Raw genomic sequence first — 72,089 nt, forward strand, 5'->3', positions numbered from 1 at the left:
GTTTTTATCAATGTTAGAGCTTGTTGTTATGATAGATGATATACATAGTGAGGCTAGAGTGAAAGAGTGAAATTTAATCTATCACTTTTTTCTGGAGTTGCACCAATTATTTGGTTCCTAACACAAATGGATACAAGTTTGAAAAAGCCATGCTGTTAGTCATGGGAGTATAGAAACAGCAATTCTTATATACTTCTGTGGTAAATAAGAAGGTATTGTCTCCTCTTACTAGATTCACAACCAAGTGTTTTTTTCTAAACTATATATACAGTATAGGGGGCCTAGAATGATTTTTGGGTTTAAGGATAGGAGTAGAAGAGGTAGGATGGGTAAAGATATGAGAGCATTTTCTCATGTAAAAGATGAAGAGATACAGTTTAGGTGGTGAGTCTATTTGCCTCACTGTGTTGTAATGAGTATATATAAAGAGTATAGGGCAGCAATTACTATATTAATTTCTATTAAAATAATTGCAATGTTTAATCACGAGAAGGATATTGCTACAGATAGCACTCCAATCAAGTTAATAGTTGGGGGTAGAGCTAGGTTTGTTTCACTTGCTGGTAATCATCAGGTTGCTATTAGTAGGAGGAACACTTGTGAGCTTTAGGCTAGGATTATTGTTTGGCGATGGACCTGGTAATTAGAATTTGCCAGGGAGAACAATGCAGAGGATGTAAGACCATGGGCAGTTATCAGGGCTGTGGCTCCTGTAAAACCCCAAGGTGTTCGGGTGAGAATAGCAAAGTGCTGTGTGGCTGACAGAAGAGTGTGCAGTGAGTGACTTCAGGTCTGTCTGGCAAAAGCAAATGGAGGTGGCTATAATTATGCCTCATAAGGACAATAGAATGAGTGGATACCCTGTGAAGTCTGTTAGTGGGTTTCAAATTATTGTAATTCGTAACTCATATTATATCATAGCATCCAAATTTTAGTAGTGCTGGCAGCATAGCCAGAACTCTGAAGCCTGCAATAGGGGCCTCTTCATGTGCTTTAGGTAGTCACAGGTGGAGGCCATGAAATGGTGTTTTTACTATAAAGGCAACTATGCATACCAACTGTATGAAACCATTGGATCAAGAGTTGGATACTCATTGGGCTCAGCATTAGAATAATGTAAGGTCCTATAAAAGCTACATCTGCTGACCCCAGCCTCCCATTCCATCCCTCCACCTCCCCCTCCTCCTCGGAGAGCGCCAGTCTGTCCCCTCTGTCCCTGAGTCCATTTCTGTTTCATGTGTGTGTGTTCAGGCGCTCAGTTGTGTCTGACGCTTTGTGACCCCATGGACTGTAGCCCACCAGACTCTACTGTCCATGCGATGCTCCAGGCAAGAATTCACCGCTGGGTGAGTGCAGGCTTGTGGTCACTCTGACCTGTCTCAGACCTCTCAAAAGCCATCCGCTGGGTGAGTGTAGGCACGTGGTCACTCTGCTCTGTCACAGACCTCTCAAAAGCCATCCACTGGGTGAGTGCAGGCTCGTGGTCACACTGGTCTGTCACAGACCTATCAGGGGCTTTCTGCTGGGTGAATGCATGCTTGTGGTCACTCTGGTCTGTCACAGACCTATCAGGGACTGTCTGCTGGGTGAATGCATGCTTGTGGTCACTCTGGTCTGTCACAGACCTCTCAGAGGCCATTCACTGGGTGAGTGCAGGCTCGTGGTCACTCTGGTCTGTCACAGAGCTCTCAGAGACTGTCTGCTGGGTGTACAGGCTCATGGTTGCTTTAGTCTGTCACTGACCTCTAAGAAGCCATATGCTGGGTGAATGTGGGCTCCTGGTCACTCTGGTGCACAGTTTCCACAGGCCTGTCGAGAGGAACCATGTGGCTGCCCCAGCTGGGTGCCACTTATTGCACACTTGCTGCCCCAAAGCTATGTCTGGAGAAGGCTAATCCCAATGAGAAGCTACATTCAGACTTCAGCTCACATCCCAGGAACTAGTCTTCCAGCCTTAGCAGGTCACACGGGGTTTCCTGTGTTAGTGCTCACAGCTCACAACCCCTAGAGAGTGGGCCGGATCTGGGGACACATGTCCTCTGCTGCTAAAAGTGACAGTAGACTGTGTTCTTAGGGATGGACCACAAGGGGTGATGGGAGAACGTCTGCCCTACCTGCTTGGAGGCACTGTGCCCCCAGCACCTGCCTTCTCCCCACTCAGGTGTGGAATGTGGGAGAGCCAGAGGGGGAAGCTGGGTCCCCAGTGAGACCCTCTCAGCAGAGCTGGGCCTGGGTCAGGCTTGGAGGGTGTGACCGAGAGTTTGCTGGACAGGACGCCACATTTAGAGGGCCTCCTGCAGTGCAGGTTTCAGGGCAAGATAGCAGCTAAGTGCAGAGCCTCGTGGCTGAGCTGACGGCTGTGGATCCTGCAGGCTGAACGCTGAGCCCTGAACATTGGAAGGTTGTCTGGAGTCACAGGACCTGCTTGCTCTCTCTGCTGAGATGATATCAATGGGGACCCAGGTTCCCCCTCCTACTCTCCAGAAGTCATCAAATTGAAGCCACTCCTCATGGTGAACCCTGAGGAAACTCAGGAAAGAAAAGAATACCTGCTTTCCAGCAGCCATCAGGTTGCAGCCACTCCCCACTGTGAGCCCCGAGGAAACTCAGGAAAGAAAAGAATACCTGCTTTCTAGCAGCCATCAGACTGCAGCCACTCCCCACTATGAGCCTTGAGGAAACTCAGGAAGGAGAAGACAGGGTGCTGGCCCCAGATGGTGAGGTGTGTATCAAAGGGGCTGATTTCAGTGAGATGGCTAGTGCATCTTCCCACACACAGAAAAGTGCTAAATTTCTTAACTTTAGATGCTGCCCCCTGGTTTTGGAATCCTAAAAGGTTTGTACTGAATAAAACAACTCTCAACACCTGTATTATAATATTATTATGTCTGTACATATGAAGTAGAGACTTTCCAAAGAACGACAGAAGACAAATCTGAACATTCAGCACACTGGCACCAGTGGTGGGCGCTCCCCAAAAGATGCAACTAGTGGGGCAATTAGAACACTCGTCACCCTTTTCCCATAAGATTGTGGAATGGACGCTGACACTGGGGAATTGTTACAGGGAAGAACAATATCTGACTCCATGTTGACTGTTTTACTTTAACCTTTGCTTCCTGTTGGTCTGTTTGCTACAGGGATACTGTCCATACATAATGGCCTGCCTCAGGAAACCCCGCCCCTCTGCCTCTGTCCAGGACCTGTCCACCTGTGGATGGCTACAGCAGGGAGAATGTAACACATCTCCTCCCGAGGCTGGCCATTCCAGATATTTGCCAGATTAATGGCCTTTTTACTGTATTTCCTCACCTCCCAGCTCTGTGTTCTATAAGACACTGGCATCCAGATCCTGACATGATGGTTTCTTGGAGATATTAGCCTGCTATCTTCTCAGTCTTCTGGCTTTCCAAGTAAAGTTATATTCCTTGCCTCAGCACCTCGCTTCTGGCTTATCGGCCTGTTGTGAGGCATGCAGAGCGAGCTTGGACTTGGTAACAATCCCACATGCCTTGCAGTCAAAAAATAAAAACATAAAACGGAAGCAATATTGTAAGAGATTCAATAAAGACTCTGAATATGGACCATATAAAAAGATCTGAAACCAAAAACCAAAAGGAATTCAGTGGTTGTCTGAAATATTTAGAAAGGAGTTCGTGCCCCTCTTGCCCATACCCCATGAAGCCACAATGGACAGTTATCCCTGTCTATTCAGGACAGCCTCTCCAGACCCCAGGTGGAGGTGCTCTGCCCCCAATGCCCACCTGGGTCTCAGGGGTAGGAGAGACACAGCCGAGGAGGTGTCTTCTCTGGTCCAGGGGAGCGTCACGCCAGCCACCCTGTCTCCGTTCCCATAATAAATAAGGAGGGTTGTCAGCACCTGGGTGAGTGATGCTGTGGGCACCTGGACTGCCTCGTCCTTGCGAGATCTGGTGTGAAGACAACACAGAAGGGGAACCAACCAAGAGGGATCAAGGGAGCAGTAAACCCCTCTTCACATGGACCCTGTGAGACCCAAGACTCACTCTGCCCACCCTGCTCCCACTTTTGGGAACTGGCCTGTGTCATTCTCTGGGCAGGAGATGGGAAGGACAACCCAGTCTCTTCCACCTCCTGAGACCCAGGTGGGCCCTGGGGGCAGCAGCACCTCCACCTGGGGTCCAGAGAGAGTGTCCCGAATGCATAGGGCCTAACCGGTCAGTGAGGCCGGCCCTCGTCCACAGTGTCCTGACCTGCTGCGGGGTCTCGGGTTCCCTGGCATCCAGCTCCCACATCGCCAACCCCAGCTTGGTGTCCTGGGAGCCCCTCACTGGCGGGCACCCCGGAGGTGAAAGCTGCATGCCCGGCGAGAAGAAGGAGAAGCCGGTGGGAGACGGGTCCAGCATGGATTGTCCAAGGCCCCTCTGCTCCCCCAGGAACACCCAGCCCCGCCTGCCGTGGCCTTTCTCCTCTTCAGTATGTCTCTTTGTGGCTGATGTTGCCAAACACCTTCCTCTGGAACAGAAGGCTCCATGAGCATGGAAGTGGTGGAGGTGAGGAGGCGCTGTAGCCCTAAACCCAGAGAGCTTCAGAACTAACTTCCCTGAGCCCTGAACGTACTGCCTGTTACATCTGTACCAACCGAGGCCGAGATCCAGGCAGATTCTCTGTGGAAACACTTTCCATGTCCAATGAGAGAACCAAACTAGGCCAAGATCTGGGCAGATTCTCTGTGGAAACACTTTTCTGTCCAACAAGCGAGGACTTGTTAACCCACAACTGAACCCCGAGACGTGGGATGTGCGTAACTCTGGAGACTGCAAGGAAGGTGTTTGAGAGGTTTCTTCCCGGGCGGCTCCCCGGGGCTCCTAGAGTTGCTGGACCCAGAGGGGGAGCACTCTTGCTTCTCTCCTCACTGCAGGCCAGACGGTGCCCCCAACCGCACAGCCCTACTCCACCACCTCCCTGAGTTCAACAGAAACCCCCCGGTCACGAGGCCAAAGAGCAGTCTTCTCGGTGAGCAGAGCAGAGGCTGGTGCGAAGGAGGGTGGAGGCTGAAAGCTTCTTTGCAGAAGAAAAACACGGACGTGTGTTCCCGTGTGTGGTGGCCGAATGCTGCAGTAATTGATGTTCCCCACACATTTATGGGTGGGTTTTAGTTTCTGTATTTTCTAAGTTTCTTTTTTTCAAACAGCTGCATATTATGAGCAAATTTTTGCAATGACCCATGAGCACTTGCAAAATAAGATCTTTTGTTTTTTCTTTTCCTAAAATGTTGCAGTTTTCTATGGTGACAGAGGAACAGCCTCCTACTGTTAAGTATTCATTTGATTGGCTGCTCTGGGTCTGAGCTGTGGCATGCAGGGCCTTCAGTTGTAGCACGTGGGAAATAGTGCCCTGACCAGGGATTGAACGTGGCCCCCTCTGTTGGGAGCTCAGAGTCCTAGCCTCTGGATGAGCAGGGAATGCTGCAACCTCCTACTTAAAAGAAGATTAGTTATTTATTTTTGGCTGTGTGGGTCTTCGCTGCTGTGGGGCTTTTCTCTTGTTGTAGGGCATGGGGGCTGCTCTCTCGTTTCTGTGCTGAACCTCTCCCTGTGGAGGCTGCTCTGTTTGGGAAGCAGAGACTCTAGGCTCTTGGGCTGCAGTAGTTGTAAACGGACTTAGTTGCTCCACGGCACGTGGGGTCTTCCCAGTTCAGGGATTGAACCCGTGTCTCCTGCATTGGCAGGTGGATTCTTAACCACAGCACCACCAAGGGAGTCAGTACCCTCTCCGCTTCCTGCCAATATACCCCTGTAAATAAAGACTAAAAATTATCAGCTTTGTAAGTTTTGAGGAGTCTGAGCTCTGAGGTCCGCGTCTCTGGTGTCATTCTCCCAAAGGCATCTTGGCTTCAGATACTGGCTGGGCTCCTGAGTCCAGTAAGCAGGGCAGGGCTGGTGGCTGAAGACAGGCTTGGCCTCTGGAGCTCTGCCCTCACCGACTCACCCAGGGTCCCCAAGCCCTGACAGCCAAGCAGAGCCGTGCGCAGGCGGGGCTGGTACAGCCACGGGGCCGCTGTGGTCAGGGTGGAGCGTGCTGCGGAGGCAGCTGGCTGTCCGCACCATGACTGCTGGTGTCCTCTGTGCCCGGTCAGGGCAGTCACGGTGTCAGGTGTGGCCTGGCCGCTGTCCTGGGGACAGGACGGGACCTCACAGAGCACGCATCCCCACTCCCCATCTCCCAGCTCCTCTTCAGATCACGGCTTGTGGCTGCTGGCAGCTCCCTGGGCTGGGAGGCTGTGTAGAGCACCAGCCTCCTTGCTCAAGGTCAGCTGAGACCCCCAGCTCTGGGATCACACAGCATCCCTGCCGCCATCCAGGTCATCCCACTTCTGTGAGGGAGGGCCTGTGTGGCGCTGTGGGTGATGGGGGATTTGGGGGTGTTGTTGACTGGCCCCAGGAGTCAGCTTCATGAGGGGAGGGGAACAGAGGGGAGGGGAGGGAGAAGCTTTGACCTGCTCAGCCTTCCAGGGGATTCCAGGCCCAGCTCTGGTGGGAGGTGCAGGTAAGAAGCCCCTGCAGGTTTCTGGGTCCCCACCATTTTCAGGTGAAGCCCCTCTGCCTACACCACCCCTAACTCTCCCTCCCGTGGCCCCGGCCTGAAGCCACAGAACATGGGGAGTTTACGTGTCTTCCCTTCCTGTAGGGAAACCAAGCCACAGACAAACACGTTCCTTTAAGAAAGCATAGAAACCGGGAAATAATAGTGGGTGGTTATCACTGACACGGTTCATGTAGAGACGCTTCACAAGCCTGGGACACGGAGGGAACTGAGGGCCGTTGCCCCGAGTCCTGGAGTTCGCACCCTCCGCCCCCCCGCCCCGTGGCCCACTCTCCCCTTGGTGTCTTCTGGTGGCTGGGCGGACTTCAGCCTCCTGAACCCCTCTGGAAGGATCAGGCCAGGGCAGAGGTCATTCACAGAGGGGAGAGTGTGGTTGACCTTAAGAACCCCATTGCACCCACTCTGTGTTGGAGCTAGGTTCCGGGTCTGAGCAAGCGTGGCTTCCTGGTGCTGTCCCCACCCTCACTCACCCAGGGTGGGGGGCTTTGTGTCCACCTTGTCCCCTCGTGCAGCCTGGTCACCCCGAGACCCGTGCTGTGTGAGCATCTGCTCTGCTCACAGCGCACCCCAGGGCCCATCAGACTTCACTCATGAAAAGGAAGTGTAAGGATGAACTATTCCATGGTTAAGAATTTCAAGGTCGCGACAGCGTTGACCAGAGCGCTCAGGCACATGTACGAGGCCCATGCTTAGAGAAGCCGCGGTGTGGGCTTCAAGGACCCTCCGTGTGGGGGTGGGATGGGGGCCGGACGGGGATTTCCTGCAAACGCGGCTCCAGGCTCTGTGCTCGGCAGGGGGACGACTGTGGGCACTGCCTGTCTGTGGAGGGGCCTTGGGGCTGCCCAGGTCAGCAGGAACGGCAGGGGTGCGAAGGGAGGTCACCTTCCCTTAGCGCCCCTGACCTCACACCCCCTCATCAGGGCATCCTAGTGCCTGAACAGCCCCTTCTTCGTCTAGCTCTGAAGACCTGGACGGTGTGGGGGCTGGAGGACATGCAAGAAACAAATTCTGTAAAGCAATTATCCTTCTATTAAAAAATAAAAAATATTAGGGAGAAAAACACAAAGGACAGCAAAGATGGGGCTTGCGTTCTCAGCCAGCTTCTGCCAGATTCCGCCTGTGCTGAGACATCAGACCAAAATGCTGGTGCTCCCACCCTGTATCACAGATGAGAATAGAGACACAGAGAGGTTGAGCATCTTGCCCCAGCTCATGCAGCTGCTGGGGGCAGGGCTGAGACCTGGACCCCTGTGGTCGCATCTGGAGTCCAGATGCTCTGATGACCCCGAGGGAGCGGCAGAGACCAGACGGCCCATGCTGAGTCAGGCTCGCGAGCACACACACACACACATGCGCATGTGGCCTTCACCTTTGCGGCTACAGAAGTCAGTGGGAAGCAGAGGGTCACCAGAAGAGGCCAAAGGAGAGCCGGGGTCTATAGGGAGGAGAGGCCACACTTCCCAGGAGGCCGGGAATTCCCTTCCCTGGTGATTCTGATTCCACTCTGCATTCCTCCCCCTGGACCCAGGATTGACTGTCCAGTGACCTAACTGTGTTGGCTCCAGAATTATGCCTTCCCAGGGGTTCAGCTAACTGGACCCCACTGCTGTCAATGTTAAGGGGGGAATGAGTACATAGTCTGGGATTCAGATTTGTTTGGAGACAAAATTTATTAGAAGAGGAGACCTAAAAAACCACGAAGGCAATTGGCATGAACATCTCCAGAACACCTAAGGAACCCTCTGCGGTTTATATCCCTCCTCTCCTGTCATGAAAGTGGAAAGTCTATTTAACAAATAATTCTGTGCTTATCACACGCTTTCTTTAAAATATTTATTATATATTTATTTATTTGGCTAGGCTGTGTCTTAGTTGCAGCATGTGGGAGCTAGTTCCCCAAGCAAATATTGAACGTGGGTCTCTGCATTGGAGTTTTGACCCCTGGACCACGTGGGAATTCTCTCCTCATACTCGTGGGGACAGTAAGGGGTCACAGGCCTCCTCTGAGGCCCCCTTAGAGCTGAGGCATGGGGTGGCTGCAGAAATCCTCCTGTGGCTAAGGTGTGGTTTGCTGCTCATGACTCACTCACACTCCCTGCAAACAGGGCTTCTCCCCCGTGTGTGTCCTCTGGTGTCTGATGAGGACGGACTTGTGACTGACGCTTTGCCCACACTCCCTGCAAACATAGGGCTTCTCCCCTGTGTCTGTTCTCTTGTGTGAGACGAGATGGGTCTTCTGACTGAAGCTTCGCCCACGCTCCCTGCAAACATAGGGCTTCTCCCCTGTGTGTGTCCTCTGGTGTCTGATGAGGGTTGATTTCTGACAGAAGCTTCGCCCACACTCCCTGCAAACATAGGGCTTCTCCCCTGTGTGTATCCTCTGGTGTCTGATGAGGACTGACTTATCACTGAAGCTTCGCCCACACTCCCCACAAGCATAGGGCTTTTCCCCTGTGTGTATCCTCTGGTGTCTGATGAGGGCTGACTTATGACTGAAGCTTCGCCCACACTCCCCACAAGCATGGGGCTTCTCCCCTGTGTGTATCCTCTGGTGTCTGATGAGGGCTGACTTATGACTGAAGCTTCGCCCACACTCCCTGCAAACAAAGGGCTTCTCCCCTGTGTGTATCCTCTGGTGTGTGATGAGGACGGACTTCTGACAGAAGCTTTGCCCACACTCCCCGCAAACATAGGGCTTCTCCCCTGTGTGTGTCCTCTTGTGTGAGATGAGATTTGACTTATCACTGAAGCTTCGCCCACAGTCCCTGCAAACATAGGGCTTCTCCCCTGTGTGTATCCTCTGGTGTGTGATGAGGACTGACTTCTGACTGAAGCTTCGCCCACAGTCCCCGCAAACATAGGGCTTCTCCCCTGTGTGTGTCCTCTGGTGTGTGATGAGATGGGACTTCCGATGGAAGCTTCGCCCACACTCCCCACAAACATAGGGCTTCTCCACTGTGTGTGTCCTCTCGTGTGTGCTGAGACTTGACCTGTCCTTGGAGCCTTGCCCACACTCTCCGCATGTGACCCTCATAATCCCTGAGACCCGTGCCCCCGTGAGCAATGTGCCTGTGTCCTCTGGATTCAGTTTCTGGCTTGTGCTGGGCTCGTCTGTCATTCTCTCATGCACCCCAGAACCCCCCATTTGTCCTCCGGGTGAGTAGGAAGAGGCCCTTGAAATCCTCTTCAGCCTTACGCTTTTCAGCAATTGTTGGGGCCTGTCCTTGGCCTCGTAGCCCTCAGGTTTGTCGCTCGGGCTGTGTGGATTGGAATATCTCTGATTTTGACTACCTGGGCAGGGATCCTCTGGTTGGAGGCGGTCTCTTTCAGATAGTCTCAGGAGGGTCTGAGAGGAGTGACTACGTTGGATGTGTTGGCTGAGGAATTTCTGGCTGGAGAAGGCCAGAGAGCAGGAAGCACATGGGTGGATCTTGGACATCGGTTCTGCTGAAAGAGGAAGCTTTTGTCAGGTAGCTGGTTTGCTGTGGTCAGGCCCTCCCCACTCATCATCTAAGTGTTGACAGTGCACAATCTGTCTCCCATCAAGTGCCTTTACAGTCCACTCTTCCATTCCACTGTTATTCTCTACATCTACAGAAATCCAGGAAGCGGGTGTCAAGGGCCTTTTCTACATATCACCCAGATAGGGACCTTCCAGCTGCATCAGAGGCAGCGTCTCTCCTGATAGAGATGGATCTGCAGGGACTTTCCCTGCGTGTAAGTGTCTGAAATGTCACATCACAGTGGCCCCAGGTATTTACCCTACTGAGGGATAAGAGTTGATGATTTAGGTGGAATCTCCTGAGAGTCTTACTGTGAGGGGAAAGGGTCTATTAAGTTAGGGGCGCCTGGCCTGGAGCTCTCTGCATATGGGAGGCAGCACAGGGGGTGGTTAGAGCAGGTGTGGCTAAATCTGACTTTGTGGCTCCTTGTTCAAAGAGCAGCCTTTGTGTCGATCTCTGGAGGAAGTGGGTTTGAGACTGGATGAGACCGAGCAGCCCAGGTCCCACTGACTACAGGTCTGGCTCCTGCTGCCCAAACTGGTTCACAAATTGCTCCTCTCTCAGTTTCCCATAAATCATAAAATAAAGGCATATCCTTTCTATAGTCTCACCAGTACTCATACCTTTTTTATTTCATTCAGGCTTAATCCACTTAACATGCACTAGGAATCCCTGTTTAAAAATACATGTCCAGTCAGACCCTTCACACCCTCACTCCCAAGCATCTCAGCCAGCCCACTCTCCCCTCATGTCTGGCAATGAACTGATCTCTGAGGGGACTCCCCGCTGCTGTCTCTTCCCAGAAGTGAACCAAAGCATCGTCTTAGCACAGAGAACATGCTGCTTGCAGCTGAAAGCCTGGCGGTTGTTCTGTGTCACCCAGGAGGACCCCTGGGGCCTGCACGTGGACACAGGCCCTGAGGCTTCCGTGTCCCGTCCAGCCTCCTTCCTCTCCCTCTGTGCTTCCTCCCGCGACCCCTGGCATGGCCTCGCTTCCCGGTCCTGGGGCTGCGGCACGGGCTGCTCCCCTGCCTGGAATCCTTCCCCGCAGGTCTTATCTCTGCAGAGACCCTGTCGCACCGTCCTGCACCGCACCCCACCCTCTGCTCACGCTGACCAGGCACGTTCCCTGCGCTGGTTTTCCTCAGCACCAGCCCCTGTCTGGTATGAAGCCCCTGCTGCCCCAGGGCAGTGGTTCTGTTTATTTCGGTGCGTGGAGCCCCGTCTGGCACAGAGCGTGAACTCACATGACAACAGACTGGAACAGTAACTGAATCCGCATCACTGTACACGTGTCGCTTAGAAATGGGAGGAAATGAAGAAGAAACAAATAAAGGGCAGAGAGCTGGTAGGTGCTCGAAATGTTGCTTTTTGCTTCTCAGCCTTTTAGCAGAAGGTGATGTTGCACATTTTTTTGCATGAAATATTTAAAATTAGAACTAACATTTTCAATATAAAGTTTCTCCTAATAGTCATATAAAAAGAATGAAATTCTGAGGCATTTTAATTGCAAGTCAACTGACTTTGGACTGGACTGTCCTCTGCTTCGAAATCGGACCACGGAGGCTCCCAGGATGGGGTGGGGTGCTGGAAGAGGGGAGACACTCACCTCTCCCGGTCGCGAGCTCACTCTTCCCCCTGCTGTTCCGCTTGATGCCAAGGTCCTGACCATACTCGTCCCCGTACCAGACCAGCAGCTCACAGCCCGGCCTGACCACCCGGCAGGTTCGGTAGAAGATCTGCCCATGATACTGGAAAGCCACCAGGTTCTGCTCCTCGTCGTCCCGGGCACAGTTCACATACCTGGGGTCGAGGCCGGGAAAGGGAAAGAAACCTCAGGTGATGAGTGCCCTCCACTGTCCGCCCATGCCCAGCTCCTTGCCTTCCGCCTCTGAGGCCGCCCCTCATGTGGACCTTCTGTTCACTCCTTCGACCAGGCCATGTGAATACCCATGCTTTTTTCTCCTTACCTAAGTAACCATTTTCCGGAGCCCAGGTCCAGACTCATCTCCACCTGGACTGTCCGTGAGGCTGGTGACCTCCAGCTCCTCTAAACTCTGAATTAAGTTCTCTTTCATCCACAGGGCTTGGTGCTTCTTGGCTAACACGCAGCCCTCAGCACTCACACCAGCCTGCCTCTTCTCCCGAGGCTTTCTCCCATCTCCCCACGTGTATCCAGGGTCCTATTCGCTTGCCCACCCTCTCGCACGGAAACTTGGAGAGAGCTCTGATATAGCTTGAGACACGGAACAGTAATAGTCTGTTCACTGTCTGCCTGCCCTGATGAAAGGAGAGGCCCTCAGAGAATGGCCCTGCTCAGGGCCATGCTGCCCCCCATTCCTTCTGAGGCCTCAGGGCCCACTTCTCACTGGAACCAAGCCTGAGGAGGATGTTGCCCACAGAGAGTCAAGGTCTTCTGTGTTAGGTCATCCTGGCGTGTGCAGTTACTCAAAGATAGAAAAAGTAAGGTTACTGCTCCTAAAATCAATTGGGCAATGTCTGTTTGCAGTATGTTCTCCAAAAGGACATGGGTTGTGTGATCTGCTTCAGTACCGAAGTTCACTGTCTAAACTGAAACATAAAGGGCATGATAAGTGTCCATTAAGTGAGTTAAAGTGTCCCTGGTGAATCTAAACTCTTCAAGTTGTTTTCAAGTCCACCAGTTTTGTTCAGCATATAGACTTGTATCTTGACGGCACATGCCAAATTATTATTTCCTTCTTTCCAGTGTGTTTTGAAATGAAAGAGTATGGTATTGAGGGAAAAGAGGAAGGAAGATGAGAAAGCTTTTGAGGTAGCCGGGTTGAGAAGGACAGGGGCGTGGGATGGAGGGAGTCTCAGTGTCTACACACTGCAGACTCACTGCACTCACCTCATCCAGTTGGCCCAAGACGTGTCCTTTCCATCCACATACTCATAGCAGTTCCTCCCTTTGGTGATCTGGGTGTCAGAGAAAGAGTTACAAGCTTTCCTCTTTTTTTGTGTGTGTGTAGGGAGCAATAGAAGAGCTATTTCCCTGTGTAGTCATTGGTGCTTTTCAGCCTGCATGGATTCAACTGCCTGTCGGACCACACGGTAAGCTCCTTACTCATCATTCCATGTCTGAGTCTCTTGGTTCATTGAAGGCAAGGGCTCCACAAGGGAGGAGTCACTTCTGTGTATCTCTACACTGTGCTCCCACCTCTCCTCTGACCTTAGAGAGAGGTCTAAGTGTCTGTACACTGTGTTCCCACCTCTCCTCTGACCTTTAGATAGAGAACCTGAGTGTCTGTACACTGTGTTCCCACCTCTCCTCTGACATTTAGATAGAGGTCCAGAGTGTCTGTACACTGTGTTCCCACCTCTCCTCTGACATTTAGATGGAAGTCCTGTGTTCACGCCCACGGGACACAGTACACAGGGCTGACTGTGTCATTGCCGACCATGTTATCACCATCTGCATCCTCATATGTAGACATGAAATACCCACCACCACGTACAAGTGATTAGAGGCCAGAGGACAGGGAAACGGGTGCTTCTCACCAGCCAGGCGTATCCACTGTTGGCGGCCTCTTCATCGTCTGTGATCTGGCCCTCATAGGGGCCAAAGTGCAGGCCCAGCGGCAGATCGGACGCCTCGTTCCACACTCCAAGCCCAGCGTCAGGGATGCCCGACAGTCTGATGCTTAACCCAGGGGGCAGCGTGAGGACTGAGCGGTTGGCAAGCCCCTTTTCCACTGCACAGTCCTTTACAAATGTTGGGGGCCCATGGGCAGCACAGCTGTCGATGAAGAAGTTCTGACACTCCTCACAATCTGGAGGTGAGAACAGGGATGAGAGGAGGTACAGTGATGTTTCTGGTCGTAAAGACCTTCATAAAGAACTAGGGCATTCATGGCATTTGGCCTCGATCCTGCACCCCAAGTCATAGAGGAAGGGGATGGCCAGGGGACCAAATGGTGAGGTGAGGTTAGTGGACCAAGGCCTCATTGCCCCTTCTCCGTGAGTGGGCCAGCGGGGTCACTCACAGAGGTAGTCGTCATCCTGGGGCTCGCTGACCTCTTGGTACACGTGGCCCTTTCTTTCCCGTAGACTGTACCTCTTCACTCCAGTCTCCTTTCTTCTGAGTTCTAAGATGGAGAACAGAAGCTAAGCAAGGCTGGTGGGGTCTGGGGAGTTAGTCCCATTTTATCAGAAAGTGTGAGATCTCCTACCTGTCCATCTCTACACTTTGTTAAAATTTTCTTATATGTATTTTTCAAACTTTTACTTTCGTAATTTTATGTTTTCATGTTCCAGTATTTATTTCTCGGCCACACTGCATGGCTTGTGGGATCTTAGTTCCCTGACCAGGAATGGAACTCACACCTCCTGCAGTGGAAGCGTGGAGTCTTAAACTCTTAACCACCAGGGAGTCCCTTCTCTATGTTTTCTTTCTTCTCCCTTTAAATACAGTTTCAAGAGACTGAGGCGCCACTGACCACAGATGCCCAGTTCAGTGATAGCTTCCTGCACTTCCCATTAGTAGGTTTAACTTCCCAACCTTCCTACTTAGGTAATAGTTCATCGAAACATCTACTCAGAAAATATGTGTTAAGCGCACATGACAAGTAAGGCACTGAGCAGAGTTCTGGGCATGAACACTAACAAAGCATGGTTCCTCTTATCACAGTTGCATTTATTGAACTACTTGTAGGTGTCAGACTTTTGCATTTAATGTAAGGTTTTCAGGCACTGTATGAGTCATGTATCCTTATCCTCACTTTACAGATAGCATTCAGGATCTCAGAAATTGTATAAGATTTTCCCAAGGCCCCAGTGCTAACTTCATGTCTCAGATCAGTCCAGCTTAAACCCCGCCTACCCAAAGTCCCTGCCACACACCTAGGCCATGCTTATTAGTTTTTCTACAGGAATTAGAGGAACTAATTAGAGGAACTCCCCAAATTTCTCTTACCGACTTTTTGTCTGGGGTGCCGTCCAGGGGTCCTTGCTTTTCTGTGATGGGGCACTGGATTCTGAGCCTGCTTGGAGCCACTTGTCTTCAGCGATTCTGCTGCTCCCGGCAATTCCTTCAAACTAGATTCATTACTTAATGGTGCCCTGGACATTCTCTTCAATGTGAGTAAAAGACAACATGCATTTCTTTAGTTCTTTAGGACTTTATGAAGTGTTTTCACATGCATGACTTTAGTTAATACTTTGACAATTCTTGGAAATACCTGATATGGGGGAGGGGGTCTGAACACTGGAGTGTAAAATAAGGAACTAGGTGGATAGTGAATCAAAACTAGAATTCATATCTTAAGGTTCTTCCCCTTCAACTTTCTGCATAAAAGTGAGAGCAAGGCAGGGAGAAAAGCTGGAGGCCAGGGAAAGAAGAGGGTAAGGGCTGGTAGAGAGATCCTGAGGGTTTCTCTTAATAGTGGCCCTTTGATGGACGAGGACGAATGGAAAATTACAGAGGGGACAAAACACATGTGGAAAACAAGGTGACAAAGCAGTGAGATTTAGAAGAGAAAAGACGATCGGCAGACACATATTTAGACAAGAAAGAAAATGAGATGAACATTGCAGGTTGCCATGTCCTAGCGACAATGTTTGGAATTAAAGTAGCCGGTCTCGTCAATTCTCCTCGAACAAGGCTGTATGACTAGCTGGTTCTACTCAGTTTCCTGATCCATGAATTGGTATACAGGCTAATTCTTAATATTATAGTGGACATGAAATTTAATAACCTTCAACAAATTGTTGTGTGAAGTATTTAATACAGTAAGAACGTGAACGTACATCCCTTACGTATCAATTTATTCCCTAAACTGCCACTATATTTCAAGTGCAGCTCACAGATACTATCTTCAGCATCCTTTGACCTTTCTACTCCTAGATGAATGCTTAAATGTGGAGTCACTCACTCACGAACCATTCAGGGGGCACTTAGGGGCTTTGAGGTGGGCCTGGACTTCTGAGAACTAATGGGTGTGGGCTAGAAACTCAAACCTCACAACACAGGGGCAGGCTAAACAAATGATTACAAACTGGAGAGTTGCTAATTAGAGCTCAGTGGAAGGAGTTGTTACTCCCTCCTACAAGAATGAGCATTTGAAATGATACCCAGATGATGAGTTTCTACTCAAAAGCAGGTAATCTATGTGAAGTCCTTCTGTTATTTTCTTATTTGTTGCTTTTCAGTCATAAACCTGAGGCTTATCAGGGTTGCAAGTTGCTTCCTCATATTAGAGTGGGAGGCTCTGAGGTAGGGATCCTGTCTTCTTCTTCATCTTGGACTGTCCACTCTACAAACTGCCCAGCATATCTTTAAGCTTCTTCATCTTGGACTGTCCACTCTACAAACTGCCCAGCATGTCCTTAAGCTTCCCTTAGTCAGATGTCTTAGCATATCCCTCCCTAGCAAAGCACAAAAAACTGAGGTTGAAAACATCTCTCAGATGAATGATATAAAGATGTATGAATAATCTTCATAGAACTATTTAAGTTTTAATCAGTTTGTAAGGTGTTTAGAGAACGTGCATTGGTTTAGAATGCACTTCCAGTGATACTGTGGTCTCAGGTCTATAATGAAATGTTTCTTACCTTTTTTTTTTTTTTTTTGGTATCTATAATGGTGATAGCTCTATACCTACTTATAGGTACTGTAGGATTGATTTAAGGTTTAAGCAAGTTTATTCACATAAAATACTTGAAGTCTAATATATTATGAAAATAATGTAACAACAGAACAACCTACTACTGTTGTTGTTCTTACTAACTGCATAGATGGTGATGATATCAGACATTGTGCTAAAGATTCAGGACAGGAAGGCAGCGGTCTCCAGGATCTCTGTGTTTTCTGCTATTCTCACCTGTGACTCGATCCATGAGGAGGTTATTTTGGCAACAGGATTTGGGAAATACTCACTTTCTGGTGTTTACTGTGCTCCACTCTGAAGGGCATCGAAGAAGGTTTACCTAAAAAACAATGAGAATCAGTGTTTTGGTTGGTAAATGTTTCCAAACTCTGGGTATTCTAATTAAGGACACATAATTCTAAGCCAGAGAGTGACAAAGACAATGATTACCAAAGGAGGAATGGAAAATGATTTCTGTATCATCAACTCCCATGGTTCCACTGGGAGTATTACATAGTTTTCTTAAAATTAAAAAAATATATGAAACTTCATCCGTGCCTCATCTGCTTTTCATAAAATATCTAATAAATTTAATAGTCTCTCATGACAAAAGTTCTCAACAATGTAGGAATAGGAGGAAGTGACTGCAATATAATAAAGGTCATATATTGAACGTCTACCTCTAACATCATAGTCATCAGTGATAAAGATCAAGAAGAAAAGCCAAGGATGCCCGTTATCAAATTTCTGTTCACCATAATATTAGAACTCCTAGCCAGTGCTGTAGGTTAGAAATGGAAACAAAAGGCTTCCATTTGGAAAGAAAGAAGTAAAATTATGTCTGCTCACAGGGGCATGGTTTTATGTGCAGAAAAATCTTTAAATCCACATACACAAAAAACCTGCACAGAAAGTTGCACGGTACAAAATCAACACTCAAATATCTTTCCATGCATGAAGAATGACCATTCCACAAAGGAAAATAAGAAAACAATACTATTTATTTTTTATTTTTTTAAAGCTATATTCAAGAGCTAAATTAAAAAAAATATATATTTATTTTTATTTCTTTGTTTTTTCCAGGACTTTTGTTGCGGCAGGTGGGATCTAGTTCCCTGACTAGGGACTGAACGCAAGTTCTCTGCATTGGGAGTGTGGAGTCCTAGCCACTGGACAAAAAATCTTATTTATAATAGCATTGAGAAGAATGAAGCAATTAGGAATAAACTTAAGGAGATGAAAGACTTATATGTTGAAAACTACAAAATATTGCTGAAAGGAATCTGACATAAATAATCGATAGGTGTCTCATGTTTATGGATTTAGAGTCTTAATATTATTAAGCTGTTCATACTACCCAAAGCAATTTAAAGATTCAACGCAATTTCTATTAAAATCCCAATGGAAGTTTTTTCAGCTATAGAAAATCCATCCAACAGTTAACACGGAATCTCAGAGCACCCCAAACTGGCAAAGCAATCTTAGAAAGAACAGCAAAGCTGGAGGCCTCTGATTTCAGAACATACTACAAAGGTACAGGAGACAAAAGAGTGTGGATTTGGCAAAACATGTGTGCTTAGCTGCTCAGTCTTCTTGACTTTCTGTGACCTTTTGGACTGTAGCCCTCCAGGCTCCTCTGTCCAGGGGATTTCTCAGGCAAGAATACTGGACAGGGTTGCCATTTCCTTCTCCAGGGGATCTTCTTAACCCATGGATTGAACCCACATCTCCTGTGTCTCCTGCACTGAAGGCAGATTCTTCACCTGCTGAGCCACTGAGGAAGCTGGCTGGCATAAAGACAGATATGTCAATCAATGGAACAGAATAGATAGCCAGAAATCAACTCTTGGATACATGGTCTAATGATCTTCATCTTGCGTGTCAAGATAATGGGGAAAGCTTAATCCCTGTAATGAATGGTGCTGGGGAAACAAAATAACCATATTCAAAATAATGAACATCTTACATCTTGAAGAAAAATCAACTCAGAATGGATTAAAGACATTTATGCAAGACTTGATAAGACTCTTAGAAGAAAACAAGGGTGAAGCTTCAGGACATTGAATCAGCAATGATTTCTTAGATATGGTGCCAAGTTCACAAGTATTAGTAGCAAAGTAAAAATAGACAAATGAGATTAATCTTAAAACCTCTGTGCAGCAAAGGACACTGAACAGAGTTGAAAAGGCCACCGACATGATGGTAGAAAATATTTGTAAAATCTGCATCTGATAAGGGGTTATTAAACATACACCAGTTTGAAGGCTACCTATAAGCCAGGAAGAAAACCTGATTGACCATGATGGCACCTTGATATCAAATTTCCATGTTCCAGCATTGTAAGAAAACAAATTTCTGTGGTTTAAGGAATGCAGTCTGTTTTGTTATGGCAGTCTGCGCTGACTAACAGTGAGAGAAGGAATTGAATAGACAATTCTCCAGAGAAAAAACACAATGGCCAACAAATATATGGAAAGATTCTCAATATTACTAATCGGTACGGAAATACAAATTGAAACCTTCTGTGATGGGCAATATGTATAAGAAGACAATAACAAGTTTGGAAAGGATATGGAGAAATTGGCACCCTTATACACTATTGTTGGCAATATAAAATGTTGCAAGCTTTCTAGAAAAGACTATGGAGTTTCCACAGAAAATTAGAAGTGCTGTATGATCTAGCAATCCAACTCAAGAGTGGGTTTCCGTAAAAAATTGAAAGCAAGATAATGAGTAAATAGTGGGCACATGTATAGTCATTGCCGCATTATTCCCAATGGGCAAGATGTGTGAGCAATCTATATGTTCATTGGTGGATAAAAGATAAAGATTATATATAAGATATATGTTATAGCTCTTATATCCACATGCACACAACGGAATGTTTTGAAGCCTTAAAAAAGATTTCTGTCATATGCTACATCATGGATGGGCCTTGATGATATTATACTAAGTGAAATGAACCAATCAAAAAAGACAAATATGGCCTGATTCCACTTCTCTGAGGTATCTAAATTAAATCCATGGAAACAGAAAATATAATCGTGGTTGCCAAGGGCTATGAGGAGGAAGGATTGGAGAATTGTTCCTCGGTGGATTAGGGCTTCAGTCACACAAGATGTAACACTTCTACAGATTTGTTGTACAGCAATGTGTATATATAATCCCGGTGGCTCAGGGGTAAAAAGTCCACCTGCAATGCAGGAGATGCAACAGATGCAGGCTCAATCCCTGCGTTGGGAAGATCACCTGGATCAGGACATGGCAACCCACCCCAATATTCTTGCCTAGAGAATCCCATGGACAGAGGAGCCTGGTGGGCTCCAATCTATGGGGACACAGAGTCAGCCATGACTGAGCGATTAGCACTGCGGCCACTAACACTAACGTGTACATAGTTAGCAGCGGTGTGTCATACACTCAGAAACTGTTAAAAAGGTAAATAAAGACGAGCAGGCATATGGTGAACCGAGGCGTACGTATTCCCTAAGAATCTCTCCTTATGTCAAAACCTTTGCAGACAACCAAATGTTTGGTTTTCATGTCCCTTTCCCTAGTTTTAATAACCTCAGGGAACAGAGGGACGTCCCTGGTGCACAGTGGATGAGAATCTGCCTGCCAATGCAGAGGACACAGGTTCGATGGCTGGTCCAGGGAGATGCCACTTTCTGCGGGGCAGCTGAGCCTGTGTGTCAGAAACTACAGAGCCTACACGTGCTCTGCAACGAGAAGACAGTCACCGCAGCCAGAGAAAGCCTGTCCACAGAAACAAAGACCCAGTGCAGCCAAAACTAAATAAGTAATTTTTTTAAAATCTGGGAGAACAGAAATCCATAGATGGAGAATCATAGAACTATCTAAATTGTTTTCTGCAGTCTAGGCAGATTAACTCTTCTAAACTGAGCAGCAGAAGAGGAAGTGAGCTGCTTACCTCTATTTTATAATAAGTGTACTTCATTTTATTTACCTGATGCCATCTCTGGTCAGTGAAATGTGGGAAAGATCATGGAGAATAAATAGTTCTCTCAAACCCTTTCCCAGAATCAAAATAAAGAATTAGTTTAACCTTAGGGTAAGATGATCATGAGTTTTATTTTATATACATATATACATAATGTATCTTGAAATAATATGTTAATCATTTCCTCTTTGAAGAGATTTAATCCAATAACCAATAACCAATCTGTTTGGTGAATTTATTTCTAAAGGATCTTTAGCTGCCTTTCACTAAGAATGTTTAGCAAAAATAATTCTTTTTAAAAATAATGATAAATATTAACCATAAAACTTTTGAGAATTACACTAGAAAGCCTATACATTCATCTTCATTCAGGCTAATGTCAATATTCAGCCACAGCCACTTGGGAATGCTGAAAATTATGTTTTCCTTGCTAATGGCTGAGATGTAGTTGAGACCTAAGCCCAGACTGGTTTCAGGAAGACACGTCCACACCCTCCTGGCCTCTCACCTTGCTGCCTTGGTGTCCATTCTTCATCAGAATCCTCAGTGTCATCTCCCTGGGGCTTGATGGCCTGCCTGCGGGGATGCATGAAATCTGGTCGAGTGGCTCTGAAACCTGGAAAGAAGCAAAACATTTGTTCTAAGAAGGGGAAACAAAGCATAGAAGCAATGGAAAGTGTCACAGAGTCAGGGAATCTGTGGGATGTGCTGGGAGAATCTAGAACAAGGCAAGAGGTGAGCTCTGCACTGCAGGTCACCCTCCCTCTGGTACAGAACTGTAAACATTTCCTCCAGGTTAGTCTCCACACAAAAGGGAGCTGTGCGCAGGTGAAGCCACCTAAGAGCGGGCCAAGTGAACACTGAGGGTGAAGACCTGTTTCATGTTTCCCAGGCTCACAGGCGCCCAGCACTTCCTGTTACCTATAGCAATCAGCGCTTCGTAGTTTCTTTTCACATTCCTATACCGGATTTTTTCCCATTCTCCCATCTCTTCCCATTCTTCCTTGGAGAAGTATACGGAGATGTCTTTGAAAGCATCTTTGGCCTAAGGAAAATAATAGATTTCATCAGTGATTTACTAATCTAAGTCAGACCTTAGAGCTGAGACTTCTCTTCCACCTTTTGTGCAGGGAGTAGCCTGAAGCTCCTGGATGGTCTGTGTGAGAGAGGGGTGAAGACTTTCCTTCCCGACTGTGTCCTCCTTAACTGAACAAACTGAGCATTTTCCTAGCTCTCCCTGGACACAGAGCAGTTGAGAAGCTAGTGTCCTGTTTTGTCCCACTCCACCCCACCATCTCAGACAGGACCAGGTATTCCCATCCTGTGTACAGTCACAGGGACGTTCACTCAGCTGCCAAGGCAAGCAGTCTGTGGTGCTTCAGGGACCAACGCCATGTCTTTCCTATAGAGCTGGCTTTGAGCCCAGCTTTGCCGCCTCCACCTCTCACCGTGGGCTTCCGCTCTGTTCTCCCGGCATCTCCCTCAGTGCTCTCCTCTGGAGACCTGTTCGGCCTCATGGCCATTGGAGTGCTCAAGACCAAGGTGCCTGTGGAAGAAGAAGGTGCTGAGATAGCCCAGACCACTGTCCAGAGCCTGAGCTGCCTGCCTTGGGTGGAGTGTCCAGGGCAGGAAGGCGAGGGGAAAGTCAGGGTGAGGGTATTCGTGGGATGGACGGATCCTGACTAGGTATGACAGATCAGCCTAATATGAACTAGATTTGGTTTCTTTGGTTCCCTACAATTCAGCCCCTCTAAGGGAAGGCAGTGGGAGGGATGTGACTGTGGGTGACGGAGGGATTCTCGAGGAGACCCGGACCCCTAACTGCTGTACTGGGGTCAGGCTGAAATCAGGGCTCTGTTCCAGTGCAGCAGAGGGAATGTTTCTCCAAGAAGGGTTTTGAGGATCTCCTCCTGGGGACTCAGAAAAATTTGGGCATAACGTAGGTTCTACGTCTAAGGGAGAAGTCGCTCGGCTTGAGGAGATCTGGGTCCCACGGGCTGAAGTAGCTGGGGTCCTCAGTCAGAGGGGACTGGGGATCTTTTGTCTGATGTAGAATGCGCACGGTGAGAAAACTTGGGGTCTGTGAGGCTGAGGAAATCGGGGGTTTCTTACTAAGGGATTTTAGGGCTCCAATAGGCAGTACAGTTAGGGTCTTGAGGAGGAAGAGGTTTAAGAGCTCCCAGGCGGAGGTATTCAGGGTCTCCGAGGTTTAGGAAATTTGGTCTCTCTGCGGGTGGTAATTTTAGGGTGCCTCAGGCTGAGGGGATCTGGGGTTAATCTAGGTATTTGAGGGTCGCAGCACTAGGGGATTTGGGGTTTCTGTGGGTGAAGGGACTTGTAATCCCTGAAGCTGACGAGACGCAAGCCCCCTTCAGTTTAGGACTCAGGTTACTCAAAGCTGACAGGATTTCGGGCCTCCCACCCTGGAATTTGAAGCCATCAAGCTAAGGGTTTATGATGGCTGCGCAGGACGCATTCCCTTCAGCCTCCCCGCTGTTCTGCCGCACTGCCCACCCTGTCCCCAGGAGCGCTAGAGGTTCAGCGAAGTCCAGTCCTTCGGCGCTGAGGTGAAGTGAAGGGCCAGCAGCCTGCCTGTACCCTGTCAGGCACAAGCGACCAATCCGCGTTGTGACTGAGGCGGTCTGGCCAATAGGCGCCCGGAGGGTGCGGAGCGCGATGGAGGCCCCGCCCCACCGCTCGGGGATTGGCTGCTCTGTGGGCGTGTCTGTCACGCCTCCAGTGCGCAGGCGCAGCTTGGCTGGTCTCTTTGTTTTCGGGCATGGCCTCTGAGGCCTGGATCCTCAGGTCGGCGGGTTGTCCTCAGGCTGAATGTTTCTTTCCAGTGCCCTCAACTGGAATCTCGGGTCCACCAGACTGTAACCGCGCTCCCGGAGTTTATCCTAGGCCCACTGTGCCCTGTCTTATCAAATCCAGTTTTGGCGAGAGCTCTTATGGGGTGCGTACTGCATTAATCAAGGGAAACGGTGTAATTAACTACATTCTGATGAGACACAAGATAAACACGGTATGGTCAAAGATTTAAGCACAACGCATGGAATAAGGATGTTAGAAAAACTTGGAGGATTTTTAACCTGAAAGCAGAAGTGGCACTGATGAGCCATCTGTTTATTTAATGTGGGTATGAAAAGCCTTCAGAAATGAGGTATAAGAAAACCTCAAAGCCTTGCAAGTGTTTTCTGTAAGCCGAGGCATCGATCTGGAGGACTGTGGGTCCATAGAGCTGAGTTTGCCTGACACCTACTGGCCTCACAAGATAAAATAGGGACACTGGTTCTGGCCCTTAGGTAGCTTTGCTCTCATAAAAATAATGTGATTTCCATGTATTGGAAGCAAAGCGACTGATTGTAGAATTAGCATCAAGTGGTGGTTGGGAGTCTGGATGGAGAAATGTTACCAGAAAAGCGAGTTTCCCTCTTGGTGGGTGTAGAGCCAGAAGGTACAACGCAGCCAAAGCTCATGGGAAGGAAAAGTGTATTACTTGCAGAACTATGGAGAACAACATGGAACTTTCCAGAGCAGTGTTTCTGTAAACCACAAAGTTTGGTAAGCTTTAATCTATGAGTACAGGCATGTTGCAGCTTCTGAGGTGACTCAGATGGTAAACAATCTCTGCATAGCAGAAGACCCGGGTTCAACCCCTAAATGAGGATGATCCCAAGAGGAGGGCGGGGCAGTCCACTCCAGTATTCTTGCCTGGAGATTCCCATGGACAGAAGACCCTGGTGGTCCATGGGGTTGCAGAGAGGCAGACATGAGTGAGTGACTAACACTTTAACTTGACAGACATGTTTATTAATGATCTTGGGCTGTGGGAGACTCCAAGCTTCATTTGATTGAAGTCTTGAGAGTCAGAACCAGTCACCATCAGCATCTCTTACATTCAAGCTGGTCTGGTATACATATAGCTATCTATTCTTGATATAGATATAGATATCTATTCTTCTTCATATTCTTTCCCCTTATCAGTTCAATTCAGTCACTCAGTCGTGTCTGACTCTTTGCAGCCCCATGGACTGTAGCACACCAGGCCTCCCTGTCTATCAGTAACTCCTGGAGTTTACCCAAACTCGTGTCCATTGAGTCGGTGATGCGATCCAACCATCTCATCCTCTGTCATCCCCTTCTCCTCCTGCCCTCAATCTTTCTCAGCATCAGGGTCCTTTGAAATGAATCAGCTCTTCACATCAGGTGGCCAAAGCATTGGAGTTTCAGCTTCAACATCAGTCTTTCCAATGATCATTCAGGTCTGATCTCGTTTCGAATGGACTGGTTGGATCCCCTTGCTGTCCAAGGAATTCTCGACCCTTCTCCAACACCACAATTCAAAAGCATCCACCCTTCAGCACTCAGTTTTCTTTATAGTCCCAAACTCCCATCCATACATGACCACTGAAAAAACCATAGCCTTGACTCGACTGACCTTTGTTAGCAACGTAACATCTCTGCTTTTTAATATACTGTCTAGGTTGGTAATAACTTTTCTTCCAAGGAGTGAGTGTCTTTTAATTTCATGGCTGCAGTCACCATCTGCAGTGATTTTGGAGCCCCCTGAAATAAAGTCAGCCACTGTTTCCCCATCTATTTGCCATGAAGTGATCTGATCCGATGCCATGATCTTAGTTTTCTGAATATTGAGCTTTAAGGCAACATTTTCATTCTCCTCTTTCGCTTTCATCAGGAGACTCTTTCGTTCTTCTTCACTTTCTGCCATAACGGTTGTGCCATCTGCTTTGCTGATATTTCTCCCGGCAATTTTGAATCTAGCTTGTGCTTCATCCAGCGTGGTATTTCTCATGATGTACTCTGCATAGAAGTTAAATAAGCAGGGTGACAATATATAGCCTTGATATGCTCCTCTCCCGATTTGGAACCAGTCTGTTGTTCCATGTCTGGTTCTGACTGTTGCTTTTTGACCTGCATACAGATTTCTCAAGAGGCAGGTCAGGTGGTCTGGTATTCCTATCTTTTGTGAATTTTCCACAGTTTATTGTGACCCACACAGTCAAAGGCTTTGGCATAGCCTATAAAGCAGAAATAGATTTTTTTTTTTCTGGAACTCTCTTGCTTTTTCGATGATCCAGTGGATGGTGGCAATTTGATCTCTGGTTTCTCTGCCTTTTCTAAAACCAGCTTGTAGATCTGTAAGTTCACAGTTCATGTATTGGTCAAGCCTGGCTTGGAGAATTTTGAGCACTATTTTGCTAGTGTATGAGATGAGTGCAATTGTGCAGTAGTTTGAGCATTCTTTGGCATTGCCTTTCTTTGGGATTGGAATGAAAGCTGACCTTTTCCTGTCCTGTGACCACTGCTGAGTATTCTAAATTTGCTGACAGATTGAGTGCAGCACTTTCACAGCATCATCTTTTAGGATCTGAAATAGCTCAACTGGAATTCCATGACCTCTGCTAGCTTTATTTGTAGTGATGTCTCCTAAGGCCCCCTTGACTGCACATTCCAGGATGTCTGGCTCTAGATGAGTGATCACTTCATCATGACTGTCTGGTCCATGAAGATCTTTTTTTGTTCAGTTCTGCTGTGCTTTCTTGCCACCCCTTCTTAATATCTTCTGCTTCTGTTAGGTCCATACCATTGATGTCCTTTACTGAGCCCATCTCTGCATGAAATGTTCTCATAAGCTTGTTTTAAGGTTGCTATTGCAGGGAGTGGCCACAAGGGGTCAGGACTTTTTCATGCCCAGTTGTAATTGCCTTGAAATTGAAAACCTTCCAAGTTTTCACTCAAGACTGTAATTCAATATGGAATGTACCTGAAGAAACACCCAAAAGCTTGCGTGTTCTTTCAGGACATTCTTGTTTATTTATTGTAATAATTTTTTTAAATTTACTGGCAGTGCCATGTTGCATGTGGGATTTTTAGTTCCCCCACCAAGTGTCGAACCCTTGCCCCCTGCATTTGAAGCACAGAATCTTAACCACTAGACTGCAGGGAAGTCCCCCTAAGCTTTTTTTTTTTAAAGTAACATTTATTTCATATTGTAGTAAAAGTGATATACCATGTATTGTGCGTGGCAGGTGAACCGAATGTATTTTCTATTTTGTTTTTGTTCAGTTGCCGAGTCAGGTCTTTTTGTCGGAGCGTTCCCTTTTCTACAGGCCCTGTTATACTGGTAAGACATCTATTTGTATATACATAAGTGTACATAAATGTAAATATCTAGGTACATAGATATGTAAATGTCCAGAGAGAGAGATAAATGTCTAGGTACATAGATATACAAATGTTTATATGCATAGAAATATACATTCTAGGTACATAGATATATAATCCCTAGGTTCATTGAGACATCAATATCTATATACATAAACATATAAATATATATGTACATATAGACATAACTATCTATGCAAAACAGAAAAAGAGACACAGATGTACAGAACAGAGTTTTAGAGTCTGTGGGAGAAGGCGAGGGTGGGATATTTTGAGAGAACAACATCGAAACATGCATATTATCTATGGTGAAACAGATCACCAGCCCAGGTTGGATGCATCAGACAAGTGCTTGGGCCTGGTGCACTGGGAAACCCAGAGGGATCGGGTAGAGAACGAGGTGGGAGGAGCGTTCAGGATGGGGAATACATGTAAATCCATGGCTGATTGATGTCAATGTATGACAAAAACCACTACAATATTGTAAAGTTATAGCCTCCAACTAATAAAAATAAATGAAAAAAAAAAAGAATTCTTTTATTTTAAACCATGGGCCCCACCCAAACCCGATTAATGAGAAAATTTTGAATTGGTTTTCAGTTGATGGTGATGCACATGAAATTTGGGAACCTCAGTGGCTGTTTTTTAAAATCAACTTGGACAGGGAACCCTCTTACACTGTTGGTGGGAATGCAAACTAGTACAGCCGCTATGGAGAACAGTGTGGAGATTTCTTAAGAAACTGGAATTAGAACTGTCCTATGACCCAGGAATCCCACTTCTGGGCATATACACCGTGGAAACCAGATCTGAAAGAGACACATACACCCCAGTGTTCATCACAGCACTGTTTATAATAGCCAGGACATGGAAGCAACCTAGATGCCCATCAGCAGACGAATGGATAAGGAAGCTGTGGTACATAAACACCATGGAATATTACTCAGCCATTAAAAAGAATTCATTTGAATCAGTTCTAATGAGATGGATGAAACTGGAGCCCATTATACAGAGTGAAGTAAGCCCGAAAGATAAAGACCAATACAGTATACTAACACATATATATGGAATTTAAAAAGATGGTAACAACAACCCTATATGCAAAACAGAAAAAGAGACACAGATGTACAGAACAGACTTTTGGACTCTGTGGGAGAAGGCGAGGGTGGGATGTTTCGAGAGAACAGCATCGAAACATGTAAATTACCTAGGGTGAAAGAGATCAGCAGCCCAGGCTGGATGCATGAGACAAGTGCTCGGGCCTGGTGCACTGGGAAGACCCAGAGGAATTGGGTGGAGAGAGAGGTGGGAGGGGGGATCGGGATGGGGAACACATGTAAATCCATGGCTGATTTATGTCAATGTATGACAAAAAACACTACAATATTATAAAGTAATTAGCTTCCAACTAATAAATATAAATGGAATAAAAAAGAAATATACATTCTAGGTACATAGATGTATAAATACATAGGTTCTAAGAGGCATAAATATCTATGTATATATAGATATAAATATCTATTATAGATACATATAGAGACAGATATCTATATCCATAGACATGTAAATATCTGTATACACGGAGGATGGTTACACAATGGACAATGAAGGAGACCACCTTATAGACAAAATAAGTGATACAGATAGTGGCATTTATAAGAGCATACTATGACAGAGAAACATAAACAATTTCAAACAAAGAGAACACAGCTAAGCAAGATGCATGTGACTCGTTTTAATCTGAGGGCACTAAACCAACAAGTCCACAGGGGGTCAGTAGCTGATGGAAAAGTCTGGAAGGGTGAGATAGTGAAAACGAGTTAAATGTTTCATCTTTGTTTGCAAAGTATACCTTATACATTTTTGGATTCATACTTGTTACCTCCTAAAGTATGTATCATCCTATATATCCTCATTTGCCCACATCCAAACTGTTTCAACTCAAATCAAGCATAAGTCCAACTTGTTTCAACTCTTGTTAGTCAATTGTTGCAATTTCATGAAAAAGACACATTGTGATTCTTTTGTATAGACCAGTAATGGTTAGGATTTCTGTCTAATATTTTTTTTTTTAGTGTCCTTAGAGATCATTTAAAATTTCAACACTTCTCCCTGCTTCACCTTGTTCTGATTCAATTGACATTGGAAAAGTTATGGAAAGAGTGTTTAATATAATCTGAACTCACCAGGTATCTACTGTTTTCTGTACATAAAGATCTGAGAAGTAGACTTCAATGGATATAAAAATAAATATTGTGGATATAGAACATAATTAGAAATTGTGAGAGTCATTTGACCAGAGAGCACTCACAATGGACCCACTTCATCTCCCACACCCATGAGGACAAGTTCATCTTGGTAATAATATCAGCAACTGAAGAGTTAAAGTGTTATCACTGTGAAAAATGATTATGAAAAGAAATTTATGGAATGTTTTCATAGATAGGATGCAACTTTCCAAGAGGCTTTAAATTTCAGGTGAATGTTTTATTATTTGAAATCTTGAGTGGATTACAGACTCTGTAAGTTTTACAGACTGTTCAGAGTTACATTCTGTCCCATCCCGGAATGAATGCATTACCTTTTGGTTCATGCACTTGTGACGGACTTAATCACCTTAGAGGCAATCTGTGTTGGAGAGTGTTCTAAACCAATGTGTGCGTACCAGCTGCAGGTCTGACAAGAACCATTTACTCTCATGTTGTTGTAGTTGCTGTTCAGTGGCTAAGTTGCGTCTGACTCTTTGTGACCCCATGGACTGCAGCACGCCAGGAATCCCTTCCCATCACCAACTCCCGAAGCTTGCTCAAATTCATGACAGTTGAGTCAGTGATGCCATCCAACCATCTCTTCCTCAGCCATCCCCTTCTCCATTTCCTTCAACCTTTCCCCGCATCAGGATCTTTTCCAGTGGGTCGGCTCTTTGCATCAGGAGGCCAAAGGGTTGGAGCTTTGGTTTCAGCGTCAGTCCTTCCTATGAATGTTCAGGACTGATTTCCTTTAGCATTGACTGGTTTGATCTCCTCGCAGACCCAGGGACTCTCAAGAGTCTTTCTAGCACCACAGTTCAAAAGCATTAGTTCTTCAGTGCTCTGCCTTCTTTGTGGTCCTCCTCTCACGTCCGTACATGACTACTGCAAAAACCAGTAGCTTTTACTCTCACATATGGGATATCAAATTTGATTTTACCTGTTGCCTGCTATGTTTATGCTCTTGGCTCATACTTCATGTACCCATGTAGTGTTGCATTTCAATCCAGGTTGAAACAGAGCTTTATTTGAAGAACGTTTTGCCCACCAGCAGCGTTCTATTCTCACCAGCACCTCTTGCCTTGGTGTGACATCTCAAAACTCAGAAACTCTTACATGTTATATGAATATCAATTTCATCTTAGCAGAGTTTAAACAGAGAAGTGAAAGAATCAGGGTGCCTATTTTATCAGGTTTCTCCAGGCAGAAAATTGAAGCTTGATGTGGTTCAGTTGCTCAGTCATGTCCAACTCTTTGCAACCCCATAGACTGCAGCATGCTGGGCTTCCCTGTCCTTCACCATCTACCAGAGTTTGCTCAAACTCATGTTCATTATGTTGGTGATGCTATCCAACCATCTCATCCTCTGTCATCCCCTTCTCCTCCTGCTCTCAGTCTTTGAAATTGAAACTGTTAGAAGGCAGAGTTCATATAGCTTATGGGCTCCTTGACTCCATTTTTTTTTTTTTTTTGCAAAAATTTTCTTATGTACTTTTTCAAGTGTGACCTTTCATTCATATAATAGTGAATAACAGAATTAGAAGAAACCAATTTGAAACAACGGGTTGTTTCTACCCTGACAATCTGAACACAAAGGAGCCAGTGGGAACTACAAAGATCTGAGGGCCAAGCTTTTAAGAATATTTTAGGTTGGCAAATGCTAGCTAGTATGCTTTCCCTTTCAACAAGTTTTATTCTGATAAAGAATATTCTTTTCCAGAAGGCTTCCAGTGTGGCTGCCACCTGCTGGAAGCATGGGAGAAGGAATCAGGGCACTGTCTGTCTGTCTTTACAAGACACTGGACTCAACTCTAAGAAATCCCTAGATCTTCCCTGGATCCTGACCACCACATGGCCAAAGATACTGGTAACAGTTTTGTTTTGCCTGTTCAAGTGTTTAATGACAAAGATTCTTTCGGTTTCCTGATGTGGGTGACATTTGGGGCCCAGTGATGATTTTTTCTTTAAGAAATTTACTTCCTAGTTCCCACCTGAGAGTGAGCCCCCTGTCCAGTGATGAGAGACCCTGCCTGTGTGTGACCTGTGCCTCCAGGAGAGCAACTTTGCGCTAGTTTAAACCTGGCCAAGTTCTGTCTGCATGGTAGATTTAGACCTCTCTGTCTTGTCTAGGGGCTTCCCTGGTGGCTTAGATGGTAAAGAATCTGCATGCAGTGCAGGAGAACTGGGTTCTTCTCTGGATCGGGAAGATCCCCTGGAGAAGAAAATGGCAACTGAATCCAGTATGCTTGCCTGCAGAATCCCATGGACAGAGGAGACTGGAGGGTTCCAATCCATGTGGTCATAAACAGACATGTCTGAAGGATGAATATTTTGACTTTTCAATCCTGTCTGCACTGATTATGTTTAGACAAGACTGCTTGCTTTCTGCAATGAGAATATTGACAGCTGACTGTGTTCTGTGTGCACGAGGACGTGGAGACCTGGGTGCACACTGGGCCTGGCCTCCGTCCTGGAAAACTCCATGCCTGTGTCTGAATGTGAGTGCTCAGAGGTCTGGGGTCTGGAGCTGAGGGGGGCTTCTCTGGGTAATGTGTCCTGCTCTGAGAGGGGTTCCATGGCCCTCCCAGGGGTCAGTGCTGCAGTAGGGGTCATAGTCTTTCCTCCAGCCAGGCTCACCTGCCCTGAGGCTCATGGAGACTCCTCAGGTGGGCTACTTGGTAATTATTCCAGTTTTTCAGCGCATTCAGTTTGAGTAGGGAGGCAGGTTCACCTGGCTCATTGATTCCAGGGTACAAGGATCAGGCAAAAAATCAACGGGCAGCAGGTGAGACTGCTATGTGATCGCCTTCCCTTCAGCCATCCCTGCTTAGCAGACAGCAGACCTGCCCCTCGTGTTCTAGCCCTGCGCCTGGTGTATTTTCTCAACATCTCAGAGGGAAAACAAAGAACGGAGCCTGCTGGAACCAAGGCAGTGTGTTCAACATTATCGTGACAGCTGTCGAAACAGTTAGTATCAGACAGAACCAAAGGGCAGGAGAGGTGGACTTCTCTGGGACGAGAGAAGTTTCCAGGAACCCAGTCGTTTCTGCCTTTGGGGCCCAGCCATCAGGGACCTGGTGTCTTAACCAAGAGTCATGCAGCCGCAGATGCAGGGTTTGGGGACTGTGTGGGTCTCACCCCATCCACACGGGTCCGGATCCTGTGCCCAGAGACCCCGTGTCTGCTCTTCACCTCTGTGTGTCTTGCCCCTTGGAGATCCCCAAAATCTGAATTGAGTGTCTTGCCCTGACTAACCTGTGGTCCTTTCTCTTCTCTTCATCTTGGGACATTCACATGAGGTCAGGCATCTTTGAATGGGTTGCTGCTCTGTGTTCTGCTGGGTGAAAAGCTTTGGCGGTATCATATTAACATCATAGTGTATCACAGACCTAATTTGTAGGGTCACCACTGTCTGGGGTCCCCTAGATGGATTTTCTGTAATTTAATTTTTATTTTCTGTTGGAGTCAGTTTGATTTCCATTGTTTTATTAGTTTTAGCTGTACAGGAAATTAATTTGATTTTACATAGAAGTGAATCTATTCTTTTTCCATTTTTTCCCTCATATAGATTATTACAGTCTCTGTAGTAGAGTTCCCTGTTCTTTTCAGTAGGTCCTACTTGCTTATCAATTTGTTAGATCTTAGTGTGTATATAAATCCTAAACTCTTTATCCCTTCTTTCCTTCTTTTGATACTCATCATTTGATTTTCGCAGGGTGTGAAGTCCTTTTTGTACTTTAGGTCATTGGTATGAATTTATAGGCTACCCCTGTAAGTGGTATCTCATGATATTGTCTTTCTGTCTCTGAGTTTCCTCACTTGGGGTGATGATTTCTTCGTACACCATACTGCTGACAGCATCCTTGTTTCACTCTGTTTTACCGTTGAGTGGCGTTGCAGTTATAGCTGTTCCGCCTTGTCTTCACTTCTTCCACTGGGCCTTTTGCTGGATTCCAGGACTTGCCTGTTGAAGGAGTGCTGCCCTGAAAATCAAGGTGCACGTGTCATTTTGAATGGTGACTTTCTGTGGACCTGTGCTTTCCTTTATAGCTCAGTTGGTTAAGAACCCACCTGCAATGCAGGAGACCCCAGTCAATTCCTGGGACCGGAAGATCCCCTGGAGAAGGGATGGGCTACCCACTCCAGTATTCTCCGGCTTTCTTTGTGGCTCAGCTGGCAAAGAATCTTCCTGCAATACAGGAGAGCTGGGCTTGATCCCTGTGTTGGGAAGATCCTCTGGAGTAGGGAAAGGCTACCCACTCCAGTGTTCTGGCCTAGAGAATTCCATGGACCGTATAGTCCATAGTGTTGCAAAGTGTTGAACACGACAGAGTGACTTTCACTTCACATTCTCTGGACCTAGGCCCGTGAGTGGGAGTGCAGGGTCATAGGATACCTCTGTGTCTTGTGTTTCTTGGAAACTCCATGCTGTTTTCCATAGTGCCTTCACCGTTTACATTCCCAAAAAGATTGTAGGAGGATTTCATTTTCCGTATATTCTTTGCAGATGTTTTATTTTATTTATTTATTTAATCTTTATTCTTTGTAGATCATTTTGATGATGGCCACTGTGAGCAGCGTGAGGTGATACCTTAGTGTAGTTTTGATTGGCATTGATTTAGTAATTATTGGTGTGGACTATCTATCCACGTGCTTTTATTATTTTATACTTTGTGAGTACAATTTATCTCTTGAAACTGGCCTCTTGCAACTTGGCCCTGTTTGGAATTCTTTTCTGATGAAGTACCCCCAGGACATTTCTTGAGGGCAGATGTCATTTAAAGCCCTGTCAACCTTGTGACTATTTAGAGTCCGTCAGCACCTGTTTTATGGCTTCCCTGCTCACTCGGTGGTAAAAGAATCCACCTGCAATACAGGAGACTTTCAGGAGACCTGGGCTCGATTCGTGGGTTGGGAAGATTCCCTGAAGAAGGAAACGGCAAACCACTCCAGTATTCTTGCCTGGAGAATCCCATGGGCATCGGAAATCCTTTGTCCTGGTAGGCTACAGTACATGGGATTGTAAAGAGTCAGACATGACTGAGCAACTAAACAACAAAAACCGCACCAGTTTTGACATGTAAATATTGATCTGTACCAGCTAATTACTCCCCCCACCCCCTGCCACCTTTCCATTTTGGTAAGCGTAAGTTTCTGAGTCTGTGAATCTGTTTGCATTTTGTAATGATGCTCATTTGTATCCATTTTTAGTTTCCACTGAAGTGATACTCTCTAATATTTTCCCTTTCTCAGTTATTTCCCTTAGTTTGATCACCTCTAGTTCCATCCCTATACCTGGGAATGGCATTATTTCATCCTTCTTTATGTCTGAGCCGTATTGCATTGTGTATATGTGCCTCATTTTCTGTATCCATTCGTCTGTCCTCGTACACTTAAGTTGCTTCCCTGTCTTGGCTATTGTACCTAGTGCTGCCATGATCTTTGGAGTGCAGGTGTCTTTTAAAAGTTTGCTTTTTATTCTGAATCTACTTCTAGGTATTGGATTTCTGGGTCACTGGGTACTTCTGTGCTTAGTTTTTAAAAGAACCTCCATTATTTTCTACCTAATAAGTGTACCAATTTACATTCCTACCAACAGTGTACGAGGTTTTCTTTCTTTCCACACCCTCTGCATAATTTATTGTTGTAGGTTTTTGATGTGGTCATTCTGACCAACGTGAGGTGATACCTCATGGTATATTTGATTTGCCTTTCTCAAAGAACAAGTGATGCTGAGCATCTTGTCATATGTTTTTATCACCGACTCTATGACCTCTTTAGAGAAACATGCATTTGGACCTTTGGCTGATTTTTTTTTTTTTTTTTTTTTTTGGTGAGTTTTTTTTTTTTTTTAATTGAGCTGTACTAATAATTTGTATGTGTTGAAGAGAAAGTTCTTGTGAAATCAACCCTGAATATTCACTGGAAGGACTGTAGCTCCAATCTTTTAGCCACCTGATGCAAAGAGTTGACTCATTGGAAAAGACCCTGATGCTGGGAAAGATTGAGGACAGGAGGAGAAGTGGACAGCAGAGGATGAGATGGTTGGATGGCTTTACCCACTTAACAGACATGAGTTTGAGCAAACTCCCAGACATAGTCAGGGACAGAGAGGCCTGGCATGCTGCCGTGCATGGGGTCACAAAGAGTCAGACAAGACTTAGCAACTGAACAGATACAAAAACCTGAATCCTCCTGAATATTAACTGCCTAGCAATTCAGCTGGCATTTAGTATTCAGTTGTCCAGTATGAAAAGACAAAAAGATATGACACTGAAAGATGAACTCCCCTGGTTCGTAGGTGCCCAATATGCTACTGGAGAAGAGTGAAGAAATAAATCCAGAAGGAATGAAAAGGCTAAGTCAAAACGGAAACAGTTGTGGGTGTGTATGGTGGTAAAAGTAAAGTCTGATGCTGCAAAGAGCAATATTGCATAGGAACGTGGAATGTTAGGTCTATGAATCCAGGTAAGTTAGAAGCGGTCAAGGAGAAGATAGCAAGAGTGAACACTGACATTTGAAGAATAAGTGAACTAAGATGTGTGGGTTAGGGTTAGTGTTAGAATGTGGTCCACTGGAGAAGGGAAGTGCAAACCACTTCAGTATTCTTGCCTTGAGAACCCCATAAACAGTGTGAAACGGCAAAAAGTTAAGACATTGAAAGAGGAACTCCCCAGGTGGATGGGTGCCCAATATATTACTGGAGATTTGTGGAGAAATACCTCTGGAAAGAATGAAGGAATGGAGCCAAAGCAAAAACAACACCCAGTTGTGGATGGGACTGGTGGTAGAAGCAAAGTTCGATGCTATAAAGAGCAATATTGCCTAGTAACCTGGTATGTTAAGTCCATGAATCAGGTCAAATTAGTAGTGGTCAAGCAGGAGATGACAAGAGTGAACATCAACATTCTAGGAATCAGCAAACTAAGGTGGACTGGAATGGGTGAATTGAACACAGATGAGCAATGATATCTACTACTGTGGGCAGGAATCCCTTAAAACAAGTGGAGGAGCCATCATAGTCAACAAACGAGTCTGAAATGCAGTCATTGGATGCAATCTCAAAATCAACAAAATGGTGTCCTTTTCATTAAAGGGGACTGGAATATAAAAGTAGGAAGTCAAGAAACACCTGGAGTAACAGGCAAATTTGGCCTTGGAGTACAGAATGAAACAGGACAAAGGCTAATAGAGTTCTGCCAAGAAAATGCACTGGTCATAGCAAACACCCTCTTCCAACAACACAAGAGAAGACTCTACACATGGACATCAACAGATGGATGACACCGAAATCAGGTTGATTATATTCCTTGCAGCCAAAGATGGAGAAGCTCTATACAGTCAGCAAAAACAAGACCAGGTGCCAACTATGGCTCAGATCATGAACTCCTTATTGCCAAATTCAGAGTGAAAGGGAAGAAATAGGGAAAACCACTAGATCATTCATGTATGATCTAAATCAAATCCCTTATGACTATACAGTGGAAGAGAGAAATAGACTTAAGGGACTAGATCTGATAGACAGACTGCCTGATGAACTAAGAATGGAGGTTCATGGCATTGTAGAGGAGACAGAAATGAAGACCATCCCCAAAAATACAGAAAAGAAAAAGAAATACAAAAATCAAAATGGCTGTCTGAGGAGGCCTTACAAATAGCTGTGAAAAGACGGAAGTGAAAAGCAAAGGAGAAAAGGAAAGATATCCCCATTTGAATGCAGAGTTCCAAAGACGAGCAAGGAGAGATAAGAAAGCCTTCCTCAGTGATCAGTGCAAAGAAATGGAGGAAAGCAATAGAATGGGAAGGACTAGAGATCTCTTCAAGAAAATCAGAGATACCAAGGGAACACTTTATGCAAAGATGGGCTCAATAAAGGACAGAAATGGTAGGGACCTAACAGAAGCAGAAGACATTAAGAAGAGGTGACAAGAGTGCACAGAAGAACTGTACAAAAAAGATCTTCATGACCCAAATGATCATGATAGTGTGATCACTCACCTAGAGCCAGACATCCTGGAATGTGAAATCAAGTGGGCCTTAGGAAGCACCACTATGAACAAAGCTCGTTGAGGTGACGGAATTTCAGTTGAGCTATTTCAAATCCTAAAAGATGATGCTGTGAAAGTGCAGCACTCAATATGCCAGCAAATTTGGAAAACTCATCAGTGGCCAAAGGCCTGGAAAGTTCAGTTTTCATTCCAATCCCGAAGAAAGACAATGCCAGAGAATGCTCAAACTACCCCACAATTGCACTCATCTCACAGGCTAGTAACGTGATGCTTAAAATTCTCCAAGCCAGGCTTCAGCAAGACGTGAATCTTGAAATTCCAGATGTTGAAACTGGATTTACAAAAGGGAGATGAACCAAAGATCATATTGCCAACATCCGCTGGATCATCAAAAAAGCAAGAGAGTTCCAGAAAAAGATCTATTTCTGTTTTATTGAGTATGCCAAACCTTTGACTGTGTGGGTCACAAGAAACTGTGGAAAATTCTGAAAGAAATGGGAATACCAGACCACTTGATCTGTCTCTTGAGAAACTTATATGCAGGTCATGAAGCAAGAGTTAGAACTGGATATAGAACAACAGACTTGTTCCAAATAGAAAAGGGGTATGTCAAGGCTGTATATTATCGCCCTGCTTATTTAGCTTATATGCGGAGTACATCATGAGATACGCTGGGCTGGAGGAAGCACAAGCTGGAATCAAGATTGCCGGGAGTAATATCAATAACTTCAGATATGCAGCTGACACCACCCTTATGGCAGAATGAGAAGAAGAAGTAAAGAGCCCTTGATGAAAGTGAAAGAGGAGAGTGAAAACATTGTCTTAAAGTTTAACATTCAGAAAACTAAAATCATGTCATCCGGTCCCATCACTTCGTGTTAAATAGATGGGGAAACAGAGGTTGACTTTATTTTTCTGGGCTCCAAAATGACTGCAGATGGTGATTGCAGCCATGAAATGAAAAGACACTTGCTCCTTGGAAGAAAAGTTATGAGCAATCTAGACAGCATATTAAAAAGCAGAGACATTAGTTTGTCAACAAAGTTCTGTCTAGTCAAGTGTATTCTTTTTCCAGTGCTCATGTATGGATGTGAGTATTGGATTTTTTTTTTTTTTTCATTTATTTTTATTAGTTGGAGGCTAATTACTTTACAATGTTGTAGTGGGTTTTGTTATACATTGACATAAATCAGCCATGGATTTACATGCATTCCCCATCCCGATCCCCCCTCCCCACTCCCTCTTTAGCCCCTCCCTCTGGGTCTTCCCAGTGTAAGAGGCCTGAGCACTTGTCTCATGCATCTAACCTGGGCTGGTGATCTGTTTCACCCTAGATTATATACATGTTTCAATGCTGTTCTCTTGAAACATCCCACACTCGTCTTCTCCCACAGAGTCCAAAGTCTGTTCTGTACATCCGTGTCTCTTTTTCTGTTTTGCATATAGGGTTATCATTACCATCTTTCTAAATTCCATATATATGCGTTAGTATACTGTATTGGTCTTTATCTTTCTGGCTTACTTCAGTCTGTATAATGGGCTCCAGTTTCATCCATCTCATTAGAACTGATTCAAATGAATTCTTTTTAATGGCTGAGTAATATTCCATGGTGTATATGTACCACAGCTTCCTTATCCATTCATCTGCTGATGGGCATCTAGGTTGCTTCCGTGTCCTGGCTATTATAAACAGTGCTGTGATGAAGGTTGGGGTGCGTGTCTCTTTCAGTTCTGGTTTCCTCGGTGTGTATGCCCAGCAGTGGGATTGCTGGGTCATATGGCAGTCCTATTTCCAGTTTTGAAAGAAATCTCCACACTGTTTTCCATAGTGGCTGTACTAGTTTGCATTCCCACCAAGAGTGTATGAGAGTTCCCTTTTCTCCACACCCTCTCCAGCGTTTATTGCTTGTACACTTTTGGATAGCAGCCGTCCTGACTGGCGTGTAATGGTTCCTCATTGTGGTTTTGATTTGCATTTCTCTGATAATGAGTGATGTTGAGCATCTTTTCATGTGTTTGTTAGCCATCTGTATGTCTTTTTGGAGAAATGTATATTTCGTTCTTTGGCCCATTTTTTGTTTGGGTCATTTGTTTTTCTGGAATTGAGCTGCAGGAGTTGCTTGTATTCTTTTGAGATTAATCCTTTGTCTGTTGCTTCGTTTGCTATTATTTTCTCCCAATCTGAGGGCTGTCTTTTCATCTTGCTTATAGTTTCCTTTGTTGTGCAAAAACTTTTAAGTTTGTTTAGGTCCTATTTGTTTATTTTTGCTTTTATTTCCAATATTCTGGGAGGTGCTTCATAGAGGATCCTGCTGTGATTCATGTCGGAGAGTGTTTTGCCTATGTTCTCCTCTAGGAGTTTTATAGTTTCTGGTCTTACATTCAAATCTTTAATCCATTTTGAGTTTATTTTTGTGTATGGTGTTAGAAAGTGTTCTAGTTTCATTTTTTTTACAAGTGGTTGACCAGTTTAACCAGCACCACTTGTTAAAGAGGTTGTCTTTTTTCCATTGTATATTCTTGCCTCCTTTGTCGAAGATAAGGCGTCCGTAGTTTCGTGGGTTTATCTCTGAACTTTCTATTCTGTTCCATTGATCTATATTTCTGTCTTTGTGCCAGTACCATACTGTCTTGATGACCGTGGCTTTGTAGTGTAGCCTGAAGTCAGGCAGGTTGATTCCTCCAGTTCCATTCTTCTTTCTCAAGATTACTTTGACTATTTGAGGTTTTTTGTATTTCCACACAAATTGTGAAATTATTTGTTCTAGTTTTGTGAAAAATACCGTTGGTAGCTTAATAGGGATTGCATTGAATCTGTAGATTGCTTAGGGTAGTATAGCCATTTTGACAATATTGACCCTTCCAATCTATGAACGGGGTATATTTCTCCATCTGTTTGTGTCCTCTTTGATTTCTTTCATCAGTGTTTCATAGTTTTCTATGTATAGGTCTTTTGTTTCTTTAGGTAGGTATACTCCTAAGTATTTTATTCTTTTTGTTGCAATGGTGAATGGTATTGTTTCCTTAATTTCTCTTTCTGTTTTCTCATTGTTAGTGTATATGAATTCAAGGAATTTCTCTGTGTTAATTTTATATCCTGTGACTTTACTGTATTCATTGATTAGCTCTAGTAATTTTCTGGTAGAGACTTTAGGGTTTTCTATGTAGAGGATCATGTCATCTGCAAACAGCAAGAGTTCCACTTCTTTTCCTATCTGGATTCCTTTTACTTATTTTTCTGCTCTGACTGCTGTGGCCAAAACTTCCAAGACTATGTTGCCTAGTAGTGGTGAGAGTGGGCAACCTTGTCGTGTTCCTGATTTCAGGGGAAATGCTTTCAATTTTTCACCATTGAGGGTAATGCTTGCTGTGGGTTTGTCGTCTATAGCTTTTATTATGTTGAGGTATGTTCCTTCTATTCCTGCTTTCTGGAGAGTTTTAATCATAAATGGGTGCTGTTGGATTCTGTTTGCTAGAATTTTGTTAAGGATTTTTGCATCTATGTTCATCAATGATATTGGCCTGTAGTTTTCTTTTTTGGTGGCATCCCTGTCTGGTTTTGGAATTAGGGTGAAGGTGGCCTCATAGAGTGAGTTTGGAAGTTTACCTTCTTCTGCAATATTGTGGAAGAGTTTGAGTAAGACAGGTGTTAGCTCTTCTCTAAATTTTTGGTAGAATTCAGCTCTGAAGCCAACTGGTCCTGAGCTTTTGTTTGCTGGAAGATTTCTGATTACAGTTTTGATTTCCTTGCTTGTAATGGGTCTGTTAAGATCTTCTCTTTCTTCCTGGTTCAGTTTTGGAAAGTTATACTTTTCTAAGAATTTGTCCATTTCTTCCAAGTTGTCCATTTTCTTGGCATAGAGCTGCTAGTAGTAGTCTCTTATGATCCTTTGGATTTCAGTGTTGTCTGTTGTGATCTCTCCATTTTCATTTTTTTTAATTGTTAATTTCGTTCTTCTCCATTTGTTTCTTAATGAGTCTTGCTAATGGCTTGTCAATTTTGTTTTTTTAATAAAAACCAGTTTTTAGCTTTGTTGATTTTTGCTATGGTCTCTTTAGTTTCTTTTGCATTGATTTCTGCCCTAATTTTTAAGATATTTTTTCCTCCTACTAACCCTGGAGTTCTTCATTTCTTCCTTCTCTAGTTGCTTTAGGTGTAGATTTAGGTTATTTATTTGACTTTTTTCTTGTTTCTTGAGGTAAGCCTGTAATGCTATGAACCTTCCCCTTAACACTGCTTTTATAGTGTCCCGTAGGTTTTGGGTTGTTGTGTTTTCATTTTCATACATTTCTATGCATATTTTGATTTCCTTTTTGATTTCTTCTATGATTTGCTGGTTATTCAGAAGCATGTTATTAGCCTCCATATGTTTGAATTTTTACCATTTTTTCCCCTGTAATTGAGATCTAATTTCACTGCACTGTGGTCAGAAAAGATGACTGGAATGATTTCAATTTTTTTGAATTTACCAAGAGTAGATTTATGGCCCACGATGTGATCTATTCTGGAGAAGGTTCCGTGTGCACTTGATAAAAAGGTGAAGTTGATTGTTTTGGGGTGAAATGTCCTATAGATATCAATTAGGTTTAGCTGGTCCATTGCGTCATTTAAAGTTTGTTTTTCCTTGTTAATTTTTGTTTAGTTGATCTATCCATAGTTGTGAATGGGGTTTTAAAGTCTCCCACTATTATCGTGTTGCTATTAATTTCCTATTTCATACTTGATAGCATTTGCCTTACATATTGTGGTGCTCCTATGTTGGGTGCATATATATAATTATGATTGTTATATCTTCTTCTTGGATTGATAGTTTGACCATTATGTAGTGTCCTTCTTTGTCTTTTTTCACAGCCTTGATTTGAAAGTCTATTTGTCTGATATGAGTATTGCAACTCCTGCTTTCTTTTGTTCTCCGTTTGTGTGAAATAGTTTTTCCAGTCGTTCACTTTTAGTCTGTATGTGTCTCTTGTTTTGAGGTGGGTCTCTTATAGACAGCATATATAGGGGTCTTGCATTTGTATCCATTCAGTCTTTTTTTTTTTTTTTTTTGGTTGGGACATTCAACCTATTTACACTTAAGGTAATTGTTGATTGGTATGTTACTGTTGCCATTTACTTTGTTGTTTTGGGTTCACGTTTATACAACCTTTCTGTGTTTCCTGTCTAGAGAAGATCCTCTAGCATTTGTTGAAGAGCTGGTTTGGTGGTGATGAATTCTCTCAGCTTTTGCTTGTCTGTAAAGCTTATGAATTCTCCTTCATATCTGAATAAGACCCTTACTGGATACAGTAATCTGGGTTGTAGGTTATTCTCTTTCATTACTTTAAGTATGTTCTGCCATTCCCTTCTGGCCTGGAGAGTTTCTATTGATAGGTCAGCTGTTATCCTTATGGGAATCCCCTTTGTATGTTATTTGTTGTTTCTCCCTTACTGCTTTTAATATTTGTTCTTTGTGTTTGATCTTTGTTAATTTGATTAATAGGTGTCTTGGGGTGTTTTGCCTTGGGTTTATCCTGTTTGTGACTCTCTGGGTTTCTTGGACTTGGGTTTCTATTTCCTTCCCCATTTTAGGGAAGTTTTCAGCTATTATCTCCTCGAGTATTTTCTCATGGCCTTTCTTCTTGTCTTCTTCTTCTGGGACTCCTTTGATTTGAATGTTGTGGCGTTTCACATTGTCCCAGAGGTCCCTGAGGTTGTCTTCATTTCTTTTGATTCTTCTTTCTTTTTTCCTCTCTGCTTCATTTATTTCCACCATTTTATCTTCTACCTCACTTATTGTATCTTCTGTCTCCATTATTCTACTCTTGGTTCCCTCCAGAGTGTTTTTGATCTCATTTATTGCATTTTTCATTTTTAATTGACTCTTTTTAATTTCTTCTAGGTCTTTATTAATCATTTCTTGCATCTTCTCAATCTTTGTCTCCAGGCTATTCATCTATAACTCCATTTTGTTTTCAAGATTTTGGATAATTTTTATTATCATTATTCTAGATTCTTTTTCAGGTAGATTTCCTATCTCTTCCTCTTTTGTTTGACTTGGTGGGCATTTTTCATGCTCCTTTACCTGTTGGATTTTTCTCTGCATTTTCAGCTTATTTAGATTACTGTGTTTGGGGTGGCCTTTCTCTATTCTGGTAGTCTGTTGTTCCTTTTTATTGTGGAGGTTTCAGTCAGTTGGTGGAGTTGGACGATTTGCTTGTCAAGGTTTCCTGGTTAGGGAAGCTTGCATCGGTGTTCTGGTGCGTGGAACTGGATTTCTTCTCTCTGGAGTGCAATGGAGTGCCCAGTAATGAGTTTTGAGATGGGTCTGTGTGCTAGGTGTGACTTTGGGCAGCCTGTATGTTGACGCTCAGGGCTATGTTCCTGCGTTGCTGGAGAATTTGCGTGGTATGTCTTGCTCTGAAACTTACTGGCTCTTGGGTGGTGGTTGGTTTCAGTGTAGGTATGGAGGCTTTTGGACGGTCTCTTGTTACTTAATGTTCCGTGTAGTTGGGAGTTTTCTGGTATTCTCAGGTTTTGGGCTTAAGTCTCCTGCCTCTGGATTTCAGTTTTATTCTTCCAGTAGTCTCAAGACTTCTCCAACTATACAGCACTGAAGATAAAACTTCTAGGTTAATGGAGAAAAGATTCTCCACCATGAGGGACACCCAGAGAATTTCAAAGAGTTACATGAAGAAAAGGAGAGGGAGGAGGGAGATAGAGATGATCAGGAGGAGGAAAAGGGGCACTCAAGAGGAGAGAGACAGATCTACACAGTTGTCTGATCCCACAGTGTTCTCCGTAGCCCAGACACCCACAAAGATTCACAGAATTGGATTAGGAAGAGAAGGGGAAAGGAGGAAACAGAGGTGTTCTGAGACAGAATATGGATAGTCAAAAGTGGGAGAGAATTATCAACATAGTCCTGAATTAAAATGGGAACTGAATATTGGATTATTAAATATCCAAAATTTATATCACATACTGAAAAACAAAGATTAAAAATCTAGAGTAGAGGTTAGACTCTTAAAAATACAAAATTAAAAACAAAAACAAAAAATTTTAGAAATATATATGAAGTTTGGTTTAAAAATAGGGCTTCTCTCTCTTTTTTTTTTTTTTACAAGGTTATAGTGAAATGAAAATGAAAATTAAGGAGTAATAGAGGAGTAATAGAGGACTTTAAAAGAAAATAAGAGGGAAAAAAAAATAAAAGAGAGAAGAACAAGAAAAAAAGTTTTTTTCCTAATTAAAAATCTCGTAAAGATATATGAAAATTAAAGTTAAGTAGTAGTGGGGGAGTAATAGGGTATTTTAAAAGAAAATAAATAGAAAAAATAAAAAAGAAAAGAAAAAAAATTTTTTCTTTTTTAATTAAAAAAAAAAAAAAGGTAAGAATATATCTAAGAATTTCTCTGGAGCTGTTGTTGTCAGTGTGGGTTTGGTTCAGTTTCAGAGAGCTCCTCATTCCAGCTTACACTTCTCCATATCTATAGGCCCCTTCCTGTGTCGTCGGTGTTACCTTCAGGGATTTCAGTCTGTTGCGCCGGTCCCTTCTGAAGCGGTTCCCTTTGTTTATTTGGCTTCTGTTTGCCGGTCTCTTCAGTGCCTAATTTCTGCCCTGACACAGGCGGGCGGAGGTGGTCTCTTGTTCAGGTTCGCTAGTTCCGTCGCACTGCAGGGAGGGAGGGGAGCTGCTTTCACCGTCGACGCTGCTCAGGCTCCCGGCTGCTCTATATGGAGTCAGCCCTGCATTGCGTGCGGTTCCAGTTTTCGGGTATTCCCCAAAAGCGTGGACTCGGTTGCGCCTGCGTTTTGTGCAAATCTCGCACTGAAAGTACATAATGCAGCTATGTAACTACATAGTATATATCATGAAGAAAATATCTGAAGATGAATTAGCCAGGAAAATTCCTGTTAACCCTCTGCCTGTGAAAAGAAATATAAAGCCGAGGACTCGTATTATAGCTGGGGATCATTTAATGTTACTGTCATGAGGTATTGCTAATCAACTGAACAGTTGTACTCTTGTTGGCCTGGAAATCATTATAGTGGCTGACGTGAAATAGGCTTGTGTGTCAACATACATCCTTACTGTGAATATACAATATTCTCATACAACAAATCCTAAGAATCCAGTTGACACTATAGCTCAGACCATTCCCATGCACCTGAAAGTTTCTTTTCCCCTGAGTAATAGTTTACAATATGTGAAATCATCCTAAATCCTGGCAAAATCAAAATATATACTTCAGAGTGTCGGAAAAATCAGGTCAATGTTGATACAGTATTGGGTCCTCTCCTCCTTCAGGATCAAAGGAAGCTGTATTTAGATTTCAGTCTGTTAATAGCATGGTAAAAATACCAGCTGCCAATACAGGTAGTGATAGTAATATGGCTGTGATTAGGACTAATCACATGAACAACAGTGTTTGATATTGGGATATGGCAGGGGTTTATATTAATAGTTGTAGTAATAAAATTGATAACACCTAAGATAGAAGAAGCACCTGTTAGGTGTAGAGGAAAAATAGTAAAGTCTACTTAAGCTCCAGCATGAACTAGATGTCTGGCTAAAGGTGTAGGTAGCTCAGCCTGTACCAGTGCCTGCTTCAACTATTGGTGATGCAAGCGGTAACAGGAAAGAGGGAGGGAGAAGTCAGAAGCTTATTTATTCAGGGAAAAGCTATGTCATTAGCTCCAGCTATTAGGGAAACTAATCAGTTATGAAAGCCTCCAATCATAATAGGGAGTACTGTAATGAAAATTATTACAAATGCATGAGTTGTTATAATTACATTATAAATTTGGTCTTCTCTAAGTCGAGTTCAAGCTTGGCCCAACCCAGCACAGATTAACAACCTTGGGGCTGTGTCTACTGTTGCCAGCCAAAATCTTGGCCTTCTTTGCCCACTGACGGTGAAGAAAAAATATGGAGACTGGGTTTGGAGGAAATAGAATGCTGGCTTTTATTCTTAGATGGCAGAGAGGAGAAAAGCAGTAGGCTTATGCCTCGAGAGCTGTGCCCTGCCCCCCATGAGGAATCTAGGGGCTTATAGAAGGCAAGAGCTCACAGTCAGGAATCAGTGATGAGGAGCAAAGGAATAGGATCTTGATTTCTTCCTTTTGCATTGTTTCAAAGACAGTAGGAGACTGACGTCTATAACCCCGTAATTGAGTTTGGCATTCGGTGACCCTGTGGCCTTCTTTCTGACACGTAACTACAAGGGGGAGAGTGTTCTGAGGGTAAACAGCAGGTGGGGATATATTTAGCGCAGAGTCAAAGGAAAATAGGTGACAAGTGTAGCTTCTGCAGAGTTTAGGGACAGAAAAGCAAACTTAGTCACAGACGTTCAGCGTGAGGAGCAGTTACAGGAAAAAGATACGTTCGGAATGTCCATGCCTGCTCACTCTTCCCTTTATCTTCTTTGTTGTCAGAAAAGAAACGAGAAAAACTCATTCCTCCTTTTCCCCTTTCACTGCAACACTGCCTTCCCGGCTCACGCACCAAATGGCAATTATATAGTGCCGATATCTTTACAGTTAGTTGAAAATAATAAGCAGTTAATGAACATAGGCAGAATGGCTGAGCAATCTTTAGGCTGTAAATCTAAAGACAGGGATTTAATCCACTTTTTTTTTTTTTTTTTACTAAGTCCTGTATGAATATTTCATGTTGAATTGCAAATTCAAACAAGCCGGTTCAATTTGCTGGGACTTATACCGCTTTTTTTTTTTTTTTTTCTATTTTCCTTTTGCAATAGAAGTAGGTTGAAGTTAGTTGACCAGGGTATTTAGCTCTTAACTACAATTTCATGGTGTTATAGCCCATCAATCTAGAGAGGGTTTAGCTTGAAGTGGCTGGTTTGCATTCAATTGATAAGATATAATGTTGCGGAACTTATGAACAGGAATTAAGTAAATTATACTTGCTTAGGGCTTTGAAGTATAAGGAACATCCATGTAGTACAGGAATTTTCCTGTAGTTCATACAATAAAGAGTCTGCTTGCAATGCAGGAAATCTGGGTTCCATCCGTGGGTCCGGAAGATCGTCTGGGGAAGGGAATGGCAATCCACTCCAGGATTCTTGCCTGGAGAATCCCATGGACAGAGGAGCCTGGTGGGCTACAGTCTTCAGGGTCGGCAAAGAGTTGGACATGACTGAGCGACTAAGCCCACAGCACACAGGGCATTGAAGGCTCTTGGTCTAATTAACCTAGATTCCTTTTCGAGCACTGAGAGAATTGGTGTTATAGGTAGAAATATTGTGGCTATTACAGTTATTGTGGATAGGAGTGTCAGCTCTACGCATCAGGTGGCCAAAGTATTGGAATTTCAGCTTTAGCATCAGTCCTTCCAATGAACATACAGGGCTGATCTCCTTTAGGATGGAATGGTTGGATCTCCTTGCAGTTCAAGGGGCTCTCAAGAGTCTTCTCCAACACCACAGTTCAAAAGCATCCATTCTTCGGCTCTCAGCTTTCTTTATAGTCCAACTCGCACATCCATACATGACTCTGGAAAAACCATAGCGTTGTCTAGACAGACCAATGTTGGCAAAGTTATGTCATTGCTTTTTAATATTCTGTCTAGGTGTGTCATAGTTTATTTTTTTTTCTCCAAGCAGTAAGTATCCTTTAATTTCATGGCTGCAGTCACCATCTGAAGTGATTTTGGAGCCCCTCAAAATTGTCTGTCGCTGTTTCCAATGTTTCCCCATCTATTTGCCATGAAGTGATGGACCAGATGCTATGATCTTGGTTTTCTGAGTGTTGAGATTTAAGCCAACTTTTTCACTCTCTTCTTTCACTTTCATCAAGAGGCTCTTCAGTTCTTCTTCACTTTCTGCCATAAGGGTGGTGTCATCTCCACATCTGAGGTTATTGTTATTGCTCCTGGCAATCTCGATTCCAGCTTGTGTTTCCACCAGCCCAGGGTTTCTCACGATGTACTCTGCATATAAGTTAAATAAGCAGGGTGATAATATACAGCCTTGACATACTCCATTTCATGTTTGGAATCTGTTGTTCTATGTCCAGCTCTAAGTGTTGCTTCCTGACCTACATACAGGTTTCTCAGGAGGCAGGTCAAGTAGTCTGGTATTCCCATCTCTTTCAGAATTTTCCATAGTTTACTGTGATCCACACAGTCAAAGACTTTGGCATAGTCAATAAAAGAGAAATAGATGTTTTTCTGGAACTCTCTTGCTTTTTTGATGATCCAGTGTATATTGACAATTTGATCTATGGTCCTCTTTCTTTTCTAAAACCAGCTTGAACATCTGGAAGTTCACAGTTTATGTATTGCTGAAGCCTGGCGGAGCCCCCGACCCCCCAAATAAATTCTGTCACTGTTTCCATTGTTTTCCCATCTATTTACCATGAAGTGATGGGACTAGATGCCACGACCTTAATTTTCTGATTGTTGAGTTTTAAGTACACTTTTTTCCAAAGAGGGTGTTTGCTTTTACCAGTGCAATCACTTGGCAGAACTCTATTAGCCTTTGCCTTGCTTCATTTTGTACTCCACAGCCAAGTTTGCTTGTTATTCCATGAGTTTCTTGACCTCTTTTTTTTGCATTCCAGTCTTGTAGGTCTTCATAGAGCTGTTCAACTTCAGCTTCTTCAGCAGTACTGGTCAGGGCATAGCCTTGGATTACTGTGATATTGAATGGTTTGCCCTGGAAATGAACAGAAATCATTCTGTCGTTTTTGAGACTGCATCCAAGTACTGCATTTCAGACTCTCTTGTTGACTATGATGGCTACCCCATTTCTTCTGAGGGATTCTTGCCCACAGTAGTAGATATAATGGCTTCAATAATATGTCAACTGTGAACATCGAGATGTTCAAGCTGGTTTTAGAAAAGGCAGAGGAGCCAGAGATCAGATTTCCAACATCCCCTGGATCATTGAAAAAGCAAGAGAGTTCCAGAAGAAGATCTATTTCTGCTGTATTGACTATGCCAAAGCTTTTGACTGTGGATCACAATAAATTGAGGAAATTTCTGAAAGAGTTGGGAATGTCAGACCACCTGATTTGCCTCTTGAGAAACCTGTATGCAGGTCAGGAAGCAACTGTTAAAACTGGACATGGAACAACAGACTGGTTCCAAATTCGAAAGGAGCATGTCAAGGCTGTATATTGTCAGCCTGCTTATTAAACTTGTATGCAGAGCACATCATAAGAAATGCTGGGCTGGAGGAAGCACAAGCTGGAATTGATATTGCTGGGAACAATATCAATAACCTCAGAGATGTGGATGACACCACCCTGATGGCAGAAAGTGAAGAAGAACTAAAGAGCCTCTTGATGAAACTGAAAGAGGAGAGTGAAAAAGTTGCCTTAAAGCTCAATATTTAGAGGAGAAGGTAATGACACCTCTCTCCTGTACTCTTCCCTGAAAATCCCATGGTTGGAGGAGCCTGGTAGGCTGCAGCCCATGGGGTCGCAAAGCGTCGGACACGACTGAGTAACTTCAGTTTCAATTTTCACTTTCATTCATTGGAGAAGGAAATGGCAACCCACTCCAGTGTTCTTGCCTGGAGAATCCCAGGGATGGGGGAGCCTGGTGGGCTTCCGTCTACAGGGTTGCACAGAATCGGACACGAATGAAGCAACTTAGCAGCAGCAGCAGCAGCAACATTCAGAAAACTAAGATCCTGGCATCTGGTCCCATCACTTCATGGCAAATTGATGGAGAAACAGTGGAAACAGTGGCTGACTTTATTTTCTTGTGCTCCAAAATCACTGCAGATGGTGATTGCAACCATGAAATAAAATGATGCTTACTGCTTTTAGAAAATTTATGACCAACCTAGACAGCATGTTAAAAAGCAGAGACATTACTTTGCCAACAAAGATCCGTCTAGTCAAGGTATTGTTTTTCCAGTAATGCTGCATGAATGTGAGTGTTGGACTATAAAGAAAGCTGAGCACCAAAGATTTGATGCTTTTGAACTGTGGTGTTGGAGAAGACTCTTGAGAGACACTTGGAGTACAAAGAGATCCAACCAGTCCATCCTAAACATCACCAGTCCTTAATATTCATTGGAGGGACTGATGTTGAAGCTGAAACTCCAATACTTTGGCCACCTGATGTGAAGAACTGACTCACTGGAAAAGACCCTGATGCTGGGAAAGATTGAAGGCAGGAGCAGAAGGGGCCGACAGAGGATGAGATGGTTGGATGACATCACGACTCAATGGACATGAATTTGAGTAAACTCCGGGAGTTGGTGATGGACAGGGAGACCTGGTGTGCTGGAGTCCATGGAGTCGCAAATAGTCGGATACGACTCAGCAACTGAACTGACTGACTGATGTTTCTCTCATATGCTGGAGCAGCAATTGCGTCACACTCGAGTGACTCTGAGGCGATACCCCACGTCCAGGGGCCAAGGAGAAGCTCCAGAAAGATAGTACGAGGGGCGCAGTCACATTCAGAATCAAACCCCACACCTGCCAGAGACACTCAGAGGGCTCAAACGCACCCTGTGCACACCAGGATCTACATCCTCACAGAGACTGAGACAGAACTGTGTCTGGGTGTGTCCTGAGGGATACGGGTCAGCAGTGGACTGCTGCAGGAACAGGGGTTCTGGGTGCAGCAGACCTGGGTATGGCATAAGCCCTCTTGGAGAAGTTCACCGTTAACCCACCACAGAGCCGCCAGAACGTCCACAGGACTGGGAAACAGACTCCTGGAGGGCACAGCAGAACCTAGTGCACACCAGGACCCAGGAGAAAGGAGCGGTGACCCGCAGGAGACTGACCAGGACGTGCCGTGAGTGTCCAGGGGTCTCTGCTGGAGGCGTGGGTTGGTGGCGGCCTGCTGCAGGTTGGGGCGCTGACTGTAGCAGGGCCTGCATGGCATCTTTAGAAGGAGGTCGCCATTCTCTTCATCACCTCCACCATAGTTTGGCCTCAGGTCAAAAAACAGAGAGGGAACACAACCTCGCCCTTCAGCAGAAAATTGGATTTCCACCAGAGGGCAGACAGACTGAAAACCACAATCACAGAATACTAACCAATCTGATCACATGGACCACAGCCTTGCCTAACTCAATGAAACTATGAACCGTGCTGTGTAGAGCCAGCCAAGACGAACGGGTCAAGGTGGAGATTTCTGACAAAACATGGGCCACTGGAGAAGGGAATGGCAAACCACTTCAGTATTCTTACGTTGAGAACCCCATGAGCCGTATGAAAAAGCAAAAACATAGGACACTGAAAGATAAGCACCCCAGGTTGGTAGGTGCCCAATATGCTTCTAGGGATCAGTGGAGAAATAGCTCCAGAAAGAATGAAGAGACAGAGCCAAAGCAAAAGCAACACCCAGTTGTGGATGTGACTGGTGATGGAAGTAAAGTCCGATGCTGTAAAGAGCTAATAGCATAGGAATCTGGGGTTTTAGGTCCATGAATCAAGGCAAATTAGAAGTGGTGAAGCAGGAGATGGCAAGACTGAACATTGATACTTCAGCAATCAGCGAAATAAAATGGGCGAGAATAGGTGAATATAATTCAGATGGCCATTATGTCTTTTGGGCAAGAATTCCTTAGAAGAAATGGAGTAGCCCTGATAGTCAACAAAAGAGTTCGATGCAGTACTTGGATGAAATCTCAAAAATGACAGAATGATCTCTGTTCATTTCCAAGGCGAACCATTCAATATCACAGTAATCCAAGTCTATGCCCCAACCAATAAAGCTGAAGAAGCTGAAATTGAATGGTCCTATGAAGACCTACAAGACCTTCAAGAACTAACACCTAGAAAAGGTGTCCTTTTCATTAAAATGGACTGGAACACAAACGTAGGAAATCAAGAAATCCCTGGAGTAACAGGCAAATTTGGCCTTGGAGTACAGAATGAAGCAGGGCAAACCGTAATAGAGTTTTGTCAAGAGAATGCTTTCATCATAGTAAACATCCTCTTCCAACAACACAAGAGAAGACTCTACACATGGACATCACCAGATGGTCAATTGTGAAATCAGGTTGATTATATTCTTTGCAGCCAAAGATGGAGAAGCTCTATACAGTCAACAAAAAGAAGACTGGGAGCTGTCTGTGGCTCAGACCACGAACTCCTTATTGCCAAATTCAGACGTAAATAGAAGAAAATCAGAAAAACCACTAGACCATTCAGGTATGACCTAAATCAAAACCCTTATGACTATATAGTGGAAGCGACAAATAGATTCAAGGGATTATATCTGCTAGACAGAGTGCCTGAATAACTATGGATGGAGCTTTGTGACATTGTAGAGGAGGCAGTGATCAAGACCATTCACAAGAAAAAGAAATGCAAAAAGGCAAAATGGATGTCTGAGGAGGCCTTACAAATAGCTCTGAAAAGAAGAGAAGTGAAAGGCAAAGGAGAAAAAGAGAAACCCATTTGAATGTAGAGTTTCAAAGAAGATCAAGGAGAGATAAGAAAGCCTTTCTCAGTGATCAGCGCAAAGAAATAGAGGAAAACAATAGAATGAGAAAGATTAGAGATCTCTTCAAGAAAATTAGAGATACGAAGGGAATATTTCATGCAAAGATGGGTAAAATAAAGGACGGGAATGATATTGACCTAACAGAAGCAGAAGATATTAAGAAGAGATGGCAAGAATACACAGAAGAAGTGTACAAAAAAGATCTTCCTGACCCAGATAATCACGATGGTGTGATCACTCACCTAGAGCCAGACATCCTGGAATGTGAAATCAAGTGAGCCTTAGGAAGCATCACTATCAACAAAGCTAGTGGAGGTAATGAAATTCCAGTTGAACTCTTTCAAGTCTTAAAAGATGATGCTGTGAAAGGGCTGTTCTCAATGTAGCAGCCAATTTATAAAACTTAGGAGTAGCCACAGGACTGGAAAGGTCAGTTTTCATTCCAATCCCAAAGAAAGACAATGCCAAAGAATGCTCAAGCTATGGTACAACTGCACTCATCTCACATGCTGGCAAAGTAATGCTCAAAATTCTCCAAGTCAGGCTTCAACAGAGCATGAACCATGAACTTCCCGATGTTCAAGCTGGATTTAGAAAATGCAGAGGAACCAGAGATGAAATTGCCAACAACCATTGGATCATCAGAAATGCAAGAGAATTTCAGAAAAAATATTTGCTTCTGCTTTATTGACTGTGCCAAAACTTTTGATTGTGTGGATTACAACAATGTGTGGGATATTCTTCAAGTGATGGGAATACTAGACCACCTGACCTGCCTCCTGAGAAATCTGTATGCAGTTTAGGAAGCAACAGTTATTACTGGACATGGTATAACAGACTGGTTCCAAATAGGAAAAGTAGTACGTCAAGGCTATATATTGTCACCCTGCTTATTTAACTTATATGCAGAGTACATCATGCGAAATGCTTGACTGGATGAAGCACAAGCTGGAATCGAGATTGCTGGGAGAAATATCAATAACCTCAGCTATGCAGATGATACCAGCCTTATGGCAGAAAGTGAAGAAGAACTAAAAAACCTCTTGATGAAAGTGAACGAGGAGAGTGGAAAAAGTTGGCTTAAAACTCAACATTCAGAATATTAAGATCATGGCATCTGGTCCCATCACTTCACATCAAGTAGATGGAGAAAAGGAGGAAACAGTGGCTGACTTTATATTTTTGGGCTCCAAAATCACTGTAGATGGTGAGTGCAGCCGTGAAATTCAAGGACGCTTGCTCCTTGGAAGAAAAGAAAAGAAGAGAAGAATACCTAGATGGCATATTAAAAAGCAGAGACATTACTTTGCTAACAAAGGTCCGTCTAGTCAAAACTATGGTTTTTCATGTGTGTATGGGTGTGTGAATTGGACTATAGAGTAGTCACATATGGCTGTAAAAATTGGACTATAAAGGAAGCTGAGAGCTGAAGAATTGATGCTTTTGAACTGTGGTATTGGAGAAGACTCTTGAGAGTCCCTTGGACAGCAGAGAGATCCAACCAGTCCATCCTAAAGGAAATCAGTCCTGAATATTCATTGGAAGGACTGATGCTAAAGCTGAACCTCCAATACTTTGGCCACCTGATGGGAGGAACTTACTCATTGGAAAAGACCGTGATGCTGGGAATGATTGAATGCGGGAGGAGAAAGGGGCGACAGAGGATGAGAGGGTTAGACGGCATCACTGACTCCATGGACATGAGTTTGAGCAAACTCCAGGAGTTGGTAGTGGACAGGGAGGCCTGGCGTGCTACAGTCCATGGGGTCACAAAGAGTCAGACATGACTGAACGACTTAACTGATGGTTTCGATAGAGGAATTCATATGGTTAAATTAGGCTCAAGGCAAAGATAGGTTTAAGGAAAAGTATAGAAACTGAGGATGTGGCTAGTCATAGGGCTTCTTTAATAAATAATGACTGCATCGTCAATTGTTTGGAGTAGGCTGTATGGCCCTACAACATTTGGGCTTTTTCAGAATTGTGTATAGCCAAGAACTTTTCATTCTACTAGTGTTAAGAATGCTATAGCTAGGAGGATGGTCATAATAACTATTAGAATATGATGAACATTTTGTTAAGGATAGGATTTAAATCTCTGATCATACAGGTTCAAATTTTATGCAATTATCAGGTTCTGCAAACCTTAAATAAGGCCTGTTTTTGGGTGGAAATTTTTACTTATCCATTAAGATAACATTATTCATTATTTTAAGGCCCTTATTTAAAGTTGGCCCTATTTCTCTTGTCCTTTCCTACTGGGAAAATTGTATAATAGATGGAAACCGACCTGAATGACTCTGGTCTGAACTCAGATCATGTAGAACTTTAATTGTTGAACAAAACAAACCTCTAATCCTGGTCACACCATTCGGGTGTCCTGACCCAACCTCAAGGTTGTAAACACTGTTGCTAATATGAACTCTAAAATGGGACTGTGCTATTGTCCCTAGGTTACTTGTTCCATTGATCAATTTCTTGGATCAATAAGTGACAATTTGATTTGACTGGGAGGTCTTGGCCTTAAAAGTCACTTGGAGGATCTTTTGTTCTCCAAGGTCACCCCAGTCAAAATCATTAGCTCATTAAAAGTTCTGTTATCCCTTAATGGTTTAACTTTATTTGGGGGAGCTAATTAATTTAAGTTCCATAGGGTCTTCTCCTCTCATTGGGTTTTTCCCGTGACTTCATGGGAAGGTCAGTTTCACTGATGAGAAGTAAGAGTAAAACCCTTGTGCGGCCATTTATACAAGTCCTTATTTACAGAACCAATGATTAGGCTACATTTGCACAGTCAGGATACCACAGCTGTTTAATGATTGTCACTGGGCACACAGTGCCTCTAATACTAGTGATGGTAGAGATGATGTTTTTGGTAAAGAGGCAGGGTTTATGCTTGCCGAGTTCTTCTTCCTCTTTTCATCTTTGCTTGAGTGAATGCCTCTGTTGGGTTAACAGTGCAACTAATAATCTAATATTAAATTATTTTTATTTGCTGTTCACCATCAAGGAGTAATACTAATTGCTGACACAAACTTGTGCAAGGAGTCTTAGGGAGTTTTATTGTTTTCCTCTTCAGGTTTACAAGACCAGAAGTATGGATACACTATGAAGAATTCTCTTCATTTTAGATTATTTTAGGTAATGCTAGTTACTGGCATTGATAGTAGGATAAGGAAAAGCATATAATAGATGCTAGTTGTCCAGTGATGATAAAGAGATGTTCTACTGGTTGTCCTCCAATTCATGCGAGTGTTAAGAGGTTCGCTACTAGAATTCAGAACAGGCACTGACTGAATGTGAGAATGTCATGCTTTGCTGTTTGCATGTATGAAGTAATGGCATTAATACTCAGATTAGGATAGACAAGATTTGGGCTAAAATTCTGCCTAGTTTGTTAGGGCTTGATCGTAGGACTGGATATGTGAATAAGAAGTATCATTCTGGCTTGATGTGTGAAGGTGTGTTGAGAGGTTTGCCGGGGTGTAGCTATCTGGGTCTCCTAGTAGGTCAGGTGAAAATAGGACTAGTATTTTTAACCCCAGAACTAGTAGCAAGGCACCGAAGATGTCTTTAAATGTATAATATAGATGAAATGGTATCTTGTCTATATCAGATTAAATTCTACTGAGTTATTTGATCCTGTTTCATGGAGAGATAGTAAGTGGACTATAGTAAGTGCTGCAATAAATGACCTTGTAGAGAAGAGGGACCAACCATGTTACTAATTGGTCATAATGAATTGTTATTACAGAAATTACTTGTGCAAATTTAAATTATGCTGATGAGTAAGGTGATAAGGAAAGAGGAAATAGTGTGATTAGCCCCTTTTGATCTGATACCAATATAGACATTTTTATTTGAATAAGGGAGGTGGTTTTTGGCAAAATATCCTCTCATCAGATTCAGTCTAGAAGGGGGATGCTGACTTTTGGCTGGTTAAGTTTAAATAAGGGGTCAGGCCATGTATGATAGTAGAAAAGTATCCTTGAATACATTTGAATAGTCGAACTTCAGGTTTTGTGTTACTGCTAGTTTTGAGTGCCAAGATGAAGCCTAGAATATTCAGGGCCAGGGCAGTTATTCTGAGGTAGTAAGGTATGGTTATTTGTGGAACTGCTGTTGGGGGAATATTGTTGGAGATAATAAAGCCAGCAAAAATCCTTCCAACTAGTAGGCATTTAATTGATTAGGAGGGGGATGTTCTTGTTAATGATAATCAGAGTAGAGAATTGAGGCTGTCCTCGTAGCATGAAGAAGACAGTGAGGATGCTGCAGATGGCTGTGAGTGAGCGGGCAGTGTGTGGAGGGGATCAGGCATTGGTATAAGGCATATTCACAGTGTCAATATTTAGGTCTTTAGAGTAGAATCCAGTGAGGAAAGGCATTCCTGTCAATGCTAAGCTGCCAATGGTAAGGGCGGTTTTAGCAAAAGGCGTAGCTTTAAACAGACCTTCTATTTGTCGAATATCTTGTTCATCATTTAGGTTGTGAATAATCTGGATTACATAAATAGAATGGCTTTGAAAAAGGCAAGAGCAGTTTTTTTGGAGTAAGAGGAATGCTGGGTAGAGTTGATTGATGCCAATTGTTACTATCATGAGGCCTAATTGACTGGAGGTGGAGAAAGCAATGATTTTTTTTTTTTTTTTTTTTTTTGATATCGTTCTGGGTAATGGGACATATTGCTCTAAATGTTGTGATAGCCCCTAGGCATAATGTAACTGATGGGGTACATTTATAGCTTTCTGTCAGAGGCTAGAGGTGGATGAGTAGGAATATATCTGCTACTACTATTGTGCTTGAGTGGAGTAGGGCTGAGACTGACGTTGGCCCTCTATTGCTGAGGGTAATTATGGGTGTAGCACAAATTGGCAATTTTTCCCGTTGCAGCTAATACTAAACCTAATATAGGGTAATCTGAATTAAGTTGAGCAAGAGAGTTCCAGAGAAACATCTATTCCTGCTTTATTGACTATACCAAAGCCTTTCACTGTGTGGATTATAATAAACTGTGAAAAATTCTGAAAGAGATGGGAATACCTGACCACCTGACCTGCCTCTTGAGAAACCTGTATGCAGGTCAGGAAGCAACTGTTAGAACTGCATATGGAATAACAGACTGGTTCCAAATAGGAAAATAAGTATGTCAAGGCTGTATATTTTCAGCCTGCTTATTTAACTTATATGCAGAGTACATCAAGAGAAATGCTGGGCTGGAGGAAGTACAAACTGGAATCAAGGTTACTGGAAGAAATATCAATAACCTCAGATATGCAGATGACACCACCCTTATGGCAGAAAGTGAAGTAGAACTAAAGAGCCTCTTGATGAAAGTGAACGAGGAGAGTGAAAAGGTTGGTTTAAAACTCAACTTTCAGGATACTAAGATCATGGCATCGGGTCCTATCAGTTCATGGCAAATAGTTGGGGAAACAGTGGAAACAGGGCTCCAAAATCACTGCAGATGGTGATTGCAGCCATGAAATTAAAAGACACTTGCTCCTTGGAAGGAAAGTTATGCGCAACAAAGACAGCATATTAAAAAGCAGAGACAGCACTTTGCCAAAAAAGGTCCATCTAGTCATGGGTATGGTTTTCTCAGTAGTCATGTATGGATGTGAAAGTTGGAGTATAATGAAAGCTGAGCTCAGAAGAATTGATGCTTTTGAACTGTGGTGTTGGAGAAGACTCTAGAGAGTCCCTTGGACTGCAAGGAGATCCAACCAGTCCCTTTAAAGAAGATCAGTCCTGGATGTTCATTGGAAGGGCTGATGCTGAAGCTGAAACTCCAATACTTTGGCCATCTGATGCGAAGGGCTGACCCATTGGCAAAGACCCTGATGCTGGGAGGGATTGGGGGCAGGAGGAGAAGGGGAGGGCAAAGGATGAGATGGTTGGATGGCATCACCAACTCAATGGACATGAGTCTGGGTAAACTCCGGGCATTGGTGATGGACGAGGAGGCCTGGCGTGCTGGGGTTCGTGGGGTCCCAGAAAGTTGGAGACGACTGAGCAGCTGACCTGAGCTGAGGATAAAGCTTGCTGTAAGTGTCATGCATTGAAGTTAAGTAAGGGTCATGCTGCTGTTTTAATAAAACCTGTGTCAGCGTAGGGTTTGGAGAGGGGATGGACCCCACTCTAGTGCTCCTGCCTGGAAAATCCCACGAATGAAGGAGCCAGGTAGGGTGTGGGCCATGGGGTCACAAATAATCAGACACGATGGAGTGACTTCACTTTCACTTTTCTCTTTCATGCATGGGAGAAGGAAATGGCAACCCACTCCATTGTTGCTGCCCGAAGAATCCCAGGGACGGAGGAGCCTGGTGGGCTGCCGTCTATGGGGTTGCACAGAGTCAGACACGACTGAAGCAGCTTAGCAGCAGCAGCAGCACAGGGTCATACAAAACAGATCCACACCCCCTGGCCCCGCTTTCTCACATCCGCGCCCCGTGCCCTGCATCCCCACATCCACGCAGCGCAAGCCAGCAGTCTGCCTCCTCTTTCCAGTCAGTCTTTGGGCTTCGCTGAGGAGTTTTGGCCCTGGGGAAGGAAATGGCAACCCGCTCCAGGATTCTTGCCTGGAAAATCCCATGGACTGAGGGCCTGGTGGGCTACAGTCCATGTGGCCGCAAAGCGTCGGACACAGCTGAGCGCCTGAGGTGTTATTCAAAAATGCCTCTAGTGCCGCCGTGTTTGCACCTGCCGTCCACACCACCATCCAATGAGCAGGAAGGATGTAATCCCTGCTCCTTCTCAACCAGTAAGTAATTGGAAGAGATTCTTAGTGGTAACAAGAATGAGTATTGTAACAAGGAAAAGGCGTGATTGAAGAATCAGTTAATGTTGCGGTCTGAGTGAACGGATCGTATTGCGAAGTCTATAATTGATCATATGGCAAATAGGGCCACCAGCACACATTATTGAGAAGTAATCTATTTTAGAACTGAATGATAGCTTAAGGGTTTGTCATGACTCACTCACACTCCCTGAAAACTTAGGGCTGCTCCCCTGTGTGTGTCCTCTGGTGTGAGATGAGATGGGACTTCTGACTGAAGCTTCGCCCACACTCCCTGCAAACGTAGAGCTTCTCCCCTGTGTGTGTCCTCTTGTGTCTGATGAGATTGGACTTATCACTGAAGCTTCGCCCACACTCCCCACAAACATAGGGCTTCTCCCCTGTGTGTGTCCTCTTGTGTCTGTTGAGATTGGACTTATCGCTGAAGCTTCACCCACACTCCCCACAAACATAGGGCTTCTCCCCCTTGTGTGTCCTCTGGTGTGTGATGAGATGGGACTTCTGACTGAAGCTTCGCCCACAATCCCCGCAAACATAGGGCTTCTCCCCTGTGTGCGTCCTCTGGTGTCTGATAAGGACTGACTTAATGGTGAAGCTTCGCCCACACTCCCCGCAAACATAGGGCTTCTCCCCTGTATGTGTCCTCTTGTGTGAGATGAGATTTGACTTATCACTGAAGCTTCGCTGAAGAGACTTATCACTGATGAGACTTGACCTGTCCTTGGAGCCTTGCCCACACTCTCCGTACGTGACCCTCATAATCCCTGAGACCCCTGCCCCCGTGAGCAATGTGCCTGTGTCCTCTGGATTCAGCTTCTGGCTTGTGCTGGGCTCGTCTTTCATTCTCTCATGCACCCCAGAAACCCCCATTTGTCCTCCGGGTGAGTAGGAAGAGGCCCTTGAAATCCTCTTCAGCCTTACGCTTTTCAGCAAAGCTTGGGGCCTGTCCTTGGCCTCCTGACCCTCAGGTTTGTCGCTCGGGCTGTGTGGATCTGAATATGGCTGATTTTGACTGCCTGGGCAGGGATCCTTTGGTTGGAGGAGGTCTCTTTCAGATGGTCTTAGGAGGGTCTGGGAGGGGTGACTGCGTTGGATGTGTTGACTGAGGAATTTCTGACTGGAGAACGCCAGAGAGCAGGACGCACCTGGGTGGATCTTGGGCTTCGGTTCTGCTGAAAGAGGAAGCTTTTGGTCAGGTAGCTGGTTTGCCATGGTCAGGCCCACCCCACTCATCATCTAAGTGTTGACAGTGCACGATCTGTCTCCCATCAAGTACCTTTACAGTCCACTTTCCCGTTCCACTCGTATTCTCTACATCTACAGAAATCCAGGAAGTGGGCGTCAAGGGCCTTTTCTACCTATCACCCAGATAGGGACCTTCCAGCTGCATCAGAGGCAGCGTCTCTCCTGATAGAGATGGATCTGCAGGGACTTTCCCCGCGTGTAGGTGTCTGAAAAGTCACGTCACAGTGGCCCCAGATATCTACCCTACTGAGGGATAAGACTTGATGACTTAGGTGGAATTTCCTGAGTGGCTCCCTGTGAGGGGAAAGGGTCTATTAAGTTAGGGGAGCCTGGCCTGGAGCTCTCTGCATATGGGAGGCAGCACGGGGGGTGGTTAGAGCAGGTGTGGCTAATTCTGACTTTGTGGTTCCTTGTTCAAAGAGCAGCCTTTGTGCCGATCTCTGCAGGAAGTGGGTTTGAGCCTGGATGAGACCGAGCGGCCCAAGTCCCACTGACTACAGTTCTGGCTCCTGCTGCCCAAACTGGTTCACAAATTGCTCCTCTCTCAGTTTCCCATAAATCATAAAATAAAGGCATATCCTTTCTCCAGCCTCACCAGTACTCATACCTCATTTATTTCATTCAGGCTTAATCCACTTAACATGCACTAGGAATCCATGTTTAAATATACATGTCCAGTCAGACCCTTCACACCCTCACTCCCAAGCATCTTCAGACAGCCCACTCTCCCCTCATGTCTGGCAATGAACTGATCTCTGAGGGGACTCCCCGCTACTGCCTCTTCCCAAAAGTGAACCAAAGGATCGTCTTAGCACAGAGACCATGCTGCTTGCAGCTGAAAGCCTGGCGGTTGTTCTGTGTCACCCAGGAGGACCTCTGGGGCCTGCACGTGGACACAGGCCCTGAGGCTTCCGTGTCCCGTCGAGCCTCCTTCCTCTCCTTCTGTGCTTCCTCCTGCGACCCCTGGCATGGCCTCGCTTCCCGGTCCTGGGGCTGCGGCACGGGCTGCTCCCCTGCCTGGAATCCTTCCCCGCAGGTCTTATCTCTGCAGAGACCCTGTCGCACCGTCCTGCACCACACCCCACCCTCTGCTCACGCTGACCCGAGGCACGTTCCCTGCGCTGGTTTTCCTCAGCACCAGCCCCTGTCTGGTGTGAAGCCCCTGCTGCCCCAGGGCAGTGGTTCTGTCTGTTTCGGGGCGTGGAGCCCCGTCTGTCACAGAGCGTGAATTCACATGACAAAAGACTGGAACAGGAACTGAATGCGCATCACTGTACACGTGTCGCTTAGAAATGGGAGGAAATGAAGAAGAAACAAATAAAGGGCAGAGAGGTGGTAGGTGCTCGAAATGTTGCTTTTTGCTTCTCAGCCTTTTAGCAGAAGGTGATGTTGCACATTTTTTTGCATGAAATATTAAAAATTAGAACTAACATTTTCAATATAAAATTTCTCCTAACAGTCATATGAAAAGAATCAAATTCTGAGGCATTTTAATTGCAACTCAACTGACTTAGGACTGGATTGTCCTCTGCTTCGAAATCGGACCACGGCTGCTCCCAGGATGGGGTGGGGTGCTGGAAGAGGGGAGACACTCACCTCTCCCGGTCGCGAGCTCACTCTTCCCCCTGCTCTTCCGCTTGATGCCAAGGTCCTGACCGTACTCGTCCCCGTACCAGACCAGCAGCTCACAGCCCGGCCTGACCACCCGGCAGGTTCGGTAGAAGATCTGCCCGTGATACTGGAAGGCCACCAGGTTCTGCTCCTCGTCGTCCCGGGCACAGTTCACATACCTGGGGTCGAGGCCGGGAAAGGGAAAGAAACCTCAGGGGATGAGTGCCCTCCTCTGTCCGCCCATGCCCAGCTCCTTGCCTTCCGCCTCTGAGGCCGCCCCTCATGTGTACCTTCTGTTCACACCTTCGACCAGGCCATGTGAATTCCCATGCTTTTCTCTCCTTACCTAAGTAGCCATTTTCCGGAGCCCAGTTCCAGACTCATCTCCACCTGGAATGTCCGTGAGGCTGGTGACTTCCAGCTCCTCTAAACTCTGAATTAAGTTCTCTTTCATCCACAGGACTTGGTGCATCTTGGCTAACATGCAGCCCTCAGCACTCACCCCAGCCTGCCTTCTCTGCCGAGTCTTTCTGCCATCTCCCCACGTGTATCCAGGGTTCTATTCGCTTGCCCACCCACTCCCACATATACTTGGAGAGAGCTCTGATATAGCTTGAGACACGGAACAGTAATAGTTTGTTCACTGTCTGCCTGCCCTGATGAAAGGAGAGGCCCTCAGAGAATGGCCCTGCTCAGGGCCAAGCTGCCCCCCATTCCTTCCCAGGCCTCAGGGCCCACCTCTCACTGGAACCAATCCTGAGGAGGTTTTTGCCCACAGAGAGTCAAGGTCTCTTGTGTTAGGTCATCCTGGCGTGTGCATTTACTCAAAGATAGAAAATATAAGGTTACTGCTCCTAAAATCAATTGGCTAATGTCTGTCTGCAGTATGTTCTCCAAAAGGACGTGGGTTGTGTGATCTGCTTCAGTAGCGAAGTTCACTGTCTAAACTGCACGATAAAGGGCGTGAGAAGTGTTCACTAAGTGAGTTAAAGTGTTCCTGGTGAATCTAGATGCTTCAAGTTGTTTTCAAGTCCACCAGTTTTGTTCAGCATATAGACTTGTATCTTGACGGCACATGCCATATTTTTATTTCCTTCTTTTTAGTGTCTTTTGAAATGAAAGAGTATGGTATTGAGGGAAAAGAGTAAGGAAGATGTGAAAGCTTTTGAGGGAGCCGGGTTGAGAAGGAAAGGGGCGTGGGATGGAGGGAGTCTCAGTGTCTACACACTGCAGACTCACTGCACTCACTTCATCCAGTTGGCCCAAGACGTGTCCTTTCCATCCACATACTCGTAGCAGTTCCTCCCTTTGGTGATCTGAGGGTCAGAGAAAGAGTTACAAGCTTTCCTCTTTTTTTTTTTTTTTTTTTGGTAGGAAGCAATAGAAGAGCTATTTCCTTGTGTAGTCATTGGTGCTTTTCAGCCTGCATGGATTCAACTGCCAGTCGGACCACACGGTAAGCTCCTTACTCATCATTCCAAGTCTGAGTCCCTTGATTCATTGAAGGCAAGGGCTCCACAAGGGAGGAGTCACTTCTGTGTATCTCTACACTGTGCTCCCACCTCTCCTCTGACCTTAGAGAGAGGTCTAAGTGTCTGTATACTGTGTTCCCACCTCTCCTCTAACCTTTAAATAGATGACATGAGTGTCTGTACACTGTGGTCCCACCTCTCCTCTGACATTTAGATGGAAGTCCTGTGGTCACGCCCACGGCACACAGTACACAGGGCTGACTGTGTCATTGCCGACCGTGTTATCACCATCTGCATCCTCATATGTAGACATGAAATACCCACCACCACGTACAAGTGATTAGAGGCCAGAGGACAGGGAAACGGGTGCTTCTCACCAGCCAGGCGTATCCACTGTTGGCGGCCTCTTCATCGTCTGTGATCTGGCCCTCATAGGGGCCAAAGTGCAGGCCCAGCGGCAGATCGGACGCCTCGTTCCACACTCCAAGCCCAGCGTCAGGGATGCCCGACAGTCTGATGCTTAACCCAGGGGGCAGCGTGAGGACTGAGCGATTGGCATGCCCCTTTTCCACTGCACAGTCCTGTACAAAGGTTGGGGGCCCATGGGCAGCACAGCTGTCGATGAAGAAGTTCTGACACTCCTCACAATCTGGAGGTGAGAACAGGGATGAGAGGAGGTACAGTGATGTTTCTGGTTGTAAAGACCTTCATAAAGAACTAGGGCATTCATGACATTTGTCCTCGATCCTGCACCCGAAGTCATAGAGGAAGGGGATGGCCGGTGGACTAAATGGTGAGGTGAGGTTAGTGGACCAAGGCCTCATTGCCCCTTCTCCGTGAGTGGGCCAGCGGGGTCACTCACAGAGGTAGTCGTCATCCTGGGGCTCGCTGACCTCTTGGTACACGTGGCCCTTTCTTTCTCGTAGACTGTACCTCTTCACTCCAGTCTCCTTTCTTCTGAGTTCTAAGATGGAGAATAGAAGCTAAGGAAGGCTGGTGGGGTCTGGGGAGTTAGTCCCATTTTATCAGAAAGTGTGAGATCTCCTACCTGTCCATCTCTACACTTTGTTAAAATTTTCTTATATGTATTTTTCAAACTTTTACTTTCGTAATTTTATGTTTTCATGTTCCATTACTTATTTCTCGGCCAGACTGTATTGCTTGTGGAATCTTAGTTCCCTGACCAGGAATGGAACTCACACCTCCTGCAGTGGAAGCGTGGAGTCTTCACCTCTTAACCACCAGGGAGTCCCTTCTCTATATTTTCTTTCTTCTCCCTTTAACTACAGGTTCAAGAGACTGAGGCGCCACTGACCACAGATGCCCAGTTCAGTGATAGCTTCCTGCACTTCCCATTAGTAGGTTTAACTTCCCAACCTTCCGACTTAGGTAAGAGTTCATCGACACATCTACTCAGAAAATATGTGTTAAGGGCTCATGACAAGTAAGGCATTGAGCAGAGGTCTGGGCATGAACACTAACAAAGCACGGTTCCTCTTATCACAGTTGCATTTATTGAACTACTTGTAGGTGTCAGACTTTTGCATTTAATGTAAGGTTTTCAAGCACTGTATGAGTCATGTATCCTTATCCTCACTTTACAGATAGCATTCAGGACCTCAGAAATTGTATAAGATTTTCCCAAGGCCCCAGTGCTAACTTCATGTCTCAGATCAGTCCAGCTTAAACCCCGCCTGCCCAAAGTCCCTTCCACACACCTAGGCCATGCTTATTAGTTTTTCTACAGGAATTAGAGCAACTAATTAGAGGAACTCCCCAAATTTCTCTTACCGACATTTTGTCTGGGGTGCTGTCCAGGGGTCCTTGCTTTTCTGTGATGGGGCACTGGATTCTGAGCCTGCTTGGAGCCACTTGTCTTCAGCGATTCTGCTGCTCCCGGCAATTCCTTCAAACTAGATTCATTACTTAATGGTGCCCTGGACATTCTCTTCCATGTGAGTAAAAGACAACATGCATTTCTTTAGTTCTTTAGGACTTTATGAAGTGTTTTCACATGCATGACTTTAGTTAATACTTTGACAATTCTTGGAAATACCCGATATGGGGGGAAGGGGTCTGAACACTGGAGTGTAAAATAAGGACCTAGGTGGATAGTGAATCAAAACTAGAATTCATATCTTAAGGTTCTTCCCCTTCAACTTTCTGCATAAAAGTGAGAGCAAGGCAGGGAGAAAAGCTGGAGGTCAGGGAAGGAAGAGGATAAGGGCTGGTAGAGAGATCCGGGGGTTTTCTCTTAATAGTGGCCCTTTGACGGACGAGGACGAATGGAAAATTACAGAGGGGACAAAACACATGTGGAAAACAAGGTGACAAAGCAGTGAGATTAAGAAGAGAAAAGACGATCGGCAGAAACATATTTAGACAATAAAGAAAATGAGATGAAAGCTGCAGGTTGCCATGTCCTAGCGACAATGTTTGGAATTAAAGTAGCCGGTCTCGTCAATTCTCCTCGAACAAGGCTGTATGACTAGCTGGTTCTACTCAGTTTCCTGATCCATGAATTGGTATACAGGCTAATTCTTAATATTATAGTGGACATGAAATTTAATAACCTTCAACAAATTGTTGTGTGAAGTATTTACTACAGTAAGAACGTAAACGTACATCACTTACGTATCAATTTATTCCCTAAACTGCCACTATATTTCAAGTGCAGCTCACAGATACTATCTTCAGCAACCTTTGACCTTTCTACTCCTAGATGAATGCTTCAATGTGGAGTCACTCACTCACGAACCATTCAGGGGGCACTTAGGGGCTTTGAGGTGGGCCTGGACTTCTGAGAACTAATGGGTGTGGGCTAGGATCTCAAACCTCACAACACAGGGGCAGGCTAAACAAATGATTACAAACAGGAGAGTTGCTAATTAGAGCTCAGTGGAAGGAGTAGTTACTCCCTCCTACAAGAATGAGCATTTGAAATGATGCCCAGATGATGAGTTTCTACTCAAAAGCAGGTAATCTATGTGAAGTCCTTCTGTTATTTTCTTATTTGTTGCTTTTCAGTCATAAACCTGAGGCTTATCAGGGTTTCAAGTTGCTTCCTCATATTGGAGTGGGAGGCTCTGAGGTAGGGATCCTGTCTCCTTCTTCATCTTGGACTGTCCACTCTACAAACTGCCCAGCATATCTTTAAGCTTCTTCATCTTGGACTGTCCACTCTACAAACTGCCCAGCATGTCCTTAAGCTTCCCTTATTCAGATGTCTTAGCATATGCCTCCCTAGCAAAGCACAAAAAACTGAGGTTGCAAACATCTCTCAGATGAATGATATAAAGATGTATGAATAAGCTTCATAGAACTATGGAAGTTTTAATCAGTTTGTAAGGTGTTTAGAGAACGTGCATTGGTTTACATTACACTACCAGTGATACTGTGGTCTCAGGTATATAATCAAATGTTTCTTACCTTTTTTTTTTTTTGTATCTATAATGGTGATAGCTCTATACCTACTTATAGGTACTGTAGGATTGATTTAAGGTTTAAGCAAGTTTATTCACATAAAATACTTGAAGTCTAAAATATTATGAAAATAATGTAACAACAGAACAACCTACTACTGTTGTTGTTCTTACTAACTGCAAAGATGGTGATGATATCAGACATTGTGCTAAAGACTCAGGACAGGGAGGCAGCGGTCTCCAGGATCTCTGTGATTTCTGCTATTCTCACCTGTGACTCGATCCATGAGGAGGTTATTTTGGCAACAGGATTTGGGAAATACTCACTTTCTGGTGTTTACTGTGCTCCACTCTGAAGGGCATCGAAGAAGGTTTACCTAAAAAACGATGAGAATCAGTGTTTTGGTTGGGAAATGTTTCCAAACTCTGGGTATTCTAATTAAGGACACATAATTCTAAGCCAGAGAGTGACAAAGACAATGATTACCAAAGGAGGAATGGACAATGATTTCTGTATCATCAACTCCCATGGTTCCACTGGGAGTATTACATAGTTTTCTTAAAATTAAAAAAATATATGAAACTTCATCCGTGCCTCATCTGATTTTCATAAAATATCTCATAAATTTAATAGTCTTTCATGACAAAAGTTCTCAACAATGTAGGAATAGGAGGAAGTGACTGCAATATAATAAAGGTCATATATTGAAAGTCTACCTCTAACATCATAGTCATCAGTGATAAAGATCAGGAAGAAAAGCCAAGGATGCCCATTATCAAATTTGTGTTCACCATAATATTAGAACTCCTACCAGTGATGTAGGTTAGAAATGGAAACAAAAGGCTTCCATTTGGAAAGAAAGAAGTAAAATTATGTCTGCTCACAGGGGCATGGTTTTATGTGCAGAAAAATCTTTAAATCCACACACACAAAATTCCTGCAGAGAAAGTTGCACGGTACAAAATCAACACTCAAATATCTTTCCATGCATGAAGAATGACCATTGCACAAAGGAAAATAAGAAAACAATACTATTTATTTTTTATTTTTTTAAAGCTATATTCAAGAGCTAAATTATAAAAAAATATTTATTTTTATTTCTTTGTTTTTTCCAGGACTTTTGTTGCGGCATGTGGGATCTAGTTCCCTGACTAGGGACTGAACGCAAGTTCTCTGCATTGGGAGTGTAGAGTCCTAGCCACTGGTCAAAGAATCTTATTTATAATAGCATTGAGAAGAATGAAGTAATTAGGAATAAACTTAAGGAGATGAAAGACTCATATGTTGAAAACTACAAAATATTGCTGAAAGGAATCTGACATAAATAATTGATAGGTGTCTCATGTTTATGGATTTAGAGGCTTAATATTATTAAGCTGTTCATACTACCCAAAGCAATTTAAACATTCAATGCAATTCCTATTAAAATCCCAATGGAAGTTTTTTCAGATATAGAAAATCCATCCAACAGTTAACACGGAATCTCAGAGCACCCCAAACTGGCAAAGCAATCTTAGAAAGAACAGCAAAGCTGGAGGCCTCTGATTTCAGAACACACTACAAAGGGACAGGAGCCAAAAGAGTGTGGATTTGGCAAAACATGTGTGCTTAGCTGCTCAGTCTTCTTGACTTTCTGTGACCTTTTGGACTATAGCCCACCAGGCTCCTCTGTCCAGGGGATTTCTCAGGCAAGAATACTGGACAGGGTTGCCATTTCCTTCTCCAGGGGATCTTCTTAACCCATGGATTGAACCCACATCTCCTGTGTCTCCTGCACTGAAGGCAGATTCTTCACCTGCTGAGCCACTGAGGAAGCTGGCTGGCATAAAGACAGATATGTCAATCAATGGAACAGAATAGACAGCCAGAAATCAACTCTTGGATACATGGTCTAATGATCTTCATCTAGCGTGTCAAGATAATGGGGAAAGCTTAATCCCTGTAATGAATGGTGCTGGGGAAACAAAATAACCATATGCAAAGTAATGAACATCTTACATCTTGAAGAAAAATCAACTCAGAATGGTTTAAAGACATTTATGCAAGACTTGATAAGACCCTTAGAAGACAACAAGGGTGAAGCTTCACGACACTGATTCAGCAATGATTTCTTAGATATGGTGCCAAGTGCACAAGTATTAGTAACAAAGTAAAAATAGAGAAATGAGATTAATCTTAAAACCTCTGTGCAGCAAAGGACACTGAACAGAGTTGAAAAGGCCACCGACATGATGGTAGAAAATATTTATAAAATCTGCACGTGATAAGGGGTTATTAAGCATACACCAGTTTGAAGGCTACCTATAAGCCAGGAAGAAAACCTGATGGACCATGATGGCACCTTGATATCAAATTTCCATGTTCCAGCATTGTAAGAAAACAAATTTCTGTGGTTTAAGGAATGCAGTCTGCTTTGTTATGGCAGTCTGCGCTGACTAACAGTGAGAGAAGGAATTGAATAGACAATTCTCCAGAGAAAATACACAATGGCCAACAAATATATGAAAAGATTCTCAATATTACTAATCGGTATGGAAATACAAATTGAAACCTTCTGGGATGGGCAATATGTATAAGAAGACAATAACAAGTTTGGTAAGGATATGGAGAAATTGGAACCCTTATACACTATTGTTGGCAATGTAAAATGTTGCAAGCTTTCTAGAAAAGACTATGGAGTTTCCACAGAAAATTAGAAGTGCTGTATGATCTAGCAATCCAAGTCAAGAGTGGGTTTCCGTAAAAAATTGAAAGCAAGATAATGAGTAAATAGTGGGCACATGTATAGTCATTGCCGCATTATTCCCAATGGGCAAGATGTGTGAGCATTCTAAATGTTCATTGGTGGATAAAAGATAAAGATTATATATAAGATATATGTTATAGCTCTTATATCCACATGCACACAACGGAATGTTTTGAAGCCTTAAAAAAGATTTCTGTCATATGCTACATGGATGGGCCTTGATGATATTATACTAAGTGAAATGAACCAATCAAAAAAGACAAATATGGCCTGATTCCACTTCTCTGAGGTATCTAAATTAAATCCATGGAAACAGAATATATAATCGTGGTTGCCAAGGGCTATGAGGAGGAAGGATTGGAGAATTGTTCCTCAGTGGATTAGGGCTTCAGTCACACAAGATGTAACACTTCTACAGATTTGTTGTACAGCAATGTGTATATATAATCCCGGTGGCTCAGGGGTAAAAAGTCCACCTGCAATGCAGGAGATGCAACAGATGCAGGCTCAATCCCTGCGTTGGGAAGATCACCTGGAGCAGGACATGGCAACCCACCCCAATATTCTTGCCTAGAGAATCCCATCGACAGAGGAGCCTGGTGGGCTCCAATCTATGGGGACACAGAGTCAGATATGACTGAGCGATTAGCACTGTGGCCACTAACACTAACGTGTACATAGTTAGCAGCGGTGTGCCATACACTCAGAAACTGCTAAAAAGGTAAATAAAGACGAGCAGGCGTATGGTGAACCGAGGCGTATGTATTCCCTATGAAGAGTCTCTCCTTTTGTCAAAACCTTTGCAGACAACCAAATGTTTGGTTTTCATGTCCCTTTCACTAGTTTTAATAACCTAAGGGGACAGAGGGACTTCCCTGGTGCACAGTGGATGAGAATCTGCCTGCCAATGCAGAGGACACAGGTTCGATGGCTGGTCCAGGGAGATGCCACTTTCTGCGGGGCAGCTAAGCCTTTTTTTTCAAAAACTCCAGAGCCTGCACGTGCTCTGCAATGAGAAGACAGTCACCGCAACCAGAGAAAGCCTGTCCACAGCAACAAAGACCCAGTGCAGCCAAAACTAAATAAGTAATTTTTTAATATCTGGGAGAACAGAAATCCATAGATGGAGAATCATAGAACTATCTACATTGTTTCTCCAGTCTAGGCAGATTAACTCTTCTAAACTGAGCAGCAGAAGAGGAAGTGAGCTGCTTACTTCTATTTTATAATAGGTGTACTTCATTTTATTTACCTGATGCCATCTCTGGTCAGTGAAATGTGGGAAAGATCATGGAGAATAAATAGTTCTCTCAAACCTTTTCCCAGAATCAAAATAAAGAATTAGTTTTACCTTAGGGTAAGAAGATCATGAGTTTTATTTTATATACATATATACATAATGTATCTTGAAATAATATGTTAATCATTTCCACTTTGAAGGGATTTAATCCAATAACCAATAACCAATCTGTTTGGTGAATTTATTTCTAAAGGATCTTTAACTGCCTTTCACTAAGAATGTTTAGCAAAAATAATTCTTTTTAAAAATAATGATAAATATTAACCATAAAACTTTTGAGAATTACACTGGAAAACCTATACATTCATCTTCATTCAGGTTAATGTCAATATTCAGCCACAGCCACTTGGAAATGCTGAAAATTATGTTTTCCTTGCTACTGGCTGAGATGTAGTTGAGACCTAAGCCCAGGCTGGTTTCAGGAAGACACGTCCACACGCTCCTGGCCTCTCACCTAGCTGCCTTGGTGTCCATTCTTCATCAGAATCCTCAGTGTCATCTCCTTGGGGCTTGATGGCCTGCCTGCGGGGATGCATGAAATCTGGTCGAGTGGCTCTGAAACCTGGAAAGAAGCAAAACATTTGTTCTAAGAAGGGGAAACAAAGCATAGAAGCAATGGAAAGTGTCACAGAGTCAGGGAATCTGTAGGATGTGCTGGGAGAATATAGAACAAGGCAAGAGGTGAGCTCTGCACTGCAGGTCACCCTCCCTCTGGTACAGAACTGCAAACATTTCCTCCAGGTTAGTCTCCACACAAAAGGGAACTGTGAGCAGGTGAAGCCACCTAAGAGCGGGCCAAGTGAACACTGAGGGTGAAGACCTGTTTCATGTTTCCCAGGCTCACAGGCGCCCAGCACTTCCTGTTACCTATAGCAATCAGCGCTTCGTAGTTTCTTTTCACATTCCTATATCGGATTTTTTCCCTTTCTCCCATCTCTTCCCATTCTTCCTTGGAGAAGAATAC

General features: G+C 44.3%; 2 pseudogenes; both read right to left on the reverse strand.

The window, feature by feature from the left end:
• Positions 1–8,667: 8,667 nt before the first annotated feature.
• On the reverse strand, positions 8,668–22,174 carry LOC136157739 (histone-lysine N-methyltransferase PRDM9-like; annotated as a pseudogene).
• Positions 22,175–59,526: 37,352 nt separating this feature from the next.
• LOC136161893 (histone-lysine N-methyltransferase PRDM9-like) overlaps positions 59,527–72,089 on the reverse strand; it is a 13,062-nt pseudogene continuing 499 nt past the window's right edge.

The sequence above is a fragment of the Muntiacus reevesi genome, chromosome 2, assembly GCF_963930625.1.
Source record: "Muntiacus reevesi chromosome 2, mMunRee1.1, whole genome shotgun sequence".
Taxonomy (NCBI): domain Eukaryota; kingdom Metazoa; phylum Chordata; class Mammalia; order Artiodactyla; family Cervidae; genus Muntiacus; species Muntiacus reevesi.